General features: G+C 32.0%; 1 protein-coding gene across 1 annotated transcript; it reads right to left on the reverse strand.

The window, feature by feature from the left end:
- Positions 1–3,583: 3,583 nt before the first annotated feature.
- Positions 3,584–55,397, reverse strand: LOC134714381 (uncharacterized). Its single transcript, XM_063575623.1, has 24 exons — positions 55,347–55,397; positions 52,453–52,515; positions 51,944–52,034; positions 49,116–49,368; positions 42,524–42,729; positions 37,857–38,001; positions 37,059–37,209; positions 33,512–33,641; positions 31,899–32,052; positions 28,186–28,451; positions 26,286–26,402; positions 24,118–24,171; positions 20,916–21,648; positions 19,959–20,072; positions 13,950–14,063; positions 12,700–12,799; positions 12,269–12,500; positions 10,809–10,961; positions 9,754–9,900; positions 8,959–9,273; positions 6,823–7,018; positions 6,113–6,272; positions 4,911–5,086; positions 3,584–3,902 (listed from the first exon to the last, which is right to left on the reverse strand). Exons 3-24 carry the CDS (start codon positions 51,944–51,946, stop codon positions 3,832–3,834), a joined length of 3,990 nt encoding a protein of 1,329 aa, XP_063431693.1. The 5' UTR covers positions 51,947–52,034; positions 52,453–52,515; positions 55,347–55,397; the 3' UTR covers positions 3,584–3,831.
- Positions 55,398–72,089: the final 16,692 nt, after the last annotated feature.

Genomic DNA, 72,089 nt, shown 5'->3' on the forward strand with positions numbered 1-72,089 from the left:
ATTTAATTCACCTGTGCACTTTTTTGTGGCACCTCGTGTCATCATGCATGATAAATGTTATTGTCTGATGCAATTGTTTACGGAATAACATGTTAGCCAATCAGAATAACGTATTATAATGAAACTTACATCTAATGGAATTATATATATATATTGGGTCAGTAAACTACATTATATATTATTAATGTATTGATTAAATAAGTCACTAGCATACAGTGTAACCAATATTTGGAGCAGGATTGGCTTACCCTTCCGAAGAACCTGAGATCACTTCATGTTTTTGTGGAGTTCGTGTTGCTCATGCTTTTTACTTGTTTTACAACAATCACGAGTTGGTTGACCGTTAGGAAATAACCGTTTCACAGATGATATCGGATATGTTTTTTATGTCGTAACTACAAAACTCATTCTTTTTTTACGAATGTGACCTACCAAATTGCACTATTTACCTAATTTGTAATAACATGAGCAACATGATGGGTGACAGCATGTGGAGAAGGATCTGCTAATCCCAGTTATAGATTGGGTTTGTGTTGCTTAGTCTTTAGTTTTCTTTGTTGTGTACATTTATTTGCTTTTTGGTTTTCTTTTTTTAGTCATGGCGGTGTCCGTTTATTTTCAATCTACGAGTTGGACTCTCCCTCTGGTATCTTTCCTTCCTCTTTTGGTTTAGAGGAAAAGCCGGCAAACTTAGATAATACAATTAATTACATCATAACACAATTACTGACACAATTCTATGTTTGTGTTTTTATAGTTGTTGTGAAATACATCAAATGACTCCACTGCAGAATGAATCCTAATATACTTTATTTGTTATTTAAAAATTGGCCTGTGGCGTTGCTCTTTGTGGTGTTTATACATTTGTGTAACGCAGAGTTCGCAATTCTTTTAGGCTACTTTTGTGTTTTATCGTATATAAATCATATATAATTGTTGTTCTTGTGTAGCTAACATGTCGAACAGTACTATAATATCATTTATTTGTGTATTTGTCCTGAGTGTTGTTACATTTGTTTGTACCGTGTTTCTGTCATGTAATGTTGTCATACGTGGTATTTGTAAAATTGCCTTTAAGAATATTACACTCGAGAATGGCTTGCCACGCAACCAGGTTCAACCCACCATTTTATCTTAATATGTTCAGTACCAAGTCTTTTTTTTTTATTTGTGTGTTTCCTTCGGTTTTAGCTAGTAACCCGCAATTTGTTTCCCCTCAACCGATTTGTGACTGTTAATCATAGGTTAACTCATGTTGCTTTTATTTAGGTTTTTGTTTTTATGTTGTGTTTTGTGTTCCATTGTTCGTAAAATCTGATCACTCTCATTCAAACAAAAAATACTTGGAAACTGACACTATGAAGATGCTTGATTTCTTGATTGACAATATTTTTGTTACATGGTTGACAACAAACTGTCTGTGTTCCAATCATTGTGTCCATCTTCTTGCCGACTAGTATCTTTATTACTATGCATGTGACTTCATGCAGGAACTTGTTACGAAGGAAGAAAAAGTTAACAATTTCCTTTAACTTTACTTTCCTCTATATAGATATTCTTTCACTATATAGGTATAAGATTTGGTTACTATGTTGAACGCATCTATCCAATCGAACAAGAGATAAAGAGTGCAACATATACAGTTAAGTCCCTCTGATATCTTGATTTACGATTTGTTTAACCGTTATGGAATACCCGTTGTAAAGATGATATCGGATTTATTCTTGATGTCGTCACTTCAATCCCGTTCCCTATTTACGAATATGCTAACCATTCTGAGCACATCTGATCACCTCAGTTTTGATGGGGTTCGTGTTGCTTAGTCGTCATTATTCTTTGTTGTGTCATGTGTACTTTAATTTGTCTGTTTGCCTTTTTCTTCTTTAGTCATGGCGTTGTCAGTTTACTTTCGATCTATGAGTTTTAATGTCCCTCTGGTATCTTTCTTCACTCTTTTTTTTTTATTTATGAGTTAGAATGACCCTTTGGAATCTTTGATCCCACTAAAATGACAAACTAATATAACAATTACATGTATAACAAAATGGAACACACTAATTTCAACATATATTAATGATTTGATGTTCGTATTTGTATAAACAGGATGAACAATCCAATTTCACAATTAACCAGTGTAAATCCCAAGTATATCAGATATTGATAAATTCTTATACATTGTAACTAGAAGTGTGCATAATAAAGAAAAAAATAATACTGATACATATTGCAGTATACCGTATATCAAGGTATGTTACCATAGTTTATTAAACCATTCAAGCAACTGACTGCCAAACAAATTACAACAAAACATACATTAAATTTTTTATTCAAAATGTTGCCAATACCTACAAAAATACTTTAAAAATGAATACTAAGATTACTAAAAAATATGTAACAAATGCTTTACTGACGAATTTTATCAACATTATTTTTTGTACGTTCATTTTTACACGATTTTTGGCGAAAAATTCATAATTTATTGCAAAAAGTAAATATAGAAAAAAGTTTCACATTGAAAGATAATGTTTTTAGCTATAAAATATCTGATGAATATTACTTTGACTTTAACTATCTTATAACTTTTATTGGGTTTTCAATTTATAAATCCAACTATGTTTCATTCATTTAAAAAATAGGTTTCATCGACATATTGTATCTCATTAAACACACTAAAAAGTAAAAGCACAAAAATACTGAACACTGAACAAAATCGAAGAGAAATAATTTTAGATGAAAGGACCAGATTCATGATGCCAAATTGTGTCTTGAATTCCTACTTTTGTATAGGCAACGAAAAACAAATATAATCACTTTATGTAGTATACATTATAATTAAGATTTGAAAGTCAGCACTTTTTTGAAGTCTTCAAACTAATAGCATGAGGATAGTGTGACATTTATTTTTTTATCCGAAAGATCCAGAAAAACATTTCCCTATACAGACCGTTCACAATGGTGTGTTACTACAAGGTGTCACTGACAATGCTGAAACACTAGACACAACAATAAAATGGATGAGGGGTTACAACCAATATATTCATAATAACTCATGTTGAAAATTTGGACCGAAACGGACATTGCAACACACAATAACAAATATAGCTAAAAGGGTCCTGTAATTTCAGTCTTTAATGTGAAATGCCAATCAATTCATATAACTTCTATTAAACATTTGATACATTTTTGTGGTTAATGTTTATAACATCAAAATCTGCAAATCAATTTAAATCTTTCATGAACCGTCTCTTTTAGACACTTATCATTTTGAAGTTTGATGTACACATTTTTTTGTGAAACTTAATTAAAAAAAACACTCCTCAAGTAAGCACAAACGTCAAATCCACAAAACATAAAATCAAAAATACAGAAAGAAATTTAAAAAAAACCAACCGCAATTATAAAAAGTCGACAAAGTGATTATCCAATCTGAAAATCCGATTAACTCTTCGGTATTCTCGTCGGAACATTATTACTAAGAATGCAGGGGCTCGAGGTTCAGTACCCACAATGGTGACCCACAGAATAAAGTAGGTGTTTCGTACTTATTTATGTAAACTCAAAGGGATTTAAAAACTAAAAACATATAAGTCATCAAAAGTTCTACCGTGATCATTGTGTATCATCTGCAATCGAATATGGTATGTACAAAGAATGAGAAAAAACGTAGAAAAAGTATCTGGTGTGTGTGAATGGTTTTACTTGACATTGAAACTACCTATACTGTCTTGGTGCTAATAGATAACATGCATAAAACAACTATATAAAGATTTTCCGATACTCATTATTAGTATACCAATGATAATATCTCTTTTTCAGTCATTTGTTTCCATTTCATATATTATACACGCAATTAATTGCGTTTACAGATTGAAGTGTATTTATTCGATCCACCAATCTTCTATCTACATAGAAAAAAATAACAACTTATTTAGGTAGTGAAAAACTGTATCGTTTTGTATTGGTATATTCGTTCGATCACTTAGTTCAAAGGAAATATAGCTAAACAAATTATAGTACATACGTTTAACTTCCTTTAATGAATATGCTAGAGATTTGGATTTTTAAAAAGAAGAGATCAGAAAATAATCAAGATATATCGTCTTTTAAACTGGTTTATCCCCATCAAACGAATTAAAAACAACGGTCATAATGCTGATTTGTTACAGGCATTTACTAATGTATCAAGGTAGAATATTGTGTCTAATCAAAGACCTTCAGTTTTTCTTATTTTGTATTCGTCTGGTTTTGTTTTCTCTTCGATAATTGATGTGGTCTGCTATATATCTAGTAGCTGTTTCGTTTACTCACTTTGTATAAATGATAAAGGACTTGTCTTGATCATTTCTCATCTTATGTTTCAATTGAATTAAAAGAGTAAAGTAGTATCCAAATTATTGAAAGATTTTTCTAACTGGATACGTAATGGCTAAAATTTTAGAAGCAGACATGTTTGTATTTCACTTTGATCAAACAAATAGATAGTGTAGCATGACGCGCATATGACAACCTAACATATACTAAAATATGATTATTTGTTTGATTTGGATGACACAGCTAAACTGAAGAGCGGTTCATAAGTTTGCAACATATATACATGTACTTTAAATGGTAATTCGAAATTCAAATTATAGTTATGACGATACTTATCCTGTTGAACATTTTCTAACAATAATAATATAATAACAAAAACTGTCTTTAATATTATTTATACAATGGTCCCTCCTTTATACTCTAGTATCCTTCACGGACGAGGTTGAAGTTGAGCTTTGATCTCTTTTACGGTTTTTATAAGGTTTCGAATCAGGTAATTGAGCTCAGCTTATTATAAATACTAAATATTTGAAAACTTTATAACTTTCTCTTGACATATAAGTTGAAATGTAACTAACCACAAAATCCTACGTCCCTACCTGGTTTGTGTTGTTTCCTTTTATAGTCACCCTTACAGCATCTGCACAGTATGTCTAGTGGCCTGATAATGATATTCAGAGGAGCAGGTATTCTTGAGTTATAATCCATAATGACTTCGTATCTCAAGTATCGCCATAATTTCTCTGAGTTTTCCTGGACCCGTTCAAATCGATAGCTAATAATCACAAAAGATTTAAACAGTTATCAATTAAATGTAACTTTATAATGCAATCTACACGTCCGTTTAAGGTTGCATAATTGCTGTGATAAACATGTAACAAAGGAATTTGTATTCTCTAACAAAGTATTTTTATGCGGCAATGGAAAACAAGTTTGAATTTGGTTGATGAGAAAACAATGGGCATGTATCTCTTAAGTTTGTAATTTCACATGCTGCACAATGATGTTCTTTGTGTGTATTATTATTTATGAGTGGACAGCTATCGATAATATGATTGAGTGAATTTAAAGTGTTTTTCTCAAAAGAAAGAATGTTTAATTTAATACACATACACATATTTATTTGCACATCATACAAGGATCTTTGAACAACATATAAGAATCTTTGCACATCATATAAGTATATTTTCACATCATATAAAAGAAGGGCCTAAAGATACCAAAGGGACAGTCAAACTCATAAATCTAAAACAAAACTGACAACACCATGGTTGAAAATGAAAAAGACAAACAAAATTACACATGACACAACATACAAAACTAACGAACAAACAACACGAACCCAATCAAAACCTGGGTTGATCTCAGTTGCACCAAGAGGGTAAGCACATCCTGATCCACATGTATAAGAATATTTGCAGATCATATAAGTACATATGACATCATGTAAGTACATTTGTATATCATTTAAGGATATTTGCGCATTATATAAGACTGTTTGCACATCACATAAGTATGTTTGCATATCATACATTGTATAAGTGCATTTACACATCATGTAAGTATATTTGAACATCTTACAAAGATGTTTGGGTATCATATAAAGATATTTGCACATAATATAAGCATATTTGTACGTCATAAAACATGTTTGCACATCAAATGATGACCATTGTACAACATATAAAGGTAAACGCACATCATGTAATGAACAAAGGTCATAACAAGACAGTTTAGGTGCTCCATACGAAGCCTATTACTTTGTAACTGATAAGTATTGAAAGAACAAAACGTAACAAACCTAAACAAAGCTATCACAAGATTGACGAGAAGAAGGTTTGATATCAGCATATACAACGAAGCAATCACTAAAAGGACCCAATCATACTGATTACATCTTTCTATGTCTGGGTTGTTTTCCCATTCACTTTGTATTGATGTGCATGGCGCTGTACTGTTTTCTATAACAATATAAGGATAATTAGAATATGCATGCAGAGCATTTCATTTAAACAAAGAATTGAGGAATTTATTTAATTCATACATGTATCTCTTTTTCTTCTTTCCACTAATGAACAACCTTAAACAACGTGTATCTATATAATTAACACGAGAACTGCTTACCATTCTGATGTAGTTGCGATTACTAATGTTTCTTATGGGGTAGTGTTGTTTGATCTTTACTTATCTATATTTGGTTTTGTAATATGTTTGTTTGTCTTTGGTCGATTTCGTGTTAAGGCATTGTTGTCAGTTTATCGTTAACTCTTGAATTTGAATATCTCTTTCAAATTACTTTCTCTTTTTATAATTTCCATTGTTCGGTGTAACAGCGTTTACACAAATCAAAAGATACAATTCAACCCCTCGTTTTTTACTAGATAAGAACAAGATAACGTATTTGTATAAAACCCTTTTTCACAAATAAAACACACATTTTTTTGTCTTTAATTACTGCAGTTCGAAACAATATCATATATATAAATAACAATAAATACAAAAATCGTTTACCACTGAATGTATCCAAGAAGGAATCGCCATAGATTTGCCAGTAGGGAATATAAATAATTTTCCATATTCTCCAGTATTCCCATCCTGCTGGGTTCCACATATCAACATGTTTCGGATACATGTTCGCATGATACAGTACCCCAACACCGAGCATAAATACAAATAAAATTCCAATGAATCGAAAAAGATCTTTTAACTGAAAATATAAACACAAAACAGGAAATATACAATGACTATAGTTTGAAACCTTCACGTGTTTGTGTCACTGAAAAGGAATAGCTTAAAATCACACTTGATTAAAGATATTGAAAATCAAATACATAAGGTTGCCAAGGTGAACAGGATGTTTAACTATCTACAGATGGACAACAATTTCTACAGGAACAACATTTTGTTATTATTTTTCTCTGTTCCACGCTTCACCAACACATATTTTTAATACCTTTTTCAAGTGAAATTTGTATGCCACTTATGTGTAAAATGTCATTAGGTTCAATATCAAATACATAATATCTTTATTCTCACAAACCAAAATCCATGGTTTAGAAATACTGATGTGAATGATTACAGTTGAAACAAAACAAGAAAAAGGATCTTGAATATTAAGCTATGATAATTCATGAAAAGTGTATTTGCATTTTTTTACAAAATTTTATTTTTTGTATTAAATCAGATTTCTTAAAAGAAAAAAATATCAGTGTCTTTTGTATTATTCAACTTAAACGTTATTCTAAATCTTCATCTATAGCATACAAAACTAAACTACGGTTTGTTTTGCCAATACCGGTACTTTCATGCATGCTTGATAATTTTATATCCATCTTTAGCTAAGGGGTTAAACTAAAATTCACATGAATGCGGATTTATTAAGGTGGTATGGGAGTCTAAAATAAAAATGATAGAATTTGTTCATACTTTGCCAAAATGTAGTATCTATTGATATATGTTGAAATAAATAATGAAAATGATAGGTCACCGCGCATTTTCTCAAGCTACAGGACGCGTTAAATTGAGACATTTTGTATGGATTATACATGAAAAAAAACACTATTTTGTGGTTAGAAACTATACAAAATGAAAGAATTGTTAAATACTTAAGGAGAAGATAGCTTTCAGACAATGCTTTGAGAATTTCTAAAGAAAAGATAGGGTCACTGTGAGTTTTTTCCAGCTAAAATACAAAATAGGAAAATTCCATGTAGAATCCAACAGAAAATGCACTATTTAAGAGTTACCTCCCCTTAAAATGGCAATTTAAAAAAAATAAAAAACAAACAAAAATTATCATCATTTGCAAAAATATTTATATTTATAAGTTATATTCTTTTAAATTGGTTCTTTTAAATGAAAATTCATATTAAATATCTGCATTCCTGCATCAAATTTTGCTAACATGATTAAAAATCTGGACCTTTGGTTCACAGGTTTTTACAATCTAAGATGGAGGAAGACACCCATACCACCTTAATAAGGTTGAATTATTCACTTGCAACTGAATAGGTCATCATCAATGTTTCATAGCTTATTTTGACAAAATGGAAATATACTGGCTACTATTACATTATTATCATTTCACTATTTCACTTCCAATAATAAATGAAAAAAAAATAATAGTTTAATTTTGTTATGTATCTCGTAGCTATATATTACCCCGTTAAATTCTTTTCAAAGAATATTTCCGTGCCGCTGAAATTCCAATGACGTTTTATTAAACATTATATTTAAATCTATATTCAAACACAAGAGTGTTCGTTTTTTTATCGAATTAGTCGGATCAGGTATATGGTTTTATTTCATGATAATTTGATTTTTAAAATTAATCGAACTTTTTCCGAAGCATTCTAACTGAATAAAATTTGAAAGTAAATCCATTAAATGCAAACAGGCAGACAATTACATTCTTGAACACAGTTATAGATAGTTAAACTAAAGGGTTCGATATAGTGAGAAATCATCCGCATTTACATTTTGTTTATCTTCATGTCTCCACAACTGAAGTATCTTGTTGCAGTGAAATTCTGAGAACGATTTTTTTTTCAAATCTAAACTAAACAAAAACCCAGCAAGTTCTCGCCTATATATCATTTTGGATTGTTTTTATACTGTAAAAAGTCTGATAATTAAATAAAATCTTACCATTTCCTTGATCATGATAACTTTTGGTCCCAGTTTCCTTGACATCAATATGACATGCAAAAATCTCATGTACATTGTAAACAGGCTTAGGCTGTAAAAACGTCTAGCAAGATTGTTTGAAGTTGTCGACTTGAAAAATCGAATACATATTGCAGTGATTGTTATAGAATACGATAAAACATCGAGAAAATTCCAGAAATTGAACAAGTACTTCTTGAACTTGTACCAGCAGGAATGACGTAATGATACCGGGACGTCTTCTGAAATATGCTGACTTATATCAGTCACAATACTGTCTTCATTCAGACATGGCATCTGGAAAAAAGCATAGCATTCTTTATCTCTGTTATTGTTTAATGACATTTCTTGTTTTCATATTCCTCAACTGTTATGTGCGTTTAATAACAACAAATTTAAACAAGTTATTCTACTTTATTTCTATTTGCTGTGAGCATCTGGTGATGTACACGTGTTCCAGATGGAAAAATAGTAAACATTTGACAGCTTAAGATTCTGTACTTTCAAAGATTTAATTTTTTGCACTCATAAACACTTAATGATATTTAAATAATTAGATCTAGCATTGTTAACAAAAGAGACACCAACCCATATTTTTATGACCTCAATTACGCGTTTTATATAAGGCTAAAACTAAATATTTGTATTCATTGTTTAAACTACCCAAAACAGTGAAATAAGATATTTGAAACTCAAAATGTCCGAAATACTGATAACAACATAACGATACAATCTACATTAATATTTAAAAAGTGTCTACATTTTTTAAGATCATACCAAGTGGCGGTATTCCTCGCAAATATCACCAAAAATATAAATATAAACGATCCATTCATAAATCTTCACAGAACCAACTCCCTCAAAGAAGTCGAGTTCTGTCAGAAGAAAAGCGCTGTAGCATATCAAAGCAGCTAGAAAGAATGCCTGTAACAAAACAATAGAAACTTGTCACATCTGGCAGAAACAAACAAATACGTTATTATTATTGGAAAGATTATTAAACCAGCGTGTTAACAATGAAAACACAATAGTTATTTTTATACTTAGATATAGATCTGCTGAGCATGAATTTGGCACCGTTCTGAAAGTTCGGGTTTTCCATGCTTTTACACTTCGGTATTGACTGTAGTCTTCCGACTGATAAGTAATAGACGACTTCAGAAATCGCGCACTTTCCTGTTTTTTCAGTGTCCCAATGTCGAGAATTAACAACACGTATAATCTGTTCCCTATAAAATGTCATAATGGGTTCTAGACGTACTTTGACTTCAAGTTGGCACATCACATAACAACAGTACATACAAAAAGTAAAATCACAAATATACTGAACAGTCAGTAAAAATTATGTCTGTACTTGACATGTCAATTGTTATACAATTGCTAGTAGTCCTTTGTTAATCGATGTATCAATATTATTTTGCTTAGTTTCTTCTGTTATCTATTTTGAAATCGGAAATATTTTAATTGAGTTAAATGTGCGTATGGTTGTATGTTTGTTTATTCTACTTCTTTGGATAGAGGTATAGTACGAGAATTGAGGCCTCACAAACCATTTTGATATGATTTTTCTTGTCCCAAGTCAGAAGCCTCGTGCCTTAGTGCATTCTCAATTTGTTTATAACCTATACAATAATTATATATTATAAAATTTTATGCTAATAATAATGTTGGATGCGGGGTTTTCTTGTTGTGTTGTAGACCCATTGATGGCCTTGTGCTATTTTCTGCTTTTTGTTTGTTTTTTCCCCATTGACACTTTCCTCGTTGCCATGCTCGAGTTCATATGTTCTTCATATGCTCTTAATTATACACTTCACACATTATAAACTTACATAATGCACTAAAAACTTTGCTAAAGGACTGATTAAAAACTGTGGTAACATGAATGTAAATGTCTTTGGGATACATTCACAACAACATCCACATGTCCAACTCCATCTCCATCCACGTTTACAACAACAGTAACATCCAGTAAAGAATCCTTTCTGAGAAAAAAAACCGAAAAAAACTTAAAAGATGTAAATTATTATTCTTAAAAGAAGAAAACTTGCATTTGATAAGATCGAGTGAAGAACGTTTAGTGCGGATAGTTAGAATGTCATCATATATTAACAAATTAAGTGAACAACTAAAATAACTTTACTTACATAATAACCATTTCTATTTTTTTTTTAGAAATTTCTGTTAGAAAAATTATCAACAATTTTTAATGACGTGATTATTAGCATAAAATTTTATAATATATAATTATTGTATAGGTTATAAACAAATTGAGAATGCAAAGTGGGAATGTGTCAAAGAGACAACAACTCGACTAAAAAGTAAAATTACAAAAATAGTGAACTCCGGAGAAAATTCAAAACGGAAAGTCCCTAATCAAATGGCAAAATTAAAAGCTCAACAAATTAACTGAATGCACAACAACTGTCATATTCTGGATTGGATGCAGACATTGGATTATGTAGAAAACGGTGGATGGTGTAGACAAAAAAGGCCATCAATGTGTCTTCAACACAGCGAGAAAATCTCGCACCTTGAGGCTAAACAAATGTAGTAGTAGTTCAGTGAAAATGGACGTCACATATAACTCAGAAAAATATAAATTAACTTAAATTAAAATAGAAAAATGACAGACTAACAACGGTCAGAAGCTTCTGACGTGATACAGGCGCAAACAATGTTGCTTGATTGAATGTGTGATGGGAGATCGAAACCTCCTTCTACATCTCTGGCCAAGGTAGAATAAAACAACAAATAACAATAATTCAAGTGTGAACACATCGTAATGTGTGGTAACACGTGTTGGATAAATTAGAATATAAACAAAGAAATGAAAATAATAATTTGTAAAATGTTTGTGTACACATTTTTATTTGTAAAAAAATATATTTAATACACAACATATATATCATCCACCTTCTAAAATATTTAATACAAACACGCCAAGGTAATATTCACCGGAATAAGTTTTCCAGAGACATAGAAAGCTTTTGAAGTATCTCATATATACAAACAAGGGTAATGTAACCTTAACCCTACCGTAACCGTAACCGTTACCCTAACCCTAAACCCTAACCCTACCCTAACCCTAAAGTTTATTTATGACGTCCATTTTTACTGAACTAGTACACATTTTTGTTCAGTGGTTGAAGCATGCCTCCGGTGCAGGATTTTTGTCGCTGTGTTGAAGACCAATTGGTGGGCTGTGGCTGTTTTCTAATCTTTGGTCGAATCATTGCCCCTGTAACATATTCCCCATGTCCATTCTCAATTTTATAATAAAGTGTTATACCTTCCAGACACCTCCAAGACTTGCTCCAATTTCATTATACCAAATTTTATTAATACGTCTTTGTGCAGACGTGTGTGCAATAAAGTCTAGCATATTATTTTCATGGGCACATTCCAATGGACTTATGGTAATATTCCAAACAGTTCCTTCCGTGATGACTAAATCCATCGCAAGCTTAGCATCGTCTTCGTACAGGCGTTGTTGGAGATGAAGAGCTCTACTTTCAAACAATCTAAAAGAAAACTTATGTGTAGTGTATTTTGTATCTTTTTAAATATTGTTTGTGATTTACAACGTTTAATATTAAAACAATTAAGTACCTTAATCATTAATTTTACAGAAATGAATCAAACTGCTTTTACATTTGCAGTTGCTAGGAATAGTCATTTTGCGATTTTTTTTATAAAATAAATTTAAAACAATTAATATACTTAGACTGTTGCATCATTTCTTCATAAAATGATTGATCCCTTGCACTTTTCACTTTATATGCCATTTCCTTGTACACTGAGCTGGCTAATAGAGCACACACTACAATTTAAATAGGAAAGGATAAGGCGACAAAAATACATACACACAAAACATTGACGTAAAATCCACCACTCCTCTCAGTTTTAATTTGTAGTTAACAGAATTTTACTCTGTTCAAAATAAAGTAATCATGGATACAAGGCTTTTCAAAAAGTACGTATCATCTACAATCTAAGATGCAACCCCCCACTCAAAAAAAAGAAAAAAAAGGCCAAGTAAAGTAAGAAGTAGAATCGTATTGAGGACCAACTATTCCAAGAGGTTTTGCACCATGCAGCTACGTTAGTCAACCCCAATAAAAAGGCCAAACAAAGCAAGAAGTAGAAGAGTATTAAAGAACAAATATTCCAAAAGTTTTTGACCATTATACCGCTAAGGAAATCAACCCCAATAAAAAGGCCAAATAAGAGCAAGAAGTAGAAGAGTATTGAGGAACAAATATTCCAAAAGTTTTTGACCATATACCGCTAAGGAAATGATCCCCAATAAAACGGCCAAATAAAACAAATATATCTAAAAGTTTCGACTTATCAATTTCAGAAGATACAAATCATTAAAATGTTCAGATCTTTTGCCTCGATTTTTAAAGTAAATAGGACACACTTGATGAATTTACATTTCAGACAACTTCTTTTGCATCTAAAAACCTATTTGATACAGGCACATCGATCGTATTAGTCAACCAATTCGTGATGTTGACTATAAAACGTATGTAGAGTCGATTTCAGGCGTTTGTCATCATAATTATTATTTGTATGCAGCGCACATACAAAAAAAGTCAAGTCCTGCTATTCATGGTTTCTTATATCCATATTATGATTGATTGTATAGAGAAAATATATTTTTGATACCTATTATCAGACCAACCCTTTAAATGACTATTAAATACATTGCATCATATTTTCTTTAACTGGCCTTTTTTCAATTTTGTTTTGACTCTAGACATTTTTTCTCTATTTTAAGTTTCTGCCAAATAAAATTCTTAAAAAGGATGATCTGTGTAATCTAAAAAGAAGTAAAAACTTTGAAACTCTTTTGAAAAATTAAAAATCAATAATGACGACATATTATTTACTGTTATTTATTAGAACATTTTGTATTATACAAATATTCGCTCTCTCGCTGATAACAATCATTATTCAATACTTGCATAGCTGATTGTTGCATTTCATCCAAAATATAGTTGCTAGTTTTGGTCTGTTTGCCAGTATTGCCCAAATCAATAGATCTTGAAACGATGAATCCGAATGTGTCTCGTTATAATCTATACGAAAAGACATATGATCGTTAAAAATAAAATAAAAAAGCTTCATAAAGAAGACAAGAGTGCTCACAATGAAATGTCTCGCCTTCTTTACTGATCATTGATATTATGTTGATAGTCCTAAGTTTAAAGCTTTATTACAACTGTCACATAAACTGAACATTAATTAACCAAGATAGCTTAACAAAGACACATGAAGCATCAAATGAGGTCAAGGTCAGATGAACCATGCCAGGGAGACATGTACAGCTAACAATGCTTCCATACATTAAATATAGTTGACCTATTACTTATAGTTTAAGAAAAATAGACCAAAACACAAAAACTTAACACTGTGCAATAAACCGTGAAATTAAGGTCATGGTCAAATAAAAATGCGGGACTGACATATAGATCATAAAATATTTCCATACACCAAATATATTTGCTGAACCATGAAAATGAGGTCAAGGTCAAATGACATCTGCCTGCTAGACATGTACACCTTACAAGCATTCCATACAACAAATAGAGTAGACCTATTGCATAAAGTTTTAGAAAAACAGACCAAACACAAAAACTTAACTATAAGGGACGACATCAAAAGTTTAATGAAGGATAAAAAACTTAATTCACATAGTTTTTTTACTAACCCCCTACCCCCCTCTTAACTTAATTTGGGAAAAATTGATTGACCCATATGGATACATGTAAAAAATCAATGTCGGATAACCAAATCTTGCAGCAGTTTCACCCCCCTCCCCCAGAATTAAGTTTTTTATCCTTCATTGATCTTTTGATGTCGTCCCTAACCACTGAACCATGAAAATGATGACACTTGCCAGTTGGACATGTACACCTTACAGTACTTCCACACACCGAATATACTAGCCCTTTTGCGTATAGTATCTGAGATATGGACTTGACCACCAAAACTTAACCTTGTTCACTGATCCATGAAATGAGTTCGAGGTCAAGTGAAAACTGTTTGACGGGCATAAAGACCTTGCAAGGTACGCACATACCAAATATAGTTATCCTATTACTTATAATAAGAGAGAATTCAACATTACAAAAAATCTGAACTTTTTTCAAGGGTCACTGATCCATGAAAATGAGGTCAAGGACATTGGACATGTGACAGGTTTTCCAGCTTCTAAAATATAAAGCTTTTAAAAAGTTAGCTAACATCGCCGCCGCCGTAGCCGCCACCGCCACCGCCGCCGCCGGATCACTATACCTATGTCGAGCTTTCTGCAACAAAAGTTGCAGGCTCGACAAAAAATCACATACCTATAAATTTAAAATCGTGCATTCAGCGTTGCTATACCTTTTTGACCCTTGTCAAATGACTGGTGGTAAAATGCAACTTCGTTTGAAACAAGGAAGATTTACTTGCATAAAATATAGCACAGGACTAACAATCATCGGTAGCTCCAAGAATGTGATGAACATTTTCAACTGTACTCCTCGACGTCGACGCAGTAAGGGGACGACCATTTGATATTCTGGGGGGGGGGGGGGGGGGGGGCAGGAGGATTTTGAAAATATATAACTCAGCCTTGATAATCACAAAAATAAATGGTTTGTTCTTTGGTAGTTTGAAAATAAATTACTTGACTTGCAATGTATCGAAAATAAATAACTCAGCAGGTCTATAGCTTCTTGGGCCTTCAGCGTTTCCAAAACCCCTTCTAAAATTTTTTTGCCTCGCTCCGCTCGCCGAAATATGTTTATAACAATACTTTTGAAAGACTTTAGAATCTAGGTAAAACCAAACTTTAATACTATGTATGTATGCAATACATGTACTACATGTATGTATTTTCTTAATATGTTTGTATATATATATTGTCCTTTTGTACACAAATATGTGTCTGAGGTTATGAATAAAATTTTCTGCAGGGGATAATGATTAATTTTGATTAAATGGTACACAATAACTTGACTATATAAAAAAGAAGATGTGGTAGGATTGCCAATGAGACAACTATCCACAAAAGACCAAAATGACACAGCCATTAACAACTATAGGTCATCGTACGGCCTTCAACAATTAGCAAAGCCCATACCGCATAGTCAGCTATAACAGGCCCTGATAAGACAATGTAAAACAATACATGTATTATTCATAATTAACAAATATTTAAAAAATTGTATGTTTTTCGAATATCATAAATATAGTTGTGAAAATGAATAATCAGTCCCTTGGTTTAATAAAAATGAAAAATCTTGCTTCAATAGTGAAGAAAATGAATAATCTGTCCTCTCAGTTTACAAAAATAAATAACCGATCAAAAACAAATCCTCCTGCCCCCCCCCCCCCCCCCCCGAATATCAAATGGTCGTCCCCTTATGGTCATGGACAATAAACATCACCTGCCCCGAATGATATATCTTATACAAGGCATCTTATCTTTCCGTTTATACAAATGCCATTAGATATGCATCACATTCCTACAAAGTTTTATTAATAACTCCTTCAAAGCTTTATTCTCTGAACAACTAATGTCTGTAAACCCCTGTCACAAACCTCCACTCAAACAACAAATATTTACAGCTAATATCTCGGATATTGCTAGCCACAGACTTTTCAAACTAGTTCACAGTGAACATGATTTAAGGATAATAGATTTTTTCCAAAACTTTCCATCGCCAACAAAGGTCTAAATGTCATTAATTTTGGCAATAACATTCATCACAAATCAGTTGAATCGAAAATACTTCCCTATTTTAAAGAGCAGCCTGTATCTATTTACCTATACAAACCATTAAAACTTAAAGTTTCTATAACGATCACGTGTTACATGCTCTCAATTTTAACAACTTCAATTCTACACCTTCTGATTGCACCTGTGCTAGATAAAGGTATCTTATCTTAGGGAGGGACAAACCCCCGCTTTGAAGAAATCATCCTGAATCATACAACAAATTCTCTGAAAGTGACATTATCAAGATTCTTAATTGCAAATATGCTTCGTTTAGAGAACGGTTCTTTAAAACAAACAATCGTCATTCTTATTTTGCTACTGTTCTTTCCGACTAAATCTAACATATACGTTGCAGAGCTAACAAAAACCATAACAGACCTAAAGAAAGTATTCCCAAATCTGGAAAAGAAACCAGAGCTTCGCACACAGGAGATAATGAATTTTTTTTAAAGGTAGTATGGTTGTCTTTCACCATCTTGGATTGTAAAAAAAACCTCATAGAATCTTAGGTCCATATTTTCTATCAAGTAATCAAAATTTGATGTAGGAATGCAGATATTAAATGTGAATTTTCAATTAAAGGAACCAATTTATAAGAAAAAATCAATATATCTTACAAATATTATTAGTTTTATTAGTGTAGATTTTTTTTGTTTGTTTTTAAATATTTTCAAATCGGCATTTTAAGGGGAGGTAACTATTTTTTTCTGAAGGAATTTACATGGAATTTTCCCATTTTGTATTTTAGCCAGACAAAACGTATGGTGCCCCTTTCTTTTTTTTCATATTCTCAAAGCATATCTTTTCTTTATTTATATTACAATTCTATCAAGTTTCTAGTCACAAAATTGTGTTTTTTCCCTGTATAATCCATACAAAATGTGTACTTTTTTATAACCTGTAGTGTTAGAGTAAATGCGCGGTGACCTATCATTTTCATAATATATTTGAGCATATATCAATAGATACTACGTTTTGGCAATGTATGAAAAAATTCTATCAGTTTGATTTTAGACTCCCATACCACCTTTAATGATTTCTCTACTTTTGTTTCTAATATGACGTCCTTATTACGCTTTGTTAATAAAGCCATGTTCTAATTCGAATAGAACATAGGCTGCACGTGATTGAAGTCACAATTGAAATTGCAACGTCAGATGAATTTTGAACAACGCCAGAGATCAAAATGGACATTTTTTATGGTATTGCTTGCTAGTAAATTAAATAAAAACATTCTAAAAGTCAGTTTAAATGTTTTTGTTCTTTTTTTGTTGATAAACTGTTGCTTTTTCTATAACGTTTTTGTTCATCAAACAAAATGGCGACATTTCGAGCGTGTACTGTAGGTCCGCTTCGAAGTACAAAAGTTCAAAATATTCCTATTAGAATCGAAATAATTCTATCATGCCATGCTCTATGCTCATTTTAACATCGCTCGGTATTAAGATATTAACAAATATAATGCCTACCCATGTTAAAATGAGCATAGAGCATGGCATGAAAGAATTATTTCTTAAATAAGCTATGAAAGAATGTCTGTAATTTAATATACCAACACCTAATTAGTGGTTACTGTGCAAGTGATAAACCCAGCGGCTGATAGTGCGCTTACATAGGTTTTCGCCCCAAGGTCCGATGGTTGTTATAACATCGACAGTGCGAATTGTTCTGTTTTAGATGTGTTTACTCCTCCAGATGCTGACGTGGAAAAAAAACAATGCCTTTTATGACGGCGGATATAAGATTTATTGATTGATTGTTGGTTGGTTGTCAAAAGTTCAGTGGAAAATATGTCATGTTCATTCATGACGAGAACAAATAATCAAGCTGTAACGTCATGTAAAAGAGACCGTCCAGGATGTAGATCGTGAAATGTGGACTGCCACTAGAAAATGAGAATAATTACATTCCTTTCAAAAGATCTTCCTTGGAACCATCAAAATCAGAAAGACTTACATAGGAATAAAAACTCTAAATAGCAACCAAAGTCAATGGGAAGGCAATTCAAAAAGAATAGAATATATAAATAAAAATCTATAACAAGCTTGTCTACATTTTTCGACATTTGAAAATGCCTGTACCAAGTCAGGAATATGGCAGTTCTAGTCCATTCGTTTTTTATGTGTTTTGTTATTTGATTTTGCCATGTGATTATGGAAATTCCGAATTGATTTTCCTCTGAGTTCAGTATTTTTGTGATTTTACTTTTTCTAAAATGGTTCAACATCAACAAAAAAATATAATAAAATAAATAAATATTAAATATTTCGAATAACAGATATCCTACATCAGTGAGATCACAATCAAAAACGAATTATGTCAATTAAATATATTCGAATTATAAAATTCTAACAATCTTGAAATTTATACGATAAAACATTTTTAACGGCACATCATAGTGATGCTAGTACAATTCTAAATTTTTCCAAACATAACGCAGGCTATATAAACTTGAGAATGGAAATGGGGAATGTGTCATAGAGACAACAACCCGACCAAAGAAAAAACAACAGTAGAATGTCACAAACAGGTCTTCAATGTAGCGAGAAATTCCCGCACCCGGAGGCGTTCTTCAGTTAGCCCCTAAACAAATATATACTAGTTCAGTGATAATGTACGCCATACTTATTTCCAAAATGTACACAAGAACCTAAAATTAAAATATATAAGATTAACAAAGGTCAGAGGCTGCGGACTTCAGACAGACGCAAAATGCGGCGGGGTTAAACATGTTTATGAGATCTCCCCCCTCCCCCTTTGCCTTTAGCCAATGTAGAAAAGTAAACGCATATAGCTATTTAAAACAGAGACTGCCAAAATATGCCTAAAATAAAAAAAAAATCATATGCGATATGAACTGGCATTATTCTAAAACCCAAAGATGACGACAATTTAGTTGTTACACTTGCAATTCACTCATTAATAAATGACAAAATCAAAAGCACAAACACGTCAAACGAATGCAGAAATTCTTATACATGAAATCAGAAATAGCCGTGGGGGTTTGATTTTTTTTTGCTCACAGAGAATATTTCTTATGCAATAAATCACCTATAAAGTTAAAAAGACACTGTACAACATATGATTTTAAGAGAAAATTTACCAGTAAATATCATTGTGTCCTACATGTTTCTTTTGATATTCCTATATGAAATAATTGCAACACTGATCTCAATCTAGTTTCTCATGTTTTTAATTAATTTACCTTTTGTGTCACTACTTCCCGCTTGTTGATCCTCTTCGCAACTTGTCTCTTCATGATGAGTACCACCATTACTCTTTTGTTGAATACAACAAGAACCTTCTTGATCTCGACAATCTGGTTAATCATTTTGATATGGAAAAAAAATTAAAGATTTAATTGGTACTAAGGAAAAATATCAATAAAATTAAAAGAGAGTGGATGTATTAAGATCCGATACTTAATGTTTAAAAGAATTTGTTGTACTAGAAAACGTTCATTTCGTAGCCAATAAACGAACATCATTGATGTTAGTCGGTGTATCGAGATAAAAGATCGTGAAAGAATATCTAACAGTGGTCAAACTTTGTGATCGGATCGTGGAAGATCTGATATTGAATCGTGAATGTAATGAATTTAAATTCTACTACAAGTTTGGTGAAAATTCTGTTGCAACAAGATAAACAAAATATGCAGTATTTTATGAGAGAGAAAAACAAAAAGCACAACACAAGTCTTAAGGTTTAATAAAAAGAACATGTAGTGTATCTTAATGGACTAAAGTCCAATATATAATGATATATTTGAAACTGAATCTTTGTTGTGACAGTAAAATAAAAGTTCTTTTTCTTGAAACCGTTCATTTTGTTTTTAAAAACATTGAATTTAAAAAAAAAAATATAATTTTAAATTGATAATTTCGCTAAACAACTTTGGTAAGCATAAACCAAAAATGCCAAGACATTTGCGCTTTTTACCTAAAATAGTTTTATGGAAAATGTTCAAATTTTGTTTTAAAGTTCATCCGAAAATAGAGAAATTCACAAAAAAATATGTGGGTCAATCAGACATATAATAAAGAATATATATAGTTAACATTTTAGGAGCGTACTAGGCCTTCAAAGGTTTAGAAGTTACAGTGATATATTTTGTTTACGAATTTGTTAAAAATAAATATCAAATATTATATTTACTACTTACTTTTTGAATAACCCAACAATGATTGGCAAATTTTTCGACATGCCTTTATACACTTTTGGCTACTATAAGAATTGATTTCATCTATAGACTTATTGAATATATCGGTATATTTTGGATCGCCATCCACGTGTACTCCATTATCTGTTAATTGACTAACAATCTGTTCTGCAGAAGAAAACATTGTACCACCTTCTTCGAGTAACTTTGAAATCTTTCTGTACGAATCTTGTATAGCCTGAAATGTTTTTAAAGTAGTGTGTTGGTCATCCGCTAACTCTTTTAACAAATGTATTGCTCTGTTAAGTGATGTGGCATGTTTCCTTAAATCATCAAGCAGATTAGGAATGACACCTGACTCTTCAGTCAATGATCGTGTAAAATCATTTTTATCGAAATCTTTTAACCATTCTAAGGCTTCTTTTGCATATTCCAGTTCCATAAGTGTGCCAATGATCTTTGAAACACAAGTTGCTGCACGTGTCGTACTTTCCTTGAGTTTTGTTTGTTCATTTTCGGAGAAGTCACTTTCCAATTGATCTAAAGGTTTGTCTTTTGTCTTCTCGTCGAAGTTGTCTTTAAACGTGTTGAATTCAACTGCTGCATCATGAAAAATATCTTTGGCTTGTTTTAAAGGGTGTCTTTGTAACCATTCTTGCGTGTTTGCTAGTAAATCTCGAATTTTTTTCATATGACAGGCACTTTTCAAAGATTCTACTGCTGATGATGATCCCCACTAAAACAAATTGCATATAAAAAATATTTGCTAACTGCGAAACTCTACTTCCGAAAATACTTGTTTTTGTTATCATATATATCAGAATTTACATGATCTGAAGCAACACAATCTATATCGATAAAACCTAAAAGCAATATTAATTAAACCATAAGCAGTATATGTGCCAAACCAATAACAGGGTGAACATATTCTAAAGTTATATATAATCTAATTTTGGTTCCAATCAACAAGGTCATAGAACCAGGTTTAATCCACCATTTTTCTACATTTGAAAATGCCTGTACCAAGTCAGGAATATGACAGTTCTTGTCCATTCGTTTTTGATGCGTTTTGTTTTTTGATTTTGCCATGTGATTATGGACTTTCCAAATTGATTTTCCTCTGAGTTCAGTATTTTTGTGATTTTACTTTTTAAGACATACATTCACGAATAATGATCTGATTTTTCCTCAGGTTCAAGTTGGAAAAAAATACCACAAAATAAATTATAAGTTAAACGGGACAAACATAACATATGTATTGTATTAAACCACCTACGTAGTTTGTATAACTATAAAGTACATTTTACGAAAACATTCAACCCTAAAAAAAATGAAGATACCATGGTGTCAATCGACCAACAATATGTTCAAACGAAAAAAAAAATATACCAGCGGATTCCGGACCATATGAGTATCTGGACCATACAGTTTACTTTTAATTCTTCTAACCTCTTCATATGGTATGACTGTTCATTAAAAAGACGCTATCGTATAGGTAACTTTATTATTTATTAATTTATATTATAATAAAAAGATTAGCTTAATAAAAAATTAGAAGTTTCACATAGTTAATTTTACTTACTTGTCAAAACTATGATAAACACATTTTATACCAAGGTTATTACCAATTTGTAATTACGAGTGAATAGCAATTTGTCGACTTAAAAAAAAATCCAAAAATTTCTTAATGAACTGCTACACAAGAAGTCACTGGAAAGTAACATAGTTTATTTACGTTGTCTTGTGAATATTTTGTATTGCAATAATGTTACTATATTTGAGATCAAGAGTTTCTTAAAACACCGTAGAAATATCGGAATTGCCCAAGACCTCGATATCACTGTACGCAGGTACAAAAAGGCTAGCTTTTCACTCGCAAACAAAAGTTGTAAATGAAACGGATCGTGCGCAGCCAAGCTTTCAAATTCAAAAAATATATCATACCATGTGAAAGTAGGTGTCACATCAAGCCTACATGCAAGAATGTAATTAGCGATGAAAACTAACAATGGCATCAATATTTAATTTTAACGTAGTATTTGAACTAAAAAAATGATGCATTGTCATGTAACCATCATTTTATTTTAGATAAAGTTTTTGTATTATTGAAACTTCTATAATGTAATGAAAAAAAAACCCTATATAGTCTAAATACTCCTATGGTCCGGCCCGTTGATAACCAAACTAGTATTATAATCATTTGGTCCGACCATACACGTACGGTAGGACCATATGAGTATACGCATGTGGACATGACAGTACGCGTATGGTCCAAATACTCATATGGTCCGGAACATATACAGTAATGAAGAAATACGTTATGAAAAATAAAAACAATCCTATAAATTCGGGTAAAGTGGTTAAATCTCAAATATCTCAGTGAACTTGTCCTATGTCAATAATCAAGTTTAATTCCGAAAACAGGTTTTCCATTACAATGTACAACAAGAAGAGTTTTCAAGTGAAGATTCGTTTTAAATTATGGTGTTCAATAGGTATACCACTACTGAATTCTAGGAAGCAAAAACGTGTTTCTGTTCTCTGGATGTAGACGTTTGGTCCTTGAAGGTATCGCGCATGTTTGTGTTGACATGAAATATGAATGTTATGTAAAGTTTCTGTAAATTATGTTGAAATATAAGTAAAACAAATCAGAAATAAAAAAAAATATTTATATATAAAGCTGTGTCCTTCAATAAAATTGATCAATAAGTTGTGAGTCTTTACAAATCGTGTCAGCAGTCGCATACTATTTTAAAATAAAGTAAACATTAGATAAATTTTACTTATTACATTGGTTGCAATGAATTACATAGATTTCCCAGTTAGATAAAAACCGATAATTTCACATGTGAAATAAACGTGGTTATTTCACTCTCTGACGTCATACAACAATAGGCGTTGCCAAGACGTCGATAACGTCGAAGCAAAACATGCGTAGGAAAAACATATAGTTCCTTACATTTTCTACATTAATTTCATAAAAAAAGCAATTTGACAATGTAATAAAAAGTATAACTAATCGCCGTATTTGGATATCAAAAATAAGACAACTTGTGCCCGAACGTCGCTATGGATTAAACTCGTGCTGCGCACTCGTTTAATCCATGCGTCGTTCGGTCACGCGTTGTTTTATTTTTTGATATTCAAATACGGCGATTAGTTATACTATAATTTTTAAATGATGGTTTATATTTTAGTTTACCTTTAAAATATGCTGAAAATCTGTATCTTGCTTGTTTGCTACTAAGACTGTTTCCTGGATATAGAAATAGTGGCATCAAAAGATATTCACTTTACGACATTACGTGGATATAGTGGTTCATTAGTTTTTTTCGTTTCTTGCTTTTTTTTTTTTTTATATATATATAGATTATAAGACCGTTGGTTTTCCCGTTTAAATAGTATTACACTGAAAATGTTTGGGGCCCTTTCTAGGTTGCTGTTTGTTGTTAGTTCAGGTTCTGTGTTAAAGACCGTTACTTGACCTATGATGGTTGACTTTAATAAATGATGACTTGGGTGGAGAGTTGCAATCATACCACATCTTTCTTTATCTGTTCATGTATATGTCGTATGAATGAAATGTGAAAGTTTGTATATACCTTCAATTTACTTGTAAGAACTATTAAATCAAACTCATAGCATAGAAATAAAAAGATGGGTTTCAACTGAACGTAAAACAATTATTTGATAAAATAGGCATGGACACAATGACAAACAATGCATGGTATTCATAAGCATAAGATAATATGACTAAGAAGTCTAAGCAAGTTTTTGTTAAAGTAATAAGACAAAACAAGATCTTAACAAGAAATAAAAGTATCAAACCATAACAAAGTCTTTACATTCTACGTATTACTCAGTTTATTTCACTTAACTGGGCGGAGTTTAACCTGTTCGCTCACAATAAACCAGTCCATCTATAGATAGGTGTATTAGGATAAACTCATCAATGAAGTGTACAGTAATTCGTTTGTAAATTCCTTTCATGACACTGATAGGTGATTAGAAATCAGTAATAATTATAACGGCAATCATCCTTATCACACATATCTTCAAATAGACTGTCCTTATGCAAATTAAAACCTAGCTCCGCCCGATCAGTTGAAATAACATTGGTAATAGTAGTATCGTGAAAATAACGAAAATCGACATTTTCATGCCGCTCTTACCGCGATCTTATTACGATCTTAATTTAATTTAGATCGCGGCCAGATCAGATCAGATGGAAAATGCATAGAGGTATCGGAAAATATCTAACTGTAGAAATGTTATAACATTCTTTAACTGTAAATTCGTAACAGTATTGACGAATATATTGTGTTACAGAGCCCGAAATCTAGATACGATTCCAGTAACATTACCGATCCTTTACTTTTAGATAAAGTTATTCTGAAACGTTCATAATTCTACACTATAATATGATCCGTTAATATTGTTTTTATTTGTATCGATATTGATTTTATTATTATCATATTTACAGCAAACTAACTCATTATGTCTAAACTACACCGGCAAAAAATGTTTGGACTCAATGGTATCTAATATCCGACACGGTCACCGTGACGGAACTATATTAGACAGAGAAAAGATAGGTTTCTGTTTATTTATTTGTTATTTTTATGATACCAAAGAATATGTACACATATATAACTATTTTCTACTGTGAGGTGTAGTATTTTCTACAACCGTTCTTTATTAACGGAAATATAATTAAAATGCATGTCAAAATGAAGAAATGAGTGAACCTTGAATTTGTTTAATATCTCGTTAAATTGTTCTCATTGTTATGTTCCATCACCGTGCCGAATATAAGATACCTTTGAGTCCAAATACTTTTTGTCGGTTTGGTTTAGACACAGTGTAACTAGTAGTTTTGAATACCTAAATTTATAATTCACATTCATGGCTCTACATTCTGTCGATACATTTATTTTGTGCTGTTATACCACTGTTCCAGGTTAAATGAAGATTCAGTGTGCCAACAGACACGTTTAAACCCGGATATTCTGTTATGCCTGTCCTTAGTCAGGTGCATGTAATTCAATGACTGTTGTTTGTTGCTGTATATAATATCTGTTATTTTTGTTGTTTTGTACATAAATCAGGCCGTTAATGTTTTTGTTTAAAGTTTGTATATTCACATAGGTAACAATGGGGATGGGGTATTCTTTAACTTATTGTTGAAGATGACATACAGTTGTTACCTTCTATTTCATGTTGTCTCTGGTAGAGAGCTATCGCATTTGCAATCAAAACAAGTCCTTTGTTTTTGTATTTGTGACAACAAAAAACAGAAACAGAAAGAATGAATGTGAAGGGCAACTGAACAATAATGAAACATATTTTTTTTTTTTTTAAATAAACTACCTCGTATATATCTGGGAAATGATGTTCCTCAAATTTAACACTATTTTCCTCCAGTAATACCGAAACATATTCATCTCTGTCAGCCACAATAGCTTCTTTCAAAAGAATATTGAAATTCTATTGAAATAAAAAGGAAATTTTTATCAATATATATTTATGAAACATTATATTGATAAAGTCTCGTGTTGAGGAAAATGTATTAATACACATGTATGTACTGCTTTTGTAAATTACGACTGCCAAAGCACGGACTACTAAAAAAACAGACCGCCAAATATTGCACATGCTATTAGCAGATTTCGTCACTGGTTCAGCTATTTCAGTGGAGATCCCTGTAAATTAGTACCTTAAGACCAGGGTATCTTCAGGTATATATTTATAAGTTTGTTAGTATTTATATTATTTATACAAGCTGAATAATCGTAAATGGTTATTTATTATTAATACATTATTTATCATTATTACATTATTTATCATTAATACATTATTTATCATTAATACATTATTCATCACAGTCCAGTATTAGCACTTCGGTTTCGACATGAATATCAATTATATGGTCATTTTTATAAATTTCCTGTTTACAAAACTTAGAATTTTTCGAAAAACTAAGGATTTTTTTTTATTGCAGTAATAGATTACCGTAGCCGTATTTGGTACTTTTTTTTTTGGAATTTTAGGTCCTTAATACTCTTCAACTTTGCGCTTGTTTAGCTTATAACTTTTTTGAACTGAACGTCACTGATGAGTCTTATGTAGACGAAACGCGCGTCTGGCGTATTAAATTAGAATCCTGGTACCTTTGATAACTTTGTATACATTTGCATTACTATCAGTATGTGTCAGTTTGACAACTGTTTCGATGCCGTGCACCCTAGGGTTTGGTCCAGTGGTTTTGAATAAATAATCAAGGTTGCTGTCTATTAGTTTTTCTTTTAATGCCCTACCTACGATAGTAGAGGGGCATTATGTTTTTTGGTCTGTGCCTCCGTTCGTTCGTCCGTCTGTGCGTCCGTTCGCTTCAGGTTAAAGTGTTTGGTCAAGGTAGTTTTTGAAGAAGTTGAAGTCCAATCAACTTGAAACTTAGTACACATGTTCCCCATGCTATGATCTTTCTAATTTTAATGCCAAATTATAGTTTTTACCCCAATTTCATGGTCCACTGAACATAGAAAATGATAGTGCGAAGTTCTGGTTTACGTTTTTGATGAAGTTAAAGTTACATTAACTTGAAACTTAGTACACATGTTCCCTATGATATGATTTTTCTAATTTTAATTCCAAATTAAAGTTCTGACCCCAATTTTCACGGTCCACTGAACACAGAAAATGATAGTGCGAGTGGGGCATCCGTGTGCTATGGACACATTCTTGTTTTCTTATATTTTCATTGACAGGTGAGACACATCTGTGTGTGAAAAGTTTACACGAAATTCCGAGACCACAGATTATCATTCAGAGAACACTGATCGGAATCAGAAAATAACTGATTATTTTATTTTTATATGTCCCTTTTTAGCGGTTGTAGTTAGATCTTCGAAAGATTGTAAAATAAATCAGTTGGTCGTCTTCATGCAATTTTCCTGTTATCCATAGCTTTTAATACAGCAGTGTTTTATCCATAGCTTTTAATACAGCAGTGTTCAATCGCTTAGCTTCAAATTATTTTTCATTTGCTAGAACCTTTTTTGCTGCGGGACATACGTTTGGCTGCTTTTGTTTTCTCAAGTAAATACGATTTGTTTTTATTTCAATTTTTCATAACAGTATGAGAACCAAGGTTAATTATTCAAAAGACATTTTTCAATCGGCATATATGTTATGTTATCTTCGAATATATTGAATTAAAGAGCAATATATTACCAGCGCTATCCATCCTAATATAATTATTCATACTAACCTGTATTTTAATATTTTCTGTCCCATTGTTTGTGTCATCCATTTCTTGTATAAACTGATAAGCAATGTAATAATACAATGATAATGAGGCAGGAGTCAACGTTTCCTTGTAGCTCTCCATAAATGCTCCTATTTTCTTATGAAAATCGTAGTAAAATTCACAAACAGCACTCATTGTAATTGTCATTGGATGAACTTTGTTAGTAGTTGGCAATATCTCTCTTGGACACTCTTCTGAACTTGTACCAGTATAAAGTGTGTCAAGGTCTATAAATCAATTACGAAAAAAGTTTAGATGGCATTATCTTTATTGAGAATGAACATTGAAAAATAATGGAATAAAACTTACCAACCTGTTATTCCTTTCAATAGGTTAATTATATTTTGAATATGTAATACTATGTTTGATTTGATAGGACTGATCCACTATGATTTGTTAATAGTCGTAAGTAGTATGCATTGAAATTGGAGCAACAATACACATTCGTAAAATAGACTTGAATTAATGGTTTTTGATAAATTATCCTAACAAGCCTGTTGAAATTATATGTGTAGCAGTCAAACATAAATTCTGCCTCATCTCTAAACTCTATCATTTCCAAATATAACTTTAACCATCAAATTATCCAAAGTTGAACAGTCTTATCAAAAAAATATGTACATTGGTTTTAATATTGGGCAGATACGGTATGTGATGTTAGAAATAATAAGAACAGATCAACCCTTATTCGGATAATTCAACATGTGTAATACTGATGAAGTTGCCCTGTAGCTGTAAACAAAAAGTTAATTTTGATTTTCAGACCGGTCCAATACAGAAAAATCGTATTGGCCGGCACATGGACAAATACGGGACGTTAACTCCAGATTTCATTATTTTTGATTCTAACTTAACTTTGAACGTATCCTATTTTCAACTTGAATAACATAAAAAAAGGTTTAAATGATGTTCAGTATTATGCAACGTCTTCATTTGAAAATATTTCACAGTCTTTTCGGGTAAAATCTTCAGTTTTTATCACAATTCTTTTTCGTTGATCAATCAGCTGACGATTCATGAATAAAATATGTAAACTTTATGATTTTTTCTCCCAAGCTACTTGATAATTGATAGATAATATGAATTATTATTATGAATAATATTAAAAACTTGGACAATAATTTAGACATAACATCAGTGTTGACAAAACATATAACGCAAATGAGACATGTTTAGATGTTCTTGACGTGAAATACATAATAGTTCTGGAATAACTGGTCATTATCGTGATATATTGACTGCCCACAGGACAGTGGTATTGACTGAAATAGTGATAATGACTGAGCAAAGGGCGAAGTCATTATCGCTGTCACAGTCAATACCACTGTCGTACGGGCAGTCCATATATCAAGATAATGACTAGTTATCTAAGAACTATTATGTTTATTTCATAAAGGAACTATGTTTGTTTTTAAAATTATCATAAATTGAAAATGTCCAAAGCAAACTAGAATAGTTGTACGATTTCTATGACAAAAAAGTGAAGACCAGTCATTTTAGTGCAATTTTTCAGTATATGAATACTCAATCAAGTCAAAATAACAGGAAAATGATTTGTTTATGAAACATATCTCTAAACAGATAAAACACGCCCCATCGCTCATCAACAGAGAAACCACGCACAACGGTCATTAACAGACGGAAACCACGCCCCACCGGTCATTAAAATATAAAAATCTGTAAACGACCGGTTTTCTGGTCCGTTTTGTTTTGTTAAAGACCAATGGAAATAAACTCATCATATATACCAGGACTTAATTTTTAACATACACCAGACGCGCGTTTCTTTTACAAAAGACTCATCAGTGACGCTAACTCAAGAATAATGAATGGCATGTGACGCCTTCAAACGATATGAAATAAGTGAAGTTAAATCATAGCACTTTTAAAATGATTTAATAAAAGTGATTGAACTTGCTGTTTCTGTATTGGCCCCATCATAGATTCTATATCAGCTGTATTGAAATCGAATCTATAACATGTCCTTATACAGAAATATCCAGTGAATAAACTCTATATGATTGACTATTCATTAAATGTTATAAAATACGGATATTTTTTTAATTTATCGTATATAAATCCAAATGTGTTTTAGCCTGTCAAACATAAACATACAAAAATCCTCCAGGGAGAGTCAAACGCTTTGCTAAAGTCTTATTGTTTTCTAAAATGGATTCCTCTTATGTATTCAGAACTGTAATATATTTAAGGTCACATGTAAAACGCGGTGCACACTATATTACCCGCGTAGACGTTTTAAATGTGCATCATATTGTGGGGGTTATTTGTCAATAGGCAGATAGACCAAATACCTTTTACTAACAAAAAGTTGAATTATAAAAAGATGCACAGTTACTGGTAACTGTCGGGTTTCAAGTCGTTTTACATTTTGTTAAAAAAAAAATAAGGCTGTTGGTATTCTTCGTTACTCGTTAATCATTATAGAGAAAATAAAAATATAAGAGGATTAGTAGTAAAGCTTTTTAACAGTTCTATAACCTAGCAGCAAATATATTCCTCTATTCCTACCATCTCTAAACATGCTAAAGAAAATCCCCTTTGCTTTATATTCCATTGAATATTGTATTTTTATTTGTTATTTTCTTGTTGAAACTAAATAGATCTTAAATTGAAAGAGTATGGCTCGGCTAAAGAAAACAATTTACAGAAAATTATGTTAGAACGCGAATGCTCTCTTTTTTAAGAAGTCAAATTAAAGCAGCACGTGGATAGAAGAAAAAAAAGTCTAACATTGTTTGGTTGACTTTTTAGACGAGTTGTATATACATAATGTACTCAGCCATGTATCACCATCACTGCAGGTGATCTAATGGATAAATCTGTTGTAGAATTGTCACTGGATCAGAAGTACTTATAAATACAATTATTTTCTGTGACTGTACCTTACATTAATTTGTAAGATCCTTTACTATAGATAATTTATCTGATCTGTAAGAATAACATCTTCATGCCTTATATATCATGTACTGCAGTACGACGCTAGATTAAAAACTGACGTGGAAAGGTAACACCCGGCCTCGGAAAGTTTCATTTTTATGAATCCCAGGTGGTCGTGTGGTCTAGCGGGAAGGCTACAGTGCAGATGATTTGGTGTCACGATATCTCAGTAGCATTGGTTCGCATCCCGGCGAGAGAAGAACAAAAAAGAGGCGAAAGCAAATTTACAGATCTAACATTGTTAGCCATATTCGTTTTGTAAAAATATCCTTTTTAATTTTTTGGAAAATGGAAAATGTTGTTTGTGCTATATATGTACCCTTCAATCAAGGCATTTGTTTTGCATGCACATGTATAAAAATTCCGGTTTTTACCCTAGGCATTCATAGATTTCAACGTTGTCTTCAATTTAGATTTGATTATATTTTTATTCGTTTGGGCTTATATTATATTTGCCTTCGGGTTTATATGATGTGATCATCCTATTTCAACTCTTCAAAATTCAGGAGTAATTCCTAAATTCAGGCGAATTATATGACCGTCCAAATAATGTTCGATTCCTAACATCACTGAAGAAACATTGGTGGTCGAAATTCGAGTTATGCAAGTTAATTTTATTATGTTAAATATTAAATTCATATCCATTTTAATGCCGAGGAAGCATCACTATGATAAACAATACGGAAAACCAATCATCTATTTTATTGTAAGAATACCTGGTGGGGGTGGGGGTTTCTCTCCTATTTGAACATTTGACCCATTGTTATAATTCCTGTCTGGTTTCTGAGACCATCCACGAATGATTGCTTTTGTCACAGCTTCTGAAAACTCGGTTGGCTTTGTTTGTGTAGTTATATCTATCAAAGTAACCTAAATAAGTACAGTGTTAAAAGAATAAGACAGAAATACTACGAAAGACTAGAATATCCATTTAACTCCTCGACTGAAAATGAGATTTCGCAATGGTTGACTATTTTAACATGTTTATTTAATGGATTCAAAGCCTAATACACTTTTCTTTGTACTATATGTGGCATAGATTCACAAATTTTAGAAACTCAATTCTAAATAAAACTTATCTATTTCTTATTCATTCAAATTATGCTGCAGTGACACATTTTTGTCCGTAAAAAATCAACATGTTCAATAATGTTGACATTCTGTTATGTAAGTAGAGTTATTTTCGTTTCTGTGTATGTTGCATTATCATTTTTTTATTGCACTTAAGTGTTTCTGTTGTTTAGTTGTTTTCCTCTTATAGTGGATGTGGTTCCCTCGTTTTTTTTTAACCCAGATTTGTTTTCTCTCAATGATTCATGACTATCGAACATCAATATACTCCTGTTGTCTTTATTTAGAAATAAATCTTTAATATACAATTTTTTTTAGTGTGATCTGAATGCAAATTTTTGCTTTGATCCTCTGGTGAGTTAACTACTCCTGTTGTTCATAAAGGATTGCGTTAACGGAATTATATATTAGTTATTGCACTCTCCATTCCCATCGTTGCTGGCTTCTCGTTCAAATATCAAAGAATGCCAGTGCTTTATCCTATATTTTGATTGTTGTTAGTGCACAGTCTGGCTCCACCACCTTGGGCAGTAATTTATAAAAGATATATAACAAAAACCTAAGTATGAATCCCGCTGCAACACTTATTTCAATTTCAAGCAACTTTTCATCGGACTTACAAATCCAACTGACATCTGTTGCATGTGTAAGTTTTCTGGAAATCAGATTCAATACCACCACTTTATTTGATTGACATATCGAAAAGTTTTGTAAATTATAATTGGTCAGGATTTAACCTTTGACATAACCCTTTTACTTTTGGTACATGGTAACTGTTTACTCCAAGAGGTGACATTTGCGTAGCCTTCTGATTTATTGTTTTTAATAACCTATTAATTTTTTTGGTTATATTTATAATTTTTCTAAGCTCATTAACGTTTGATTAAATGATTTTTTTCTAAGATAACTTACAGCACAACCGATACGATATAAATACACGAAGTCTTTTTAAATGGCACAAAAATAGGGCGCAAGTTCCATAGCAGGAAAGTCGCCTCCCAAAACATCAATATAATAAATGGCACAACGATTCAAATCAAGTTTACTTAGAAGTGAAGTATTCAGAAAATAAGAATGCAAGGTATACTGATAATTTTTCATTGTTCCATTAAATATAAGTTGTCATTTATATTTTTATTTTGAAATGGCATGCCAGTGTTTTTATTCAATTTTATAAAAAACAAAAGACACCAAAGGAAATTTCAAACACTAAAAAGAACAGTCAAAATAACAGGTCATGAACAGTTTACATGCTTACGAGACATTTAGATTGTTTTATTTCGTTCAGCTTTTCAGAAAGACCATTTTGTTGTGATGCATCGGAAATAACACCAAACGTCAACGATGTCTTGTCTTTTACATACTCATCAGATGACTCAGAATTACCACTGAAAGAAAATAAGGGCAAAACATTGATTTGAATTTACAAATGGATTCATCGAAAAATGAATTTGAAGATGTTAACTTTTCAAACTTATTGTCCTATACATTCTGATTTTATTCGTAAAACAGAAAAGTACAAAACGAACAACAGATTACAAGAATTGTTTTTTTTCCTAAATAACGCGAACTACTTTAATACTCTTCATTATGCAAAAGTCATTTTAACACGTTTAAAATATATCCATTTAGTGCATTTCTTGGTTTAAGTACAAATACAGTTTATGAAACTAGAGGCTCTAAAGAGCCTGTGTCGCTCACCTTGGTTTTTGTGAATATTAAACAAAGGAAGCAGATGGATTCATGACAAAATTGTGTTTTGGTGATGGTGATGTGTTTGTAAATCTTACTGTAATAAACAGTCTTGCTGCTTACAATTGTCTCTATCTATAATGAACTTAACCAAGTAGTTTCAGTGGAAAATGTTAATAAAAAATTTATGAAAGTGTTAAAAATTGACTATAAAGGACAATAACTCCTTAAATGGTCAATTGACCATTTCGGTCATGTTGACTTATTTGTAAATCTTACTTTGCTGAACATTATTGCTGTTTACAGTTTATCTTTATCTATAATAATATTCAAGATAATAACCAAAAACAGCAAACTTTCCTTAAATTTACTGATTCAGGGGCAGCAACCCAACAACGGGTTATCAGATTCATCTGAAAATTACAGGCTCATAGATATTGATCTGATAAACAATTTTACCCAATGTCAGATTTGCTCTAAATGATTTGGTTTTTGAGTTATAAGCCAAATACTGCATTTTACCCCTATGTTCTATTTTTTTGCTGTGGCGGCCATCTTGATTTGATGTCCGGGTCACCGGACACATTTTTTAAACAAGATACCCCAAAGATTATTGTTGTCAAGTTTGGATTAATTTGGTCCAGAGAATATTTGTGTAAAAGATAACTAAGATTTACGAAAAATGGTAAAAAGTTTACTATAAAGGGCAATAACTCCTAAAGGGATCAACTGACCATTTCAGTCATGTTGAATTTGTAAATGCTACTTTGCTGAACATTACTGCTGTTAACACTTTATCTCTATCTATAATTATATTTAAAATAATAACCAAAAACAGCAAAATTTTCTTAAAATTACCAATTCAGGGGCAGCAACCCATCAAAAGGTTGTCCGATTCGTCTGAAAATTTCAGGGCAGATAGATCTTGACCTGATAAATAAGTATACCTCGTCAAGCTCTAAATTCTCTGGTTTCTGAGTTGTAAGCTAAAAACTGCATTTTACCCCTATGTTCTATATTTAGCCGTCGCGGCCATCTTGGTTGGTTGACCGGGTCACGCCACACATTTTTTAAACTAGATACCCCAAAGAAGAAGTTTGGGTTATTTTGGCCCAGCAGTTTCCAAGAGAAGATTTTTGTAAAAGATAACTAAGATTTACGAAAAATGGTTAAAAATTGACTATAAAGGGCAATAACTCCTAAAGGGGTCAACTGACCATTTCGGTCATGTTTATTAATTTGTAAATCTTACTTTGCTGAACATAACTGCTGTTTACAGTTTATCTCTATCTAAAATAATATTCAAAATAATAACCAAACCTTCGGGCCGGGTGAGCTAAAAAGGAAGTGTCAGTTTAAAGAGAGAATTGTTGATAATTGATCAGTTACCAACATAGTGACAATTTTGATAAAGTTGGACATATGAAGCATTAACAAATTTCGGAGATTCGTATTGATCACAATTTGAAACCAAAAAGGTAAAACATATTATGTGTACAATTTGGAAATTAGTATGGCGTTCATTATCACTGAACTAGTATATATTTGTTTAGGGGCCAGCTGAAGGACGCCTCCGGGTGCGGGAATTTCTCGCTACATCGAAGGCCTTTTGGTGACCTTCTGTTGTTGTTTTTTGCTATGGTCGGGTTGTTGTCTCTTTGACATATCCATTCTCAATTTTATCACACATAAGATACACTTTCGTACTAAATATACACTGTATCCTTATTTCAAGTTCTACATAAAGTCTTGCATTAAGGCTAATGATTTGGTGAAACGTCTGTTGTACATTTTATTACTTTGATTCATTTAATTATGAATGATTCCTTGAATGTTTTTTTTATATTATGATCCGAAGGTATACTTTGTTAAATGTGTTAAGAACAAAGATATAAACATGCAAACAATTTGGTGGTTACATAGTATCATTTAAATTAAACTACAGATTGACCATTCAACACGGCAATTGGATTTTTAATATCATATATTGGCACTAAAATTTACTCTTTAAATTATTAAAACAATTTTATAAGGTAACAGTTTCATCAGACTGTTAATGACATCTTAACACTAAATGCATTATATACTGGTAGATAATGTCGTATTGGGTTATTAATTAATGGTTTAACTTTGAACTGGCTAGTACTCTAACTTTGTGTCTTTATATTAGTAGTGTTTTTTCTTGTATTTTTTGCCGATCTAATGTGTCAAATTATTAAAATGATTTACACATTTTTTTGTCCTGGTGTTACAAAATTTCATTCCCAAGGGTGACTGGAGTATAGAAATATGGTCACTTGGTCTTCTCCCGACCGGCAGTAAAACGCTTGCCGAAGTGGGGCGTCCGTTTGAATGTGCGGGATGTATCAAGTTCGCAGTCACGTCCGGTCAGAAGAGGGACGTTAAACCCGATACCTCGTGTAAAGAGAGTGACATGCTCTTTGCATGTAAAGAACCCTTGCAACAACTATTTGAGGGTCCGTAGGTGGCCAGTTGTAAGGCAAAATGGCTGTCCCTATCCAATATACCCTCATTTCCAGTGGCAGTCCAAATTTCCCAGACCATCATCCCAGATGGCCTCTATTATATCAACCTATCTATTGTATTTATTGTGAACTTGTTCTCGTCCTGAATATGCATGAAATATATGCCACTGGACGTTAAGCAACCAACAATAAACCAATCAATCAAAATTACCTTAGTAACAAGAAGTTGAGATCATGTTTAACACATTAAATGATTTAGTCTGTCTATCCAAAGCCAATAGCAAGTAGATAAACTCATCAGAGATACCAGGACTAATTCTAGTGGTTGGTGTTGATCTATGTCGGTCATATAAAATTTTATTTGCTAATTTTTTTTTTTTTAAATCAGGAAGATAGTTTTCATATGAATATAATGGTATTATACTTTGTCGATTTTGGCTGTTTCTAGTCGCTAAATGGTAGTATATATATGTTTTTATCATTATCTAATGTCGAACAGTGTCTTTATGCACATTACTAGGACTCAGGGATAGTTGCTTATTATATGAATTTCACGAAATTTTAACGTTTTGCACTTTTATCCCAGCTTTGTATAAACACTCTTAAATTCAATATCAATTCACTCACTCGCAAATGAAACCAGCAATATAATCTGCAGCTTTGCCAGATCCTTTTAGGATAAGAACGGGAAGGTTCTGTTTGAGAACATGAAGTACAAACTCAATAGTATCAATGTCTCCTTCTGCCACTATAGTCAGGACGGGCACCAAACAGGTCACTATTACATAATCATAATTTAAATTCAATATTTTTTAGAATATAAACAGAACATTTATAATTCCTCTAGCACTGCATACCTTTGTTCGAAATGTGTTAATTTCATGCAATTATATTTTTGGTATGCGTAGAAGAAATTTGTAACGAGGGGGCAATACAAAGACAAATCACAATTGAAATTCATAATTAATGTTGAATATGCAAGGCGTATATATGCTGTCATTTTATTCAATTCAATCTTAAGATAGTTTTTCTGGTACTATCTGTTAAGCTTTTCTAACAGTTTGTTTCCCATGATAACAGCGTGTTTTTGTGTTAATTTTAAACAGAATGATACAATATGGCGTGTTACCTGTTAAATGATAATGTATATATTTTCAAAGGGATTTGTAATCTCAAACTTAAGTTATTTATAATATGAAATTAATACCAACGATTTCTATATCGTTACACTTAGATCAAATCTAGATAGTCAGTGACACGTGCACAGCAATAGCAACTTACTCTGTCGAGTGTTTATCTGTCTTGAGTTTACGCAGCTTTCTGTTACATTTATCATAACTTGTATATATTTAAAATCAATAAACAGGTTACAGTATCAGAATTATACTGTTGGGTTCTTAATAAATTTACGACTAATTTACTTACAGAAATTTTCCTGCAGTTTCATGAATGATGTTTTATTTTTGCTGATGGCGTTCAGAATAGACGCATGAGCTTCGGGATAAATGTCCTTTTTCATCCGAATGTTGAACATTTCTTCCAAAACACGATTGCTCATTTTCCAATGCTCCTTTTATTATCAAAACATATTGTTTAATATACTAAAACAGCTATAACACTTCTATATATACAAAGTAGAACGGTTTGTTGCTTACTAAAGGTAAATCAACTGTGTCATTTAACATTCTCAAACACATTATAAAACGGGAGAATGCTTTCACTTACAATGTCCTACATTTAAATACTCTTTGGATGTGCGACCAGATTATTACTGTACAAAGAACACAAACTATTCACCTTTCTTTTAAAACCTTATACTTGTTGTGAAATCAAGGAATAATGAAATATTAAACCAAGACATTGAACGAATCCTGAAATAAAATGTCAAGCTACCATATTAAGGTAAGAACTTCCTTGATAATTTTTGGGGAAATGAAAACATAAAACACCAACAAGATATTAATTGTTAAATGTTTGCCAGATATTGCAATTGATTTTCAATGATAGAGGAATCATTTTTGCTGACTGATGTTCTCATATATGTATCAACTTTTATTAGGGGTCAGGATCCTTATAGACCTTGAAATGAGGAAATCAGTTGACGTAATTAAAACATGTGTTAGTCCGCCATACAATTGTGGATGCTGTGATTTTAAAAATAGACATAAATTAACAATAAGAACTGTTTTATAGAGCTGATGTCATGAGAAAAGAAATTATGTAGATTTGACCTGAAATAAATTATTAGAAAGGACAATTTCTTTATTGAATTTTATGATCAGAATTTTGTGATTGTTTCATGAGGAGGGTGACATTTTTCACCATCTTCCGGGGTCCAGCAATTTACGAAAAAAGTAATCTCACTTGCCACCCCGAAAATTTAACCAGACATGTATAAATGTATCAGCTTCGATTTGAGCCATCATACATGTTCAAGTAAACGATATGGAATGAGCAACGGAGGAAAACGTTACCATTACCGCCTATAGAGAATTAATTGTAAATGTTTACCCAGATATTGCAATTGATTTTAGTTTAGTTTAGTTTATTAGAGACTGCGTAACAGGAGCATATTTATATACACAATATTAATTACAACATAGTTCATAATACAAACAGAATACATTTTTAAATTATACATCTTCAGAAATAAGTTTGTGTTTATTACAGTTTTAAATTAGACAAGCATCTTTTCTACCTTTTGAATAAAAATTGACAGCTTAGACAGTACATTACTATTACTATATTTAAGCATGCCAAGTACTTTTTTTTCATTTGGATATTTTAAATAATATGGCGGTATGAAGTTCCCCCTTAAATCCTTAATTTCACAGTTGGTACATTTACATATATAGTGGTATACATCTCAAAGACCAGCTTTACAGAGTAGACAAATCCTATCATTTCGTGGTACATTTCTCCATCTTCCTGTTTCGATGGGAAACTTTGTATTACATACCCTTAATTTACATATGTTTACTCTATGACCCCGTCTTAATTTTAACAGATATGTTTCCAAGCAAAACTCTTCTTTAAAGTGTAGATAAAACTCCCCCCTTGATGAATTGTTTATATGTGAAAACCATTTTTGAATAAACTGGTCCTGGAGACGCTGCCTTACATTAATTTTAATATAATTAAAATCAACTTGCTCCGGAAAATTGTATAGTTCGAAAAAGCCACAATCATTAAACACAGATTTTACATAGTTAAACAACTTAAAATTACAACCTTCATGCTCATGCATGTACCAAAGTAACTTATAAAGTTTACCCGATAGTTTTTTTATCATTTGTTGCTAGAGATGGTTCCCATATATGTATCAACTTTGCCGCTAAAAGTTAGGTTCACACGGCCGAATAGATCAACTCAATAATCACGAATATCAAAATCTCCTCGACCGAACGTTACAAAATTCATGTCTGGGTCTGTAAACGGCTTCTACCCGATCGCTATCCGACTGCACAGTACCTTAACTCGACAATTCACGACTCCTTTATCACTCAATCACAACTCCAAACCGAGCACTTATTCCATACATATTCGATTATTCCGAGTAGCTCAAGATCTCTAGACGATCTTTACCCAACTAGCTACACCAAATCAACTATATTCGATCTCAGTCCGATCGCGACCAGATCTGATCGTATAGAGGTCCTAGGGATAGTCGGGAATTCGTTGGGTATGTACAATTTCAGTATAAGAAAACATGTAAATGGAGGTGTTATGCCCTGTGGAGAGGACATTAAGTGTATGAGTGGTCGTTCGTGTCATTGGCGGTATGAACATACCGTATGAAATGTTCAACGCGTTGGTGTTTACTTTCAACGCGTTGGTTTTTAATACAACGTGTTGGTTTTTACGTTCAACGCGTTGGTTTCACCTTTAACGCGTTGGTTGTACTTTCAACGCGTTGGTTTTACTTTTAACGCGTTGGTTTTCACTTTCAACGCGATGGTTCGTTATTCATACGGTATGAAAAACCAACGCGTTGGTTTTCAATTCCATACCGTAAGTTTTTAATTTCTGTCTACTAATAACATCTTTGTAACAAAGTACAATTTTATCAACCGTTCGGACGGACTCCAGACTGTTGTAAAGTTTGTTGGGAAAATAAATTCTCTGTTGTTGAAGATACTTACTGAGTTGCTACATGGCAATACGTAGGGGAAACCGGGAGCAATTTGTAGATCGATTCAAGGAAATGGTGACTTATTGCAGCCGAATTATCACCTCAGATACAATGGTACATCAGAAAATGTTTGAGGAATGTACACATGTTTGATATCTGTTTAGGGTTAATAAAAACCACATGATACTTGTTGATAGTCTGAGTTCTCGTGACCTACCGAATTATACTATTTACCGGATTTGTTATCACATAAGCCACATGTAAAGCAGGATCTGCTTAATCTTTCTTTTCATTCGTAGCCATGGCGTTGTCAGTTTTTTTCGATTTATGAGTTTGACTGTCCCTTAGGTATCTTTCGTCCCTCTTTTGATTAAAACAATTATCTAATATTTAATGCCAAACAAGCATTTTGGTTTACGATTGCATTTCTTTTTTTAAAGAAAGCACATTTTAAACATTTGCAGACTGGCTGCAAACAGTTTAGCAATATTTATACTTTACCACCATTGTAAAGAAAACTTCGGAGGTTCCCCGAAAAGTGAGATGACGACTAGATATTTTTAGAAAATAGTTTGTAACAATAATTTTGATTGGTTGACAAAAGTACAAAACTAACGGTATGGAATGAAAAAACGTACGGTATGGAATTGAAAACTAACGCGTTGGTTTTTCGTACCGTATCAACTCCGAATCAACGCATTGAAAGTGAAGACCAACGCGTTGAAAGTAAAACCAACGCGTTCAAAGTATAACCAACGCATTGAAAGTAAAATCAACGCGTTCAAAGTGAAACCAAAGTGTTGAAAGTAAAAACCAACGCGTTAAAAGTAAAAACCAACCCGTTGATAATAAAAACCAACGGGTTGAAGGTAAAAACCAACGCTTTGAAAGTAAAAACCAACGCGTTTATAATAAAAACCAACGCGTTTATAATAAAAACCAACGCGTTGATAATAAAAACGTTAAAAATTTCATACAGTATGTTTATACCGCCAATGACACGACCGGCCACTCATTAAGTGTTACCCATGTCCTTCCATACGTACGTCCAGACAATTAATATGCGATCTTTTTTCTCTACATAAAATTTGTTATTCAAATATGTTCAATTAATATCTAAATCACTTTTGCTTCTACCAAATGTTATGAATCGAATACACAATGCATATTACCGTAAAATACATATCAAGTGCAAATGTGGGTGACGTCATTCTTATGTAATGATACTTTAAAACATTGTATTCAAATGTCATGTACGGAGTCAGGAAATCGGCAGTTGTTATCTTGCAAGTTCGTTTCTGTGTATGTCGCATTGTCGTTTTAGTTTTTTGTTGCCCTTCAGTGTTAATGTTGTTTTGTTGTTTCCTCTTTTAGCTGACGTGTTTAAGACAGTTGTAGTTTGTAACCCGGATTTGTTTTCTTTCAATTGATTTAAAACTTGCGAATAGCGGTATGCCTTTATTAAAGTCGCAAACAGTCGGATAGCGATCAGGTAAAAGTTGTATACAGGCCCAGTGACGAATTTTGAAACGCTTGTTCGCGGAAATTTTGACAAGCGGGATAATCGAGTGGATCTGATCGGTAGGTTGAACCTAGCTTTACCAGAGTATTTTAATTCGTGTTAATTTGTGTAATGATCAAGATAACTGTAACACTTTGACTACTACCGGTCAAGATTAGAACCATGTGATATCCTTATGATGACGGATATTAGTTTTTCGAAATATTTATTATTTGTTCATGACTTATTTTGGATGATGTTGTATTCTTTAAGACTTGCTTATTACCGATTGTATTTTGTATTGTACTTTATCATAATTATATGATCTATCACCCCGTAGGTTTTATCGTTTGCTATTTTTCAAACAACATTAATCGGATCAGTCACGTTAAAAATAAAGAAGCGCCAGTCTTGTCTTTTAAATATAGCAAATAAACGATACTAGTAAATCATACATACTCTCCCATATTGGTGGTTATCCTGATGAGCAAGCTCATAATGATCATCATTAACATTAACCATGTTAACATCAATCTTCGGCTGAAGCCCTACTAAACTAATAAAATTGTCATCATCATCTGTTGATAGCTTTTCAAAATTATCCACTGCTCCCCGAACGATAGTGCTAATCTTTTCGGTAGAACCTTTGTATAAAATCAAACAATCTATAATAAAGAAAAGTGCGATCAAATTAGGATTAATGATATATATCATTTCGTGTTTGAACTTAAATGTGTGGGCTTTTTCTAAATATTGTTTCAATGTTGTGTCGAGGGGGATATATTTTCAGAATTTACAAAGTGTCTTAGTTGCACCGTTGTGATTTTGCGATCATCTAAGTTCATACTTTGATATTTTGATATTTTCGTAATATGTAAATTGATATTTATTTCTAAAGTTGTGCATCCCTTTAAGCTAGTGACAAATATGTGCCTATAAATATATATATGGTAAATCACAATTGCATAATTTATCATAACAGAATTACCAATTCTGATTATGAAAATAAAAAGCCCACAGTTTAAGGTAAATTAACATATATATGATACCATTTAGTGTTACTGTTTAGAAATTTAAGGCAACAATACTTTCCTAATGTTGAAGTACCATAAAAAGATGTTAGAAAAAGTAACAAAAACAAATTTGTAGGAATCGTTTGCCCTCCAAAAGTTTCGAGATTTGATTTGTCAACAAAGATTGCATCGGCTGATATATATATCTATGCAGCACTGACCATACAAATCTAGAACCAATCAAAATGTCGATTCGGAAATAGGACAAACTATTTGAATTAAAAATGAGACAATCATTGTGGTTTATAGAGTATAAAAGTAACAGATACATCAGAACATGATTGGCTTCAATGTAGGATGAAAAAATTACATACTTTCACTTATAAAGACCGAGCCCCTTACAAAAACTATAAACTCCTCTTTCATATTTTTTTTGGTCAATAAAGCGCCTCAATAACTGTACTATTTTTGGAGCAACCGAGTTCTAACTGAACAAAAATGCTAACTTCATCTATTATCTTTTTTTTTTTTTTTTTTATTGTTTTCATCACTTAAGGAAAATCAGAAGTGAAAATAGAAGTCAATATATTTAAGATCAGATAGAGAGGTATGAGTCGCGAGCAATTATTTCACAACAAATTGTCAGATATTATACAATTAAGAAATAAGAAATGCATAGCTCTGATTACTAATAAATCCAACATTTCCGGTATGAATTCCCATTTCTTTTAAAGTCTCTTGATAGTTTTGCTTGATCAAAGACAATTGTAGTTCCTCTAGACGGTCTTCTCTCAAATGTTCATCATCGACTACTGTGCATATTTTTCTTGCTAAACAATAGGGATATTCCTTTTGGTATGAGACGGGTGGCACGAATTAAAATCTAAATACTGATGAGTATCAGTTTCTTTATAAAAAATATCTGTTTTGATTTCGGTGCCATCTTAAATAACAAAAATGTCTAGAAACGTCAATTGTTTGAAATTTTCATCCTTTGAAAATTTTATGGAGGTATGAAGGTTATTTTGTATGTCCGAAAATAGTTGGAGTTCTTCGTCGGATTTGATAATGAAGCAATCATCAAGGTATCTTTTCAATGATAATTCAAATTCTCTTGCAAATTCAACTCAAAAATTATTTTCAACTTCTTGATACAGTCTTTGTTCAAGGAAGCCCATGACTAATGTTGCATAACTTGGTGCATTTTTTCCCCCATAGCCGTCCCCCGATGTTGCAAATAGTTCTTGCCATTGAAATAGAAAGAATTGTTTTCAAGAATAAGTTTAGTAGAATCGAGTATAAAGTCAACAGTGAATCGATTTGGTATTGCATCTCGATGTTTTGCAACCAAATATTGTTTTTCCTCTATTCCTAAATCGTGTGGAATGTTCGTATATAGGCTTGTGAAATCGAAGCTTACTAAACGAGCGTGAACCGGTGCTATTTTTTGCAGGTGTGAGAGAAAATCTATATAGTCTCTTATATAGCTCGGTACATATTTACATAATGGTTTCAAAATTATATCTTAAAAGTTGCTTAGTCTGTGAGTAGGACACGATGGACCTGCAATGATTGGTCTAAGTTTAAGATCCGTCAGTGTATTCGTTTTTCTGAGAATTAATGGTCGATTGGGTCTCCTCTGATTTATGGATTTTTGGAAAGCCATAAAAGTTACTTGTTTTCTTTTCGAAACTTTTCAAGTAATCATACTCCTTTTCCGTAGTTGCCGTTGTGTATTTGTTCAGTACGGTATTATTTCTCCTCTCGACTAGATGATCTATATTATCAGGAATTTCCGAGTAAAATGTCAAATCATTGAGTTGTTCTTCCACTTTAATTCTATATTAGTCTGAATCCATTATTACTATTGCCCCACCTTTATCGGCCTGCTTAATTTCTATGCTTTTATCGTTTCTTAGATTTTGGAGTACTGACTTTTCTCCTTTAGTTAAGTTGTGGTTGACTTTAATTTGTATTAGTAGGCAGATGGACAAATTCTAGATATAGTCATCTAAACACTTGTTTCTTCCGGTATTTGGAATAAATGTAGATTTGTTTCTTACTAACGAGTCGTACTCCTCTTTTTCTTTAACAGCGAAATATTCAGTTAGTCCCAATTTGACAAAATATCAACATGTCTGCTTTAAGTTCTTCATGATTCACAGAGGGAGTTGGCGTAAATTTAAGCAATTTAAGCAATTTCAGTTCATTGTCATTAAATACTCTGTCGGACAAATTCATATATTATGATTTGACTTTTAAGCATGTTTTAGACTGGTGTCTTCTGGATTTTTAAGTATATGTATATAGGTGCAGATATATATATTCATTAAATAAGATAATAAAATAATTAAAGAATAGAACTGTTACCCTTTTACTTATTTTATTATTTTATTTAATGAATATATGTATATATATATCTGTTGTAGAGTTGTCACTGACTCAGACGTACTTATGTATATAATTATTTTCTGTGACTGTATCTTACATGAATTTGTAGATTCCTTTACTATAGATAATTTAGCTGATCTGTAACAATAACATCTCCATGCCTTATATATCATGTATTGTAGTACGCCGCTAGATTAAAACTGACGTGGAAAGGTAACACCCCACCGAAAGCTTTACTTTTGTATACAACTCGTCTAAACATCAACCCAACAATGTTAGATCTGTAAATTTGCTTTCGCAAATTTTTGGGTTCTTCCCTCGCCGGGATTCGAACCCATGCTACTGTGATATCGTGACACCATGACACATATATATATATATATATATATATATATATATATATATATACGTCTGAGTCAGTGACAACCATACAACAGATGTATCCATCGGATCGCCATCAATGATGGTGATACATGGCTGTGTACATAATGTATATACAACTCGTCTAAACATCAACCCAACAATGTTAGATCTGAAAATTTGCTTTCGCAAATTTTTGGTTCTTCCCTCGCCGGGATTCGAACCCATGCTACTGTGATATCGTGACACCAAATCGCCTGCACTGCAGCCGTCCCGCTAGACCACACGTCTAAACATCAACTTAACAATGTTAGATCTGTAAATTTGCTTTCGCAAATTTTTGGTTCTTCCTTCGCCGGGATTCGAACCCATGCTACTGTGATATCGTGACACCAAATCGCCTGCATTGCAGCCGTCCCGCTAGACCACACGACCACCTGGGCTCTCAAAAAAAGAGCTTTCGCTGGCCATGTGTTACATTTCCACGTCAGTTTTAATCTAGCGGCGTACTACAGTACATGATATATAAGGCATGAAGATGTTATTGTTACAGATCAGCTAAATTATCTATAGTAAAGGATCCTACAAATTAATGTAAGATACAGTCACAGAAAATAATTATATTCATAAGTACGTCTGAGTCAGTGACAACCCTACAACAGATGTATCCATCGGATCGCCATCAATGATGGTGATACATGGCTGTGTACATAATGTATATACAACTCGTCTAAACAACCCAACAATGTTAGATCTGTAAATTTGCTTTCGCAAATTTTTGGTTCTTCCTTCGCCGGGATTCGAACCCATGCTACTGTGATATCGTGACACCAAATCGCCTGCACTGCAGCCGTCCCGCTAGACCACACGACCACCTGGGCCCTCAAAAAAAGAGCTTTCGCTGGCCATGTGTTACCTTTCCACGTCAGTTTTAATCTAGCGGCGTACTACAGTACATGATATACCGTATAGCGGGTTATTTTCGCGGGTAGCAAATTTTCGCTTATTTTCGCGGACAGAACTTAATCGCCAAAATAAATTCCGCGAAATTAAAAGTGTACATACAAAGGTATTAATAAAAGTTTTTAATCAGCCAAAATAATAACCGCCAAAATATTTCGTATCCCTTGTTCAATGAAAATCGCGAAATTTTACACCCGCGAAAATAACCCACTATACGGTATTAGGCATGAAGATGTTATTGTTACAGATCAGCTAAATTATCTATAGTAAAGGATCCTACAAATTAATGTAAGATACAGTCACAGAAAATAATTATATTCATAAGTACGTCTGAGTCAGTGACAACCCTACAACAGATGTATCCATCGGATCGCCATCAATGATGGTGATACATATATATATATATATATGTTAGATCTGTAAATTTGCTTTCGCAAATTTTTGGTTCTTCCCTCGCCGGGATTCGAACCCATGCTACTGTGATATCGTGACACCAAATCGCCTGCACTGCAGCCGTCTCGCTAGATCACACGTCCACCTGGGCTCTAAAAAAAGAGCCTTCGCTGGCCATGTGTTAACTTTCCACGTCAGTTTAAATCTAGCGGCGTACTACAGTACATGATATATAAGCCATGAAGATGTTACTGTTACAGATCAGCTAAATTGTCTATAGTAAAGGAAGCCTATAAATTAATGTAAGATACAGTCACAGAAAATAATTATATTCAGAAGTACGTCTGAGTCAGTGACAACCCTACAACAGATGTATCCATCGGATCGCAATCAATGATGGTGATACATGGCTGTGTACATAATGTATATACAACTCGTCTAAACATCAACCCAACAATGTTAGATCTGTAAATTTCCTTTCGCAAATTTTTGGTTCTTCCCTCGCCGGGATTCGAACCCATGCTACTGTGATATCGTGACACTAAATCGCCTGCACTGAAGCCGTCCCGCTAGACCACACGACCACCTGGGCTCTCAAAAAATACATCTGTTGTAGGGTTGTCACTGACTTAGACGTACTTATAAATATAATTATTTTCTGTGACTGTATATTACATTAATTTGTAGGATCCTTTACTATAGATAATTTAGCTGATCTGTAACAATAACATCTTCATGCCTTATATATCATGTACTGTAGCACGCCGCTAGATTAAAACTGACGTGGAAAGGTAACATACGGCCAGCGAAAGCTCTTTTTTTGAGAGCCCAGCTGGTCGTGTGGTCTAGCGGGACGGCTGCAGTGCAGGCGATTTGGTGTCACGATATCACAGTAGCATGGGTTCGAATCCCGGCGAGGGAAGAACCAAACATTTGCGAAAGCAAATTTACAGATCTCACATTGTTGGGTTGATGTTTAGACGAGTTGTATATATATATATATATACATATATATAAACGAGTCTAAATTGAAAACTACGTTCAAACCTATGACTGCGTTGGATAAAAACCGCAATTTTTATACGTGTGCATGTCAAACAAATTTCGTTGTAGAAGGGTCTAAAAACAGCACAAACAACATTTTCCAAAAGACCAAAAGAGTGAAAAAATATATTTAAACAAAACGCTTTTGACTAACAGGTCGAACAACTGATGTTCTTTAACCCTGCTGACCGCCATTGTCGATTGCCAAAAAAAATTGATCACAAGATGTAACAAATTGGATCTTAATATAAATGTAATACGTCACAGAAAAAAAATATTGCAAGTGTGTGTAAATAATTTTATAACGATATTTCATGCTATTCGAATGTTCCATTACAATCACTATGCTCATTAAGCTATTTAATATTAAAGATTTAACCTTCTTGACAGGACAAATACTGTCCTGTTAAACACGAATTTCTTTGCTTAAATCTTCTTTTTCTATGATGTTATTATATATGCAGAACGACATCAAACATCTGCGTATCGTTTTTAACGTGACAATGGAAAATTCAGAAGATACCAAGACAATTGATGTCATGTTTGAAATGTTACCAATGGAAACTGAGATCAAATGAACCAAATAACTTGTTCTTGTTCCTGTTTGATGCGTTTTGTGAATTGATTTTGCCATGTGATTACGGACTTTCCGAATTTATTTTCCTCTAAGTTCAGTATTTTTGTGATTTCACTTTTTTACATTTTGACTATAAATGTCAATCAATATGTAAAGAGAGGTATAACTTACATAAAATTTGGAATATACTGTTTATCATAGGTTCGGGAAATGTAGGATAAATTCAAACATTTTGCGAACAGGATGTACTACATTTTTGTGGATGCAGTTTTATCTCAATTATCATTAGTTTACTACCTTCAAGCCATACCTTTTGCCCCCTTTGCAGTCTCGATGAGTCCTGCTTTGAAAACTGATGTAAACCATGGTTTAGGAACAAAGCTACTAGAATCTCCGATAACAGATAATACAAGTTTTGGTGTTTCTGGTACTCGTCCAAGGTAGTATCGCGCTCTAGACTCTTTTGTTTTGTCTTCCCGTAGCGTTTCTAGTTCTTCCCAAAGGTAATTATCAATACCATCATTGGAACTCATTAGTCTTGTCTTGGTTATCAATGCATTATCCTGTTGAGGTAACATAAATTATGTTTTATCTAGGATGTCTGAATGTTATGCAATTTGTATATTACAACACAAACAGACGTCAATATGTATTCTTTTTCTTTTAATATTAATGTACTGACCGGTAAATAAACTCATCACAGATACCAGGACCAAATTTAGCATAAATGCCAGACGCGCGTCTCGTCCACAAAGGACCCACCAGCGACGCTCGAATCCAAAAGAGTTAAAAAGTTAAGATAGAGTACTCTTGATTACCCCACGATCAAAAAGAACCATTAGACATTAGAAAATTAATGAACTTCAGTTTTCAAACTTCTATAATTGTTGAATTTGTTTATTTGGGTTCCAATTTCTTCCCTTTTCTTGACTCTTATTTACTGTCATCAACATTTTATTGAGGCGGTACCTCATGATTAATATTTTGAAATACTAAGGCTTTTCTACCTCAGGCATATATTACCTTAGCTGTTTTTGGCAAAACTTTTAGAAATTTTGGTCCTCAATACTCTACAACTTCGTTCTTTATTTGGCCTTTTAACTTTTTTTGGATTCGAGCTTCACTGATGAGTCTTTTGTCTCTTTTCGTCTGGCGTATTGGCATGTGTTTTGTAATTATCAACCTGAGTATGAGTAACTGTAGACTTACAGAACTCTCAATATGTGTAAATAAACTCATCATAGATACCAGGACTAAACATTGAGAGTTCTGTAACTCTACAGTTACTCATACGTGATACGTAGGTTGATAATTACAATAAAAGTGCCAATACGTCTTTTTTATTTATGTATTCGGGTGGTTGTCGCTTTGACATATTCACCATTTCCTTTCTCAATTTCATTGTACTGGCCTGATAATAGAGGATTTTCTGACCCTTTCTAAAGTTGGTTTTAAAAGGCAAAATGTTTGTGGCATCAGTTTAACATGCCATATTTTTCTCTTTGTAAATTTTTAAGTTGTTTTGGTGTCTGAGTAGGATAGTTTTACTGATACTGATAATTCCACATTTAATAGCATTAAAAAAAATCTGAGCCAGATAAATATATCTTAGGTATTTGAAAGCATCATAATTCTTTTTATTTGGGATTTTTATAGAATGTTTCGGAAACTTAAAAAAAAAAAGCATGGTTACTAAAGCTTGTTCACAGGTCAAAACGAGGTAAAAATTCGAAAGGGTAACTTCTTTCCAGTGATGGCTATTTTCTTATATGAAATGATATTTCATGTGTAATTTTGTCTATAGTACTTGACAGGATATAATTTTACCCACGCCAAGTTTTTTTTTCATTTGAAACATAGGTAAATTTTATACAATCTTTTAAAGCACCTTGTCGGCTTCCAAAAACAGCAAACTAAAGGTGATTGTAGTATATATATACATATATATATATACCGCTGTTCAAAAGTCATCAAGAGCGAAAACAAATCTAGGTTACAAACTAAAACCAAGGCAAACACATCAACTGTAAGAAACTGAAAACAACGAAACAACAAAGAACTGTAGCAAAATAAAATGCCAACATGCGTCATTTTGTTATAAAAAGTACCAGGATTATAATTTAATACGCCAGACGCGCGCTTTGTCTACATAAGACTCACCAGTTACACTAAGATCAAATTATTTATAAAGCCAAACAAGTATAAACTTAAGTTGAAAAACATTGCGGACCCAAAATTCTAAAAAAAATAGTACCAAATACAGCTAAGGTAATCTTTCCTAGGATAATTTAATCCTTAGTTTGTAAACAGGAAATATATCAAAATGACCTTATAGTTGATATTCATGTCAACACCGAAGTGCTGACTATTAGGCTTGTGATACCTTCGGGGACGAAACGTCCACCAGCAGTGGCATCGACCAAGTGATGTAAATAGTTATCAACGGTACCAGGATTATAATTCAATACGCCAGACGCGTATGAAAAATACATAATATCTATAATCAATCATATATTTTTTTAATTCTAAATAATAAAAGAATTAATTTAAAATACAAGAGATTACGCATTGATGCAAATGTGAAATAAAAAACCACCCAGAGAGACTTTTAGAGTCATGGACAAAAATTCTTTTAAATTGACAAAATATTCAGTCATTGATTTAAATAAACCCAACGGTAGATCAGATAGACTGTCTTTATCAATGTTTTAAATGGTTATAATACCATCTACATGTTAATAACGGCAACAATGAATACATATGCTATGAATTGTAAATAGTATAGTATTTTGTAATATAATAACAACGTTAAAACACAGTTAAGCTAAGAGCATAAATGTCAAATAAGGGTCATTGTCATAAATCAAATAGGCTGAGATCTTTAAATTTTCAAACATCCGTTTCAAAAGAAATATTTTAAGACGCAATATATGGCCTTGAAGAACATATGCAAACATATACCGTAACGTTTATGAATGAATCACTGTGCAAATATTATTCACAAAACAAAACTTAAATCAAAATTGAAAATAGAAACTTGAATTTCATGTTTTTGCTCATATCACAGCATATCATTAAAGGATTTAAGTGTAACAGTGAGAAAGAGACATTTCTTTATAGATCAAGCTACTTGCTTACCATTTAGAATGTTCGCAATCATTGGATACAGTCAGAACTCATGTCATACTGTCGTCCAGCTGTCCAGCTTTTTCATTGATGACTGTATATGCTGCAATGATATTTGCAAATATTCTCCACACTTTATAATCATATTAATACACACTAAGTTTTGGCCTTAACCTTTCTGGTAAACGCGTCAAACATCAGTTCTATATTTTTACGCATTATATTATTCCTCATTTATGAAATTTCTATATTTTTATAAAGGAGGAATATGATGGTGACCAATCTTTTTAGCATAAACATTGACATTGCAGATGGTTATCTATAGGCTTTTATCGAACATACCACATCTTCCTATATTACGGGATAATAGTTCTAACACAAAAAGAGAACATTATTCTCATTCACATTCTTCTCAGTGTATTAAACTTACAGAAATAAAATGTAACTATTTGTAAATAATTGTACAGAATGAAGCAATAATAACAGATATGTTCATCGTGAAAATGACATAAAAAACCTACCTGATAGATCACATAATTTGCAAAATGGGAACCTTCACCATGTTCGCGTTTGTGAGCAATTATCTGTAATATAATTAGCATAATTGCTTGCTTTTGTATCTTACTATGCTGCATTAATATCATTTAAAGCTTGCTTTATAGTGTTTCGTTTTGAAATAAGTCTACAATGTTCAGAGCTCGTTCTCCTACTACCTTCTTTTTTGCAACTATATCGACTTGACACTTTAACTTTATGATTTGAAATACTTCGTACAGTTTAAAGTTGAAGACTACTGAAGGAAATATAAGTGCCATGTTCAAAAACATGTTTCAGCTGAACAATGGAAAAGTATATGACAAATAATGCGACATTTATTTGCAAGGAACTTAATGGTTTAAACCTCTTGTCCTACATTCATGAAAATTACGCATAAAGACGGAATTATGCATTCACTCAGAAACTTAACATACACGTACAATGTTTGGATGAGAAAAAGAGTCCTGAAAAACTATAAATGATTATTCTGCTCTATATTCCTTAAGAATCTAAACCAAATATGAAGAACCTCACAGCACTGGCAACAAAAATATCTTGCAAAAGTTTGTTGTTTTCAGCAGTCCCTTCCAAGCAACTGTAAATCTATTGACTCCAAGAGAAGTGTGAATAAAGTGTAGATAGTAATTAATTATCAATTAGCTTTTGGGTACATACAAGTGCTGTATCATCCTACTTTCAACCGTAGAAAACAATTTGCCGTTATGTATAAAACAGATAATTTTGTGTAATTACCAATGAGACAAATCCTCACTAGAGAACAAGCGACACTGAAAGTACAACTATAGGCAACTGTTTCCAACAATATGCAAATCCCATACCACATGTTCTGCTATGTACTAAACACAAGAGTATTCCCGATCCTAATGTTCAAGACGGATTTATTGATATAGTCTTACTTTGTTTCCTAGAAACAAATGGACACAGTAAGTTCCAATATTTAGTTTTCTGAATAAATAATCATAAGTTGTAAAACATTGATTAAACATCATCACAAATACACTTGCCTTATTTGACAACATATTTCAGAAAACTCGTTTCAACACACAGTCAGCATTCCTACTTAATTATTTTAAAACTCTATATAAGATTTTCCTTAGTAAGGAGTCATTATAATCTTTCAACTTGACGTTCCGCTCTTAAGATGCTGTCATCTCCTTGAATGATTTATAGTGTGGTGAGTATGTGATCAAATCTTTCACAATTGAACTCAAAATAAGGGATACATCAGGTATCAAAATGTTGCCTCATATTATGAATAGCATATAGAAATTGCCAATGCGAGTCGTTGGAAAACAAAATTCTTTTTGTTACGATATTCCAAACCTTAATATAGTTTTGGTGATTATAAGAAAGCCTTGAACTAATGGATCTAAGTGGTTAATTTTCCGTCATTCTTTACACATAATCAACACAACGGATGCCATATGTGGACCAGAATCGGCTTATACCTCCGGATCAACTGAGATCAACAAGTTTTTGGTGGGTTTCGTAATGCTTAGTATGAGGTTTCTATGTTGTGTCTTCTGTTCTATTGTTTTTTTTCTCCTTTTAAGCCTTGGCGTTGTCAGTTTGTTTTCTATCTATGATATTTTAACTCTCCCTCTGTTATATTTGCCCCTCTTTTACAGATATCATTACGAGCAGGTTAACCGGTATTATATACAGAATATGTCACAGTTCACGACATATATGTTTCAATTGTCATTATCACAGTGTCGTACTCTTTTTCTTAATTGGTAAATCATCTTTAGATATGCAGAATAGGCACAACCTTCAGAACCTCTTTTTTTACTGCAGAGTTCTGTTGGGTTTCCGTGTCCGATCCAGTTCATAGTTTTATATGCAGTGTTTTCATTCTCACTGATGATTTATAACATCATCTGATTCAGTGATTCGAAATAAAAAGGAGCACGAGTATTATTTTTAACGTTTTAGCTGATAGATATAGGAAGATGTCGTGTGAGTGCCAATGAGACAACTCTCCGTCCAAATAACAATTTGAAAAAGTAAACCATTATAGATAAATGTACGGCCTTCAACACGGAGCCTTGGCTAACACTGAACAACAAGCTATAAAGGGCTCCAAAATTACTAGTGTAAAATCATTCAAACGGGAAACCAACGGTCTATAGATGTAGGAAGATATAGTTTGAGTGCCAATGAAGCAATTCTCCATCCAAATAACAATTTATAAAAGTTGACCATTATAGGTCTAATCTATATAAAAAACGAGAAACGAGAAACACGTATATATTACATAAAGAAACGGCAACTTCTGTGCATCAAATTCCTGACTTAGGACAGGTGCAAACATTTGCAGCCGGATTAAACGTTTTAATTGTACCAAACCTTCTCCCTTTTTCTAAAACAATACTATAACATCACAACATACAAAAACACAAGATAAAATATCAGTTTAAAGGCTTAACTCAATCAAAAAACGTAAATTAACACATTATGCACGAATAAATTTGATCTGCGATACCTGAATGCAAATGCATAGTTAACCAAATATTAGGGACAAACATTAAAAGCCAAACAAATAAAATAAAACCAAGCAAACAAGTCCAAACAAAGCCATGGCATACACCACCCCGAAATATTAAACAATCCTTCAAAAATAATCACTTTTGAAATCAGATACAACTGTGCATTTAACCCTCTGAACCTTTGTTAGCTGTATTGGCATTTGTTTGATTTGTCAGAGCGTTTATTTTGCCATTTGACAAATAACTTTCCGGTTTGAATTTTCTTTTGAGATTTACTTTTTTCTTGGTTACTAAGATATGAAATATGTCACTTTTAAAAGAATACAAAATGTTACAAAATATCGGTATTGAAACATTAAGATACTCACTTGTAATTTATCCGATCAAAATGTGTTATCTACAAGGCAAACGCTCTCAAGTGATCGAGAATTTTAATCGACGCAAAATAAGATCAAATAAAAATATCTAAGCAGAAGTCTGAACAAAAAAATTGTTATAAAGATCTTATAGGCATTTAAATGAAAAATATATTTTCAGAAAACACGTATCATTATTTACCTGTCATTGAATTATCAGAGCGTAAAACATATTGAAGCTATTGAACAAATACTTAAATATTGATTTTAGAAATTGTTAAATTGATGACATTTTCATTTTACTTTAACTCATTTTCATTTTAAACATCAATTCATCCTGAACAGTTTATTTTGTTTTGTGTCCGCAGAGAAGGGATAGTGGGTGTATCAATTTATTACACGTATGTGCTACGCGCATATGTGATTATGATTTATTCTTGCGAAGTTTCAATCTAATCATTTATAACTTAAATGATTTTTTATATCTTTTTTTGCATTTGAAGCCCCGGTCAAAACATATCGTTCGAGTTTTTGTCTTGGAAGATCTATTTAATACTTGTGGTTGTCATGGCACTGTCGTGTAAAATGTAAAAAAATTATTCCAAGTGGTCACATCAGCTTTTGTATGTTTCTAAATAAAATGAAAATATGTTGGTACCCATGACAATGTGTTAATCGCACGACAGTTTCACGCCTGTGGTAAGAAACTTTCACGACAGCCACAAGACAGTGACACGACGAAAATCGTAGAGCAATAAGGGTGCATGTCCAATTTTCGTCCCAAGACACACGACAGCGCAACGATGTTAAAAGTATCGGGCAACTGTCGTACGACGACGATTTGACAAAATGTCGTTGAGCTGCGTAGATGTGTCGTGGGTACGTTGTGACTAGGGCTCAACTATTCAAAGGATTTCCAGCGCCAAACAAGTTGAAAAAGTAACGGAATAACACACGGCTTAACGTATTTGCAAATTATTGTCGTCGTAAATTCCTTTAGTTATGATTTTTAATTTCTTGTTTACATTGTCCCATACTGCATTTGTAAAGAAATTATTCAACATGAAAATTTATATATTGTGTTCTTTGTTGTTGTTTGAAATGGTACTTAAAATAAAATTTCTGTATTAAATATATCATTAAGAAACCGTAAAATATGCTGGTGAGTTTGATTTAAGTATCTCAGAATTTTTGTTGAACTAAAACTTTTATCCGAAATCTACCAAACTTTCATTGAAAAAAAGTCATGTTTTTAGAGCCAGATGTTCTTATGTTTTAAGTAACGATACAGTACTTTTTTTATATAATGTAAGTCGTTGCGACGAAACTATCAATTCAAACAGAAATTAACTGGCAACTTATGCATTGATACAACACGGATTATCCCCTACCGTTAATTTGTTTTCGCTTACACATGTGTGATTTCACTAGAACATTTACCTTTTAATACATTTCTTAATTTGCTTGTCTGTTTTTTTGATTTGCATGAAATTGTTCTATATTATTCTTGTCGATAGTTGTTACTTTTGGAGGAATGTGGTTTGTTCTTTTTTTCTCATTGTTATAAACTTTAAACTGATTTGTTTTTTAAACCGTTGAAAAAAAACCCGGCCATTTTTTTTACCTGCAATTAGGGACAAAATTAAAACAATTATAGTACAAGTTGTGAAATAATTCAAACGAAAAAACTGACAGACTGCACAATATAAAAACAAAAGACGAAACCAAACTGTAGATAACTACTTGTATACTCAATATATCTGCCATGTTGGGATGTTTGTATTGTTTTTTATTTCACAATGATCGATATTTTCAAAATTCGAAAAAATATTTTCAGATATGAAAGGGTCCGAAAATACAAACTTTAAGTGCCAGTCTTTGTAAGAATCAGGCAATTTTGAAAATAATCAAAACATGGCTGAAAAAACCCACCTACCTAGGCATACTTTTTTGAAGTAACACTCATCCTGAGTTAGAAATGGTAGGTCTTTTAGTGTCTGCGTGTCTGGTATAAACTTGGGAAATCTTAAGATAAACTTTGGTTAGAATGATAGCAAGTTACAGAGTTGAATGAATGAACTTTATTCTCACAAAACTACATGTCATAGTTACAGAGAAAATATATATTTACAATTACATATATGTATATATAAGCATGCACATGTGTGAATAAATAACGTAACTTAACTAGGAGGACTGACTTTCACCTGTATTGTTTTTATAAACTTACATAATTTTTCTAAAATTATAGTATTGTCTGAATTAAATAAACTATTAAATTTGTATGTACTTGGATTTTTACAGCAATATTCAGGTAAAAATTTCTTTCTCTCTAAATCTAAAAATTTACAAGTCATTATATAATGATATTCGTCACAAATTTCGTTTGCGTTGCATAGATGACAAAGTCTGTCGTTTCGTGACAAGCCTCGCCATCTGCCGGTCTCAATTGGTAAACGATGACTACCACATCTAAATTTGCAGTATACAAATAATAAACTATTAGACAATTTGTTGAGATAATTCTCAAATTTCAAATTATTTTTAAAAATTCTGTAACATAGGCATTTAGGTAAGGTTTCTATCTGTGACAAACATAATTGTGTGAACTGATCTTTAAGCTTTTGCTCCACACTTTTTGATACCCATTTGTCAGCAAAATGCATATTCCAAATATAAGACATTCCACAATTATTAAAAATATTTTTAATATAGATCAACCATTTACTTTCAAAACCATAGTTATTTAAATTAACAAGTAATAATTTATAAAGAACATGAGAAATTTTACACTCTTTACCGTTTATAATTCTGCCCCAAAAATTTATCATACGAACTTTTGCATAAAGAAATAATGGGAATCTGCCTAGTTCTGCATAAACTATACAGTCTGGGGTTGATTGCTTCAAATGTAAAATGAGTTTACAAAATTTTAGGTGCACCCGCTCTAATAAGTCAAAGTTTTCAAATCCCCAAATTTCTGACCAATACAACAAAATAGGTACAACAGCCTTATCAAAGAGATCAAGTTGACATTCAATAGATAAGTTATTAATTCTACTCTTCTTCAAGATAGAATACATAGCCTTTATTCCTTGATCTCGTAAGTATTTTCTAGTTTGTAAAAAAGAACCACTTTTAGAAAAAAATATTCCTAAATATTTATAATTTTTAACAATCTCAATTTCATTGTCATTGATATAAAAATTCAAGTTTTGTGGAAGTCTGCCATTTGTAAAAACAAGAATTTTTGTTTTATCAACATTTACCTTAAGTTGCCATTTGTTACAATATATGGCAAAATTGTTTAACATATTTTGTAATTCAGTGTTACTATCCGCTAATAAAACAGTGTCATCAGCATATAACAGTAAGAAAATCTTAAGATACACATCTAGTTCATTTCTAGGTCTGCACTTATTGACTGTAAACCTTTTGTATCTAACTCTTCTAAAAATGCTTGTAGATCGTTCAGATACACAGAAAACAGAGCAGGCGATACATTTTCACCTTGTCGTACACCAATTTCGCAAGGGAAGAAGTCAGATTTTTCATTATTGAACACAACACCCGTGGGATTTTATATCGTTATACATATTTTGTATAACTCGGAAAAATTTTCCGTTAATATTATTATTCAACAGTTTAAATAAAAGGAGATTTCTTTGAATAAAATCAAAAGCTCTCTGAAAATCAATGAATGCACAAAATAACTTTTTCTTCTTTAATTTCAATAGTTCGAAAAAGGCATAAATAGCAAAAATATGATCGTTTGTGTTGTATCCTGGTCTAAACCCTGCTTGGTTTTCTTCTAAAATTAAAAATTCATCTAAATAATTACAAAGTCTACTGCTTAAAATGGAAGTAAATATTTTACACAAACTTGATAGTAATGTTATTGGCCGATAGTTTTTCGGTTCACTTTTACTACCTTTGTTTTTAAACACAGGAATAACATTTCCTAATAGCCATATTTCAGGTACAAAACCTGTATCAAAGATTAAATTGAACATATATACATATATATCTAACCTCAATTCAGAAGACGATGAAATATACTCATTTATTATCAAGTCGTCACCAGGTGACTTATTATTTTTAACACTTTGTATACCTTTGATAACCTCGTCTCTTGTTATTGTATTGTTCAAAAAATTATTTGATCTATCAGTATCAAAATTTTTATCTAGTTCAATATTTGCCTTATTAGGAGTATCTTTATTCATTTCTTTAAAAAAAATCAAAAAACTGTTTGATATCAATGTCATTATTCACTGGACGTTTAAACTTGTTAAAAATTTTCCAGAAATCACGTGGCTTTTTCATACGTTATTCTTTCATTTTCTTCTTCAAATTATTATTATAGAGACGAATGCTATCATCCATAGTTTTTTTATACATTTTTCACTATTTCGTAGTCTAACTTTAAAAATAGTAGACCAGTAATGTTTATACAATCTTAATGATTTTCTATAGTCTTTTCTTCTATTTTTACAATCGTGATTAAACCATTCTTTACTGTTATATTCTTCTTTTGAATTATTACAATCTTTCGTAAATACACCAACAGTTTTTTTCTGCTGAATCAAGCAAAATCTTAACATTGGTAACAATTTCATTTACACTATTTTGATCCACTTTACTTATATCATCATGTATTTCTAAGATATGTGACAATAAATCATTAACCTCATCTCTGTTTATGTTACTTTTAAAATCAGTACTCTTTTCATGTTTCCATTCACCTATGTATTTTTCATTATTTCTAATACATGTATTTTCTTTTAGCATATCTGTTTCTACATTACAATCAAGTTGCAAAAAGATTGGTGTATGAATATCCGAAAATAAATTGCTAAATAGCATTATTTCAAAATCAGCAATTTTGTGAAATACATTTGCCGAGCCCAATACGTAGTCAGCTCCCCTTAATTGTTTATTTCTAGTGCATTGACACCAAATTTTATCTCCAATTACACGAACAGGACAAGGAAACGAATGGTATATATTTGCATCATTATACATTTTGATCATAAATATATATTAATTAATGTCAACCTGAGTGGGTTTTTGTTTGTCATGTTTTCCCCACTGCCTGATTCTTAGGTAGACTAGCATTCTATATATAACTTTTGGACTATTTTAAATCTCGGTCTATTTCTGAAATATTCTTACATAAATTTAACCCTGTATGCTAACATTGCCTATGCAAGTTTTAAAATTGTTTGTATGCACATTGAACGATAGATCTATGTGACGTATACAATTTTCTGACGTCAGACACACACATAAATGAATGTGTTTGTAGATAGATGTTTTTGTGTTCTGTTAAATTGTTCCTTTAACAACTGTTATACTATGATGAGTGATGTACCCATATTTGGCTATTTTATTTATTGTGTCTGTTTAGTTAACGCATCAATGTAAATATAACGGATTTTTATGAGACTGTCATCAAAGTGAGAGGTAAAGCGCTATTAAACCAGGTTTAATCCACCATTTTCTACATTTGAAAATGCCTGTATCAAGTCAGGAAAAAGACAGTTCGATTTCGATGCGTATTGTTATATGATTTTGCCATGTGATTGTTGACTTTCCGAATTGATTTTCCTCTAAGTTCAGTATTTTTGTGATTTTACTTTTTAAGTATGAAATTGAAATCCTAATGAAATGGATTCACACAACACAATAGTTCAATACTATTCAATTAACACATTTAAGAATAACCAATATAGAAATTTAAAATTTGTTAATACATAAGAATTAACCTTAAAACTAATAGAGAAAATATCGAAATACCAAAAAGTAAAAATTGGCACGGGTGGGCGGTTTCAAAAATGTACTTTAAACTATCAAAATGTGTTGATCGACGCTTCAACTTCAAAAATAATATATAATAAAAACTAAGTGTTTACCATGTGAAGGCAAACTTGGAGTGAAGTAAGCAGGTATGTTATTTAACAGGTAAACGAAAGTGAGTAGAATTCAACTAACAATCCAATAAAAAAAGTTGTGACAAAATCAGTATGACGTAAAAAATTTAGCATTTAAATAAACAAAATCTTTACAAACAGAAAAATAATAAATTCTAGCTATATATAATTTCCTTTCCCAGTAATAAATCACCTTTAATAAAATAAAATTTCCAAATTACTATCTAATACATGAAACAACCAATACAATAAACACATTTAATAGGTTAATGAAATAGATTCACACAACACAATAGTTCAATACTATTCAATAAACAAATTTAAGAATAACAAATATAGGTATTCACAAATTGTTAATACATAAGAATTAACCCGCAATACCGAGGGTCAGCCAAAAATAAGTCAGTGTTAAAAGAAAATTGATATAGACTGAATTTGCTAACAAATACGCCTCCCTAGCGCCCAAAAAAGGACGAAGTTAGATATAAGCTTAAGTCAGCCTTATGAAGAATTAAATGAGAGAAATCTGCTACAAAAACTCTCCCCCTGAAAAGGGGTCAGAAATAAATGAAGCCTTTCTCGTAAAGAGTGATCCGTCAACTCAAATTAGCGAAATTATTGGCTATAAAATGATTTTTTTTAGAATTCCAGCATGCTTCAAATGCAACAGGCCAGTTTTGTGAAATAAAGAGAATATAGGTCTATGAAATCTGTCATAGAAAGACTTACATATAATAGTAACCCTCACACATCCTGAACTAAATGGTCAGACTTCTTAAAATCTACTGGTCTATGTAAAGTTGAAGAAAAGTAATTCTACAGGAGGCGTTTACACAACCAATTTTCTGAATAATTAAATCAATATTTATCCTATATTGATTACCAACATGAATTAGAACCTTATAAAATTCGTTAATATTAAAATAGCCATGTCTTCTTTTCCATAGCAAACGTTCACTTGTTATGCCACTAAACGCTTGTATCTAAGTATTCTTTAAATCAGGAAAGTAGTTAAAATACGAATCACTCAAAATCAAAGTGCTTCTACACCAAGCTTTGTCTCCTAAAACGATAATAAAGAATAAGAAAACAATAACAATAAAAATAAAAATACACATCACTCAAAATCAATGTGCCTCTGCTCCAAGCTTTGCTTCCTAAAACGAGAATAAAGAATATAAGAATACAACTAACAATAAAACATTATTATATTTGCCACAACTAGCTTTTCATTGAAACCATAAAGCAGATAAAGTGTATATGCAGACCTTTTCCAGTCACATTGAAGTTGAATTAAATCAGATGGTTCACCACATTTGAACGTCCATGTGGCACCACCCCTTCTAAAACTATGAGTTGAAAATTTGCCTGCATCCAAGCCAACACTTGTAATGCATTTTTTCAAAGGCCCATTGAACATATTGTAAGTATCTGGTTTTAAAACATCATTTTTTAAAGAACAAAAACTGAGACTGAGTCTGGAATAATTAATACTGGTTCTCTGTAACTATTTAAACTCTTACATAGGGAGTGTGGCACGCATGGTCATGGATTTTCTTTAAACTTTACACATTTACTAGTCTTGGTAAAACAAACAAAAAAATGCTAAATTTTGGTTGCTAAGCACATCGGTTGCCATAGCAACCGATACCCAGTTTAACCTGTTCTGGATATCTATGAATTTATGCTTAAAAGGCTATTTTCAACATAATTTTTCATAATAAATGACAAAGAGAAAGATTATTTTTTTATGATTTTATTAAATATATGCATTTTATTAATGTAATTTAATAACTGATATTTTCAAATTCATTTTCAATTATAATCACATATACCCCCTTTTTATGTGGTTTGCATTAGGTAAAAAATACCCTTTTGAGGTCATTTTTGATTGCTCATAATAATTTTTTGCGGACACCTGAGTTAAAATCAACCATGAATTCATAAAAATCATAGTCTTATCTTATCAATGATGCGAAAAAGTCATGGGGAAGTATGTCTCATTTTTTTGTTACCATGGATACAAAATGCCTAGTTTTCATTTTTTCAGAAATTATTTTTTTGAAAATATTTGAAAAAAAATGTTTCAAAACCTTTTTCTGCATTCAGAAAAAATAAATAGATGAAAAATTTGTTCAAATTATTGTAATCATTAAAAATTTAAACATAATCATATATAATGGTATTATAGTTTTTACTGTGTTGCTATGGAAACAATTTTATAATGATACAAGTTTAAAACATTTTTGAAAAAGTTTCAGTTAGTTTCTTAAAGGAGTAGGTCCGGTAAGACCCCTTTTTGGCCCCAAAAAATAACAGTTTTACAAAATTGTAAAAATGTTAACTTTGAGTTATTTAATTTACAGTTGAATGCTTCTGCTACATAAATATGGGCTGTTTTTGACAAAACAATGCACATATATCGGGTTGTAGCACCATTAAGTCATGCTAAATTACTGAAATCTTCAAAATTCTAGCATTTGTACATTACAGGAAAAGAATGCAGTTTGTTCAAACATACATTCCAAAAAAGTTGAATTGGAAGATTTAAACAAAGTAACAAAACAACAAGAAATTAGTGAGCATCAATTATTCGAAACTATGATAACAGATGATAACGATACAACAATACCAACTCGAAATGAAAATCCAGAGCAGTCATATGAATCTGATAAAAATGATGATGGAGATGATGATGATGATGATGATGATGATGACGACGACAATGATGATGATAATGATGATGATGATGATGACGACGACGATGAAGACGATGATGATGATGAAGATGACGACGATGGTCATAATGATGATATAATTGCAGTTGAAATCGACGATATCATTTCAAAAGCGGTGATAAAGAAAAGTAGACTGTTTTCTGATAAATTCATCGCGAAATTGAAAGGAACCGGAAATATTATAAAATATGATCGAGGATCTGATAAAGTAGAACAAGTGAATCCAAATGATGTAGATTATCAAATATATAAGAAAAATGTAGAACATGACTTTATGGACGTGAGAACTTATGGATTCCGTCCGAATGATACTAACGATAAACTTTTGTTGATGGCTAAATTTGCTTTTGACAAAAAACTGTTCGTTTGTATGAAATGATTGATGTTTATATTAGATAAATTTTAAATTTTGAGAATATTGATTTCCATGCTTTCGAATAACTTTCTTTTCTGTAATATTTCAATTAACAAGTCTTTTAGTAAACAGCTTAGAATGTAAAAAAAAGTTGATATGTGACGGAATTGGAAAACCATCTGCATATATATATACAATATTTATGTTCATGCTATAATAACCATTGTGACTGAGAGTAATGTTGTGAAATCTGAATTCGATTGATTGTTGTTGTTTAATTTTGAGATAGTTTTTTTTTATTAAACTTCTTTTAAATTTAAAGATCAGAAAAAAAAGATAAAAATTCTTAATGAAAATGATGTAATGTGTGAGAGTATGTATGTATGTAGTGTTGTTTGGACTATCTTCATAATATTTAAAATATGATGTGTATAACGATTGTATCATGAGTATGTATAGATATGAATGATGAATAAAAAATATAATCTTAAAAAAAAAAAAAAAAAAAAAAAAAAAAATTCTAGCATTTTAGTTAAATTTTAGACGGTTTCCGTGTAACACGAAAGTGGCCGCATTCGTGTTCATACTAAATATTGAAATGTAAGTTGTATTTTATGATAATACATAACATATAAGAAGGTTGTGGATGAACACGGATGCGGCCACTTTCATTTTTGACAAAAACCATCTGTAAAGTGACATTTTTCAGCATATTTGGTAGATTTTTCATATTTAAGCTTGAATCGGAACGTTTTTAAGGACTAAATCAGTTAAAATCTTTCACATAAACTAATTGAATCAAATGAAATAGACACTTAAGTGTTTAAAAAGTGGTCAAAATCGTTTGTCAGATGAAACTGAAATTTGAGGCCAAAATGAGTCCTTACCGGACCTACTCCTTTGCACAAAAGTAGGAAAACTAAAACACTTATTAAGTTTTACTGTATACACACTAACATTGTTGGGTTGATGTTTAGACGAGTTGTACACACATGTGTATATATACATAATTTTGTTAGTATAGCATATAAATAATGGTGTTAACACTTGAAGGAAACAAATACAATTTTGCTAATCTGGATAAAACATTTAAAAAATTATATGTTCAATTCTGCAATATTTGCCTTTGAATATAGTGCCATTTAAACAAGCTGTCCATTTGCAAAAATACTGATCAGTGCTAATTTTTACAAATTCGTTTAATGAATTTCCATTCATATGATAAAATGCTTTAAAATAGACTAAATCTTCATACTAAAAAGCACTTCTGTAAATGTTCAATTTAATGCTATTTCAAAAGAATGATGGGTTTTACAAGTCGTTCCATCAACTGTTATTCAAATGCTGTAGTGAAGATTAATAACTACTAGCTCTTTTTATAAATAATATTAAGAAGATATAATCAGAAATTGACAGGTCAGGAAAGGCCAAGCTTAATATTGTTTGTGTGAGACACAGAAATAAATACACATGAAACATTCAATATCGTTGGGGTGGGAGTGAGTAAGATTTTGTAAAATTGAAAAGATCGATTAGTTGCGGTTTGCCTTATGTCCAGTGTCAAACATAGTCTACTGACCAAAAAATAATTAAAGTCAATAATTTGATACAATTCAACACAATAAATAAAAGAACCAACCCATAAAAGAATTAATAAAAGGGTTCTTTAGCAAACAAAGGGCGTAACATGCAAGGGCGGCTATGGTAACATGTACATCTGACACATTTCTTGTTTGACGTTCTGGTAGGGGGGGAGATTTTTCGTTTCCAAAAAGTTCCATTTCCCAACGAGAAACTGCGGAAAATCTGTCAGTGAGTGACTGCATGCGGGTCTTACAACGAGCAACAGGGGGAATATACACAATCTATACAATTTTCATTACGGGGTCCCACTGGCTGCCTTTAGAGATGGCCTGCTACATTTATGCTTAGTGATTCCATATGTATTCAAACGAATGTTTCCAATGAAAGGAGGGGGCGGGCCCTTGGGCTCCCTGTATCCGCCTATAGTAGCACTATAATAACATCAGAAATAGGCATTGAATTATTGAAATTTGAGAAAATAACAATTATCTTCATTGATTTTTAACAGCAAGTTAAAAAATATTGACTATTTGATAACTCTTTACACAGAGTAACTTGAAAAGAATTTTATACTTGTACATATACTTTGATTTTCACTAAAAGCCTATTACAGAAAGATATTTCTCAAAAAAGGTTTTTTGTCTTTTTGTAAAAAAAAAAAAAGAATTTTACTTTGAAACAGGAGTCAATGTTAATGACATAAAATACATGATACTTTTTGTCAGCGACTTTTGTCTGTGACGATTTGACTGCGACTTTTTGTCTGTGACTTTCTGTCCTACATACTGACCATTATCATGACCAGGGGAAAGGACTTTATATCTATTTATATGTATTAGGCTTTGCATCAAATTTATTGAAACGCTTAGATTGAACCATTAATTTTATAAAATAAAAAATATAAAATGCTCGACAAACATATTTGCAAATGATAAATGTATTGTCATTCGGGAACATTTAAAACTAAGACAAGTTTCTGTTAACCCTCAAGTAAAGTCCTCGAATATGTTTACTGATATTTTATGATTTGTTTTTATTAAACTGATATCATGCATGCAAGGGCTCTGGTATACCTCAAGTAGTCCACAAAACTACTAAGATTTCCTGCACAAGGCTCGGCTATGCCTTAAGTATATTTACGTGGAAAACGTTATTTACTGTAAGAAAATATTAAAAAACAAACTATATGCAATAAAATTAACGGTACCATTTTCTTGCACCAGATGCGCATTTCGACAATACATGTCTCTTCAGTGATGCTCGTGGCCAAAATATTTGAAATCCAAAGCTTAAATAAAAGATGAAAAGCTATAATCCAAAGCTTAAATAAAAGATGAAAAGCTATAATCCAAAAGGTCCAAAAAGTATAGCCAAATCCGTGAAAGGAATCAGAGCTTTGTATGAGGGAGATACATTCCTTAATTTATAATAATTTCTAATATTTTGTAACAGCAAATTTTAATAACACAAAAAATCCGTATTTAAATGGAATTATAAAAACAAATGTTCTTATAGATTTTAAGCAAATCCTTTAAGATATAAATAAGTATTTAGGTAGTACCAGAAGTCCAATACTTATATACATTTTGGAAGTACAACTACCAAGACACAGTCAAGGTTGGTCAGGTCAAGTTTTTACCCCAAAACAAATATTTTTCCTATATTTATAAATTTCATCGGCCAGGTCATTGACAACGTTAGAAAAGGTCACGTTTTTTTAATTGTTCTGATTATTTTAATATTTTTTGCTCTACTTTTTCATTATAATTTACATATTAAATGATCAAATATTATTATATTTCAAATTTAAGATAAATCCGTTAATAAATTTAAAAAGTTATAATCTTTTCATTTGTTCAGGTTTAAAACAGTTTTCTCTATTTGTTTCTTATATTTATGCTTTGAATCTGGGACTATTAAACTAAGTTAGTATCAAAGTTCCCGATTGAATGGTCTAAATTTATAAGAATTCGAATTTGACATACATCCTTTGATAAAAAAAAAATGTATTAGCGTTTTAGTTTTAGGCCGGTCAATAGCGTCACCAATCAAAGGGAGATAATTCGTATAATGAGGAATATTGATCAATGATCGCTTTTTAGAATTTAATTTCGCATGTTTCTAGGTAGAAAACCCATAACTTTTTTTGATTTATGAGTTAAACAAGACTGAAATTAATTACTTTTGTGTTTCATTGTAGTAGATGTAGCTGCATAATTTCACAAGACTACACCAAATATTGCACTTTTCGCAAAAATCGTAACTTTCTCTGCCGTTACCATGGTAACCAACCAATATATATATCGGTTGGCATTATTTTTCTGACTAGTCTAATAGGATCTACATATCAGCCAATTTTCAGAAAGATCGGTGACTATGTGTGCCGAAAAAGTGTAAGTGGTTACAGAGAATGAGTATTTAGTGATAGCCTATGGAAACATAGGCCGTAAAAGGACAAAGTGGAGAAGAGAAATTTGCAAACTCCTTTCTCCAAATTGTATAATTTTGGATCAGTTAAAATTCACAAGCAATACATTATATTTTACAAAACTATCCTTCTTTTTTAGACATTTCAACGGGTCATCGAAAAATTAAAGATCTGTTTTATGACAATTCATAAACGAAAGATAGACAATTAATGTAACATAGAACAACCTGCGACAACCACTGGATGAAATAGAGACTTTCATGTTAACAGGTCCATACAGAAACAGCGATGTAAAATATATTGGTTACCGTTTAAATCCACGATGCCTGGAAAAGCTGGCAAGCAAAATAACGTAAGAACAAAGTTTAGTCTGTACAACCTTCAGACAAATTAATCTCACATGTATTTTTATAAGTATGTGTACGTCCTATTTGGTTTTATAGCTCCTTCTTTTTGACTGTTTAGGTTCGTATACATTCTTGATTTTCGAACATGGGGATTCCTGATGAAGGTAAATGGACAAAACCTTTTCGGAGTTTTCAAATACATAAAGAGTTCTTTTCATTTTTGTACAGCAATTATTACCTGTTATGATAATCAGCGCAGTGGTCATAACTTCGGAACGAAATGATTGTTGGAAGGCTGCTCTGAAATTGTTTTATTAATTAAAAAAAAAATCAAAAAAAAAAAATCTGTCAACTCCCTTAGGCTTTAACCGTTTTGGCAATTATCTTGAGGTCATTGTTGGTCATATATATATCTTTCACTGTTTTAGTTCTCATACATCGCACATTTGTAAACATTTGGCAAAGAACATGCACAGTCTTTTTGTACAATTTGTTTTACATCTAATTGTGCTTTGGTTATACATAACACTCATTCCGTTCTGATATTATCAATTCCTATTATTACTTTGATCACTACTACTGTAAGGGGTTGAGTGCTCAAAACATATGATAACCCATCATACTTTTATCCAGTCAAGATCCTCATCATTGGTTGTTTCATTAAATTTTTAAAGATCATTCATAAATGCTTACTATAATTTGTCTCATCTGGGTTGAATGATTGCCATTTCGCTGACAATTTTGTATTTCTGAATGTTTTTCATTAAATAATTATTTTTTTAGAATGACATTTGCCTCATACTAATCAAGTTTGAACAGTAGCGTTTGAAATGATGCAAGATACGAAATAACACATATGACAGTAGTAACATGCATATTTTTGGTATGCAAATCGGGTACGAATCAAGTGTACGAAAGTTTGTACAACTAGTATTATGTACCGTCATGTCCACACTTTCAAAGTGTGTGGTTCACAGTAGAATATACTAACTTTGAGGATGTACTTAGGTGAGGTTTTGTAATTTGTTTCAAATGTTCGGACTCCTTGGTGTTTTTCCATACAATACTGTGGATTCATTTATTTTCGTGGGTATTAATTTTCGTGGATTGCTGAAAACTTGCATATTCGTGGATATTTGATTTCATGGTTTTGACAATACCTGTATGTAAAGCCTATTAAACATATGACATTCCCTGATCATGTAAATTCGTGGATCACCAGTACCCACGAAAGCCATGAAAACTGGTATCCAACGAATAATAAAGTTTAGAAGAAAAATTATGATTGTTAGAGCTATGGTATATCTTTTCGACAATGCGAAATGTCATAGAAACTATGGAATAATCGGGCTGATTGAAATGCTGGTATATAATGTCGTTAGCATTGAGGTTAATGTCTATGACCGCACATACATTTGTTTAGCCTTCCTTTCGTTTCACCGACGTATACCAATCCGCAAAGGTTGCACTCTAATCCGTAGACGACATTTATCGATTAACAATTCAGATCATCGTAACTTCTGGTAAAATATGACTTCTTGGTCAAATTGCTAGTGAATTCAGCATCTGTGATTAAAATTGCACAAGTTTAGCAGCCTTTGGTATCACATTTCGAAATGCGACAGTGTTGTACTGTGTCATCAAAAACCAAAATGTCTTTAAGGAGAACTGAAGATGGCTGTTTAATATTGCTATTGTCACTAGCTATAGGACGATGATCTGAATGAGTCATATTTGAAATATTTGTCATGTCTGGTGATGAGGGGACACCTGCCGTATCAGACGACACCGTGTCCATGGTGACGTCTGTTTCGGACCTTTTTATACTGGGAGACATCCGAAACAGTGTCCTGTTTGATCTTCGTAAATTCATGCAATTGTAGTTTTGCTACTGGGCGGATGATGTCCTCGGGGACAAAATGTGCACCAGCAGAGACATCGACCCAGTGGTCATAAAGGAGGGACGAAGATACCAAAGGGACAGTCAAACTCGTAAATCTAAAACAAACTGACAACGCCATGGCTAAAAATGAAAAAGACAAACAGAAAACAATAGTACACATGACACAACATAGAAAACTAAAGAATAAACAACACGAACCCCACCAAAAACTAGGGGTGATCTCAGGTGCTCCGGAAGGGTAAGCAGATCCTGCTCCACATGCGGCACCCGTCGTGTTGCTAATGTGATTACAAATCCGGTAAATAGTCTAATTCGGTAGGTCACATTTATGAAAGGAAAGGGAATTGTTGTTACGACGTACATGTAAGGACCATATCCGATATCATTTGTGAAACGGTTATTCCATAACGGTCAACCAACTCATGTTGGCCCCCGCAAAATTTACGAAGGGATGATTTCAACTTCACCATTAGAAACTCTTGGTTTAATAGCTTCCTTGTGAGCAGCAACCCTCTATCAAGAAATATATGATAGGAAATGCAAGCACGGAAATATCGTATTAATTGGGAGATATATACCCCGTATGCAGGTGCTGCTGGAATGTTGCTACTTAGAAATGGAAATAGAAAATATACGCTGATTCCGTGATCTTCTTTATTAAACACAATTTTTATAAACTATCACACATACATATGTAGTTAATTCTTTATCTTAAAGTAGATAATGCAAACTCTTGATAAGTCTATGTATACAATCTAACACAATAAAATGATTCAACTAGTCTCTATGATCACCTTGGTCCACCGCATATTCTAAAGTGGACATTTTAATTAAAACTCCGCAGATATGAAAAGAAATCATAACAAAAATGTCGTTTTTTTTTTATCTTGCATTGGTGAAATTTTTAACTGTTTACAGTTTCTCTTTTTTTTATTTAGTCTTTGTCTAAATAAATTTTTATTATACAAAATTGATGAATAGCATTATTACAAAATTTTCATAACATTATCATATTGATCCAATATATACATGTGTACATGTATATCTATCATGTATATATGACGACATGACTGATGTTTATCAGTATATCGCCATGAAAACAAATAGAGTAAAAAGTAAGCGTTTTTTCGTTTTTGTCGTTTACTTATAGAATGAAGAAAAGTCAAAAAATGAAACGTTATACACCTATCTTGATCATTTGCAGGGATCAATGATGGTTGTTACCCTCATTTTAAAACATATTAGTTTCGGACAAACAACTTTTAAAAATATAAATAAAAAAAAGTGTGAAACGGAATAATAGATATATAGACATATGATCACAACTGAAAATGCCTGTACTAAGTCAGGAATTTTAAAACATAAGAAAATTGACTGAAAGTGTATGGTCAAGTTGCTTGGACATTTGTGATATAATTTGATTGTATGCAAAATTATTTACTAAATACAGTTTGCAATGAATATCTC

This window comes from Mytilus trossulus, chromosome 4 (genome assembly GCF_036588685.1).
Source record: "Mytilus trossulus isolate FHL-02 chromosome 4, PNRI_Mtr1.1.1.hap1, whole genome shotgun sequence".
NCBI lineage: Eukaryota > Metazoa > Mollusca > Bivalvia > Mytilida > Mytilidae > Mytilus > Mytilus trossulus.

What these genes read in the sequence shown, in the direction of transcription:
- LOC134714381 (XM_063575623.1), bottom strand. An exon ending in CAGAAAATATTAAAATACAG is followed by an intron (nt 26,403 to 28,185) that starts GTTAGTATGAAT and finishes TTATTTCAATAG; the next exon opens with AATTTCAATATTCTTTTGAA. An exon ending in GTCTTGGAGGTGTCTGGAAG is followed by an intron (nt 10,962 to 12,268) that starts GTATAACACTTT and finishes TTTTTTTCTCAG; the next exon opens with AAAGGATTCTTTACTGGATG.